Below are 71653 nucleotides of genomic sequence, written 5' to 3'. Positions count from 1 at the left end.
ATTCAAAGCATATAGAAAGCATAAGCTACAAACTGGATGACACTTCTATTATTGTTACATATAGACTCTATATGGAAGATTTCCATATAGAGTCTGAAATGAATTTGTTTTTTGCTTTGTTGATGGTTCATGTTCCCTTAGTTGGATTCCAAATAATTACCTGACAATAGACTACTTATTCCACCACTCTTTATCTCTATTCTCAACACTTGTCGCAAGCCCACAAGTAAAAGACATAAGGTATCACTTTCCCCCAAAAGGTTCTCACATCATATAAGGCCCCACCACACACTGTCGTTTCTTAAATATCGTCTCTCACAAATAGAGCCAAGTTCATAATTTTGTCCTCTTCCCTGTCTTTTCAACTTGAATTCCCGTCTTTTGCTCTTTTCCCAAATCTCTGAACCTGAGTTCTCATCACTTCTCCCCTGTTTCACCCCACAACTTTCCTACTTCAGTTAGATGTGGCAATTCTGGCTGAAACTTGTGGTCATGGTTAGATTGCCTTCAAATAGAAAAAGTGAAAAAGATTATGGGATTTAGAGTGTTTACAACTAATTTTCCAGATTACCATATTCAATAGGTGAAATGATATTTTCACCCCTTTTTCCGCTTTTCCACCCAATTTTGTTGTGTTTTCCTAGAACTAGATGAGAAAGTTTTCATTATCTTACGGTGCTCAAAACCCAAGGAAATGTGCTTTGTTATCTTTTCCACCCAATTAGTTAATTATGTAATTCGCAAGCATTGAGCATTTAGATCTCTTAGGCTCTGTTCACTTGTTTTCCCGAGAAAGGAAAAGAAAAGGTTTCTCGGGAATCTGACCACCATTAGAAAAAGAAATATAGGGAAACTGTGTAGGAAAAGGTTTCCCGCGCCTGTTCACGTGCGCATGAACTGTGAAGGAAAAGGTTTCCCGAGAAACTGCCTGCCCACTTTTTTTCACTAGTTTTCCCGGGAAAGCAAATCTGACTAAAATAGTGGGATTTAGTTTCCCACACTTGTGAGAAAAGAGACATTTCCACATCATTTTTGGCAATTTCCATGTCATTATTTGACGTTTTTTAGATGATCCAAAGCATTCATTTGATAGGCCCTGACATAGATAGGGTGTGCCCAAAAAATCAGTTTCATAGGATCATCTTAACCCTTCGATTTGTGGAGCTAAAAATTGGACAAATTAGTGAAGTTTTATACCCATCCATTTTAACCTCCACAAATCGTAGGGTTGGGATGATCCTATGGAGCTGATTTTTTGGGCACACCCTATCCATCTCAGGGCCTATTAAATGAATGCTTCGGATCATACAAAAACTGTGGGCCCGCACTGATTTTTTGACGGACGGACTAGAAAACTTTTCTAGTCGGCTGACTAGAAACATCAACCCCATATATATATATATATATATATATATATATATATATATATATATATAGAGAGAGAGAGAGAGAGAGAGAGAGAGAGAGAGAGAGAGAGGAAAGTGTTGGTGAGCTTAAGCACCTAATCACATTGGGGCCTACTTTGTTAGGATGATCCAAAGCATTCATTTGAAAGGCCCTTACATAGATGGGGTGTGTACCAAAAATCAGCTCCTAGGATCATCCTAACCCATCCATTTGTGGAGGTCAAAATGGGCAGACATTATTTGTCCACAAATCTGCCCATTTTTGTCCTCCACAAATGGAGGGGTTAGGATGATCCTATGGAGCTGATTTTTGGTACACACCCTATCTATGATAGGGCCTTGCAAATGAATGGTTTTGATCACCACAGAAAATGTGGAACCCATGTGATTGGGGCGCTTAAGCTCACCATACTTTCCTCATATATATATATATATATATATGAGGAATAAGATTGTGAGCTCGACCGCACCAAGCTTAGGTGCGGTTGAGGGCCCAAAACTCATGTGGGCCCACTTTGTTAGGATGATCCAAAGCATTTATTTGCAAGGCCCTTACATAGATAGGGTATGTACAAAAAATCAGCTCCATATGATCATCCTAACCCATCCAAAAGTGGAGGGCAAAATGGACAGACATCGTTTGCCACAAATCTGCCCATTTTTACCCTCCACTTTTGGAGGGGTTAGGATGATCCAATAGAGCTGATTTTTTGTACACACCCTATCTATGATGGAGCCTTACAAATGAATGGTTTTGATCACCACAAAAAACGTGGGACCTATGTGTTTGGGCCCTCGACCGCACATAACCTTATATGCAGTCGACCGCAGACTCCTTTTCCTCTCTCTCTCTCTCTCTCTCTCTCTCTCTCTCTCTCTATATATATATATATATATATATATATATATATGAGGAATAAGATTGTGCAGTCGACCGCACCTAAGCTTGGTACGGTCGAGGGCCCCAAACTCATGTGGGCACACTTTGTTAGGATGATCCAAAGCATTCATTTGAAAGGCCTTTACATAGATGGGGTATGTACAAAAAATCAGCTCCATAGGATCATCCTAACTCATCCATTTGTGGAGGTCAAAATGGACAGACACCGTTTGCCACAAATCTGCCCATTTTTGCCCTCCACTTTTGGAGGGGTTAGGATGATCCAATGGACTTGATTTTTTGTATACATCCTATCTATGATGGGGCCTTGCAAATGAATGGTTTTGATCAGCACAAAAAATGTGGGACCCATGTGTTTGGGCCCTCGACCGCACCTAAGCTTAGGTGCGCTCGACCGCACACTCCTTTTCCCCTCTCTCTCTCTCTCTCTCTCTCTCTCTTTATATATATATATATATATATATATATATATATATATATATATAGAGAGAGAGAGAGAGAGAGAGAGAGATATATATATATATATATATATATATATATATATATATATATATATAGAGAGAGAGAGAGAGAGAGAGAGAGAGAGAGAGAGAGAGAGAGAGAAAAGTGTAGCTACACATACGTGTAGCTAACTTAGCTACACCGACGCCTTAAAATACAATGGGTCTCACATTGTTTCGGTGATGCAAACCATTCATTTGATGAACCATCACATAGATAGGGTGTGCCCGAAAAATCAGCTCCATAGGATCATCCCAACCCTACGATTTGTGGAGGCAAAAATGGACGTGTAAAAGCCTTCACAAATCTGTCCATTTTTTCCTCCACAGTTTGAAGGGTTGGGATCATCCGATGGAGCTGATTTTTTGGGCACACCCTATCAATGTAAGGGCCTATCAAATGAATGGTTTGGATCACCCAAACAATGTGGGCCCACTGTATTTGAAGCCGTTGGTGTAGCTAAGTTAGCTACACGTATGTGTAGGTTCACTTAACTCATATATATATATATATATATAGAACGATTCAAAGTTTTTATACGGTGTGCGCACAAGGAATACCTTTTTTTTGAAATGAATATCAAATTTGTTAAGATAGAAAGGATTTACAAGTGCACCCCGGAGGACAGGGCGCACTAGGAGTGACAGTCATGGCTTTACCGTCGTCCAAGCATCCTGAAATTAGTGTTTATTATAAAGTAAGGGATGGCATCATATTCCAAAAATGCTCTGGCCTTCAAACTTGGGAATTGAAGGTGAAACATGATTGATTGTAGACTTGTAGTTATGTAATATCCTTGTAAGAATGCCCAAAAATAGTGGGGCTTATTTGATGGACGGTCCATATCAATCATCCAAACATCAATGTCTCCAATACACATCGTATGGTAAAAATAAATTTCTCTCTGGCATGTACAATTTTATACCATTTGTTCACAAAATGATTTGTTTCAACCTCCGCAAGGAAGACACCAATTCGGTCCAAACCGATTCAACCTGAGTTAAATCGAAATGTCATTAGTAAATTGATTTAAAGTTTTAAAAAATTAAGAAAAGTAAGAAAATAGATAATCCAGTAACCAGTCTTATTAAGGCCCTGTCCGTTTGAGATTATGACAACTGACAACTGACGGTTTGAGATTATGACAACTGACGGTGAGCCCTCAAACTGATTATTGGACTCAAAATTAATTGAATTTGAGTCCAACAATCGGTGCGGGGGCTCACTATCAGCTGTCATAATCTCAAACGAATCTGTTCATTTGAGATTATAACTCTCGAATGTGAGCCCCAAATTTATGACTACTATTTTTACATTACAAGGGGATGCGCCTCTATCAATTCCCCTTTTTTGAAACTTATATAACAAATTTAAATCAAATCAGATTGAAAAAATTACATAAATTATGCTGGGGAATTTATCCGGATATAACAAATATCCGGATAAATTATGCTGGTTCATGTCGAACCGGATATAACAAATATCCGGTTCGACATGAACCAGGTTGGACTGGCTGGTTTGGCATGGGTTTTAAAAAATTACATACAATATTAGATAAATTATGCTGGGGAAACCTGTTTTACAAGCGAGAAGAAAACCGAACAACCCAGTTCTTGCCATCACATGACAAGTAATGTACACCTCTTCCTCTTTTTCTTTACCATATCATTATCCATATTCGAATTATCTTTCCTACCCGGTTTTCTAGCTCTTTTCTTCAAGGGAAAAACAAGGCTTGAACACAATTCCACTCTACGTCGATGTTTGGAGCGAGGAGGATCACTTTCCTACCCGGTTTAACCATTGATTTTGGTCCAAAGTTTAAAAACAAGGGATCTAGCCCGTTGATCTTTACAAGGTTTAAACATGGCAAATGATAATCTTTTTCAGCATGGAACCAAGGCTAACTATACAACCCAATGTTAGATTAGTGGAATTTTCATTAGGAAGCGCTGGCAATATTTTGCAGGCTTCTGATTTCTTTCTTAGGCAAGGGCATTTTCAAAATTATGTAAAATGATACAAAAAATATGGCGGACGAAGTGACGTTGCCGGAGGGAAGGGTCGCCGGAGGAAGCAACTCGGCTGACAAAGGTAGAAAATAGAGAGGGAAAAGAGAGAAGAGTAAAAAGTGAATAGAGATAAGTGAAAAAGGGTTTTTAACCCTTTCGTCCGCTGGTCGCACTTTTTCCCGGACGTCCGGGAGATGGCGGACGTAGGTACAATTTAGCGGCTCAGGTACAATTTTAAGGTTAAAAAAAACAGGTTTTATAGATGACATTAGCATAAAACAAAATTACTTTACGGAATGATCCCAACCATCTAATGAATGGACTTACAAATGAGAGAATAAGACAAAAGTATACCGGCTCAAACCTGAATTCTACAATTGCATTGTCAGCCTCAGATGAAGGATCCAGATCATGGGGACATTACTAAAAGGCCCTGTGATTTTGAGTTCAAAATTGGTTATTGAACTCACAGTCTTCTATCCCACTCAAGTGGGCCCACTTTTTTCTTTCTATTTGGGACTGTTAAAAGTTGAAATTAGCAATGAGATCGCGACCCATGTTTAATCATTTGAGGTATTTTCATTATTTTTTTCACTACTGTTCCCTATTCCTTGCTCAGCTGCGATTAATATTTAATGGCGTGTGGGTCCAATCTACAATACGCTAATGGCACTATTTTACACCGCCCACGAAAGTTTTTTCTGATTTCTAGAAGATGCCAGAGTAACTGTTTATTTTTCACTCCAGATAAGTTACACCCATCTCACGCTTTTGGTAATTCAACTCTGTTTTCTTCTTGACATGTCCCGTTAGAGCCATGGCATGGTGATAGGGGTTTTGCACTGAGGATGACACATGACATGGTAATGCCTTTGTAAATGTGCAATTTCTTAATTTCCATGGTCTCCACCTACTTCTGTCCACTTCTCTCTCTCTCTCTCTTATACATGAGAAAGTGGGTATATAGTATTTGAAAGAATCCAAAAGGTATTTGGACCATGTAAAAAAAGCGGGACCCATACACCAAAAGTATTCCCAACACAATGAGATCACCGCGTGGGCACTACAAGACAATGTATTACAGCTGCTCTCTCTCTCTCTCTCTATGTTTAAATCATTGGGAAATGAAGAAAATAGGGTCTTACATTCTCTCCCCCACAACTCATTCATAGATGCCCATGCCCCCAAAAAAGATGAGTTAGATGCATTACCCAGTGCACGGGAGTGCGAATCTCCTTGTCGAGAATTTCTCTCTTGATTTTGGAGAATCTCAACGGGTTGAGAGAGATTGACATAACTATGAACAAAATTGATCAAACATTTAAAAAGAAAAAAGGTTTGTTCCTTTCTCAATTTCCATTGTTGAGAGTGGTGGGATCCATAAGTCTTGTCATTTCCACTAGTAGAAGTTAGAAGACTCAATGATGGGACTTACATATTGTTAGCGATGCAGTGAAACTAGACGATCCAATGGATTCATAGGTTCCAAATATTAATGGATATTTGAGCTTCTATTGGATCCATATCCTAAGCTCCGTAATCATTTCGGACAGTAAGTCATAAAATTCAACCAAGAATCGATTTGATTGGGAGGGTTGAGCCCCAACTTGTTAGTGTATTTTCAAAATTAAATAGCTTTCGAAAAGTGTTTTCAAAGAAAAATACTTGAAAACACTTTTCCAAAGCTATTTAATTTTGAAAATACACTGACAATAAAATCAAACAAAAATGCTGCCAATTACTTTATAAATAGTGCAGAATTTGCCCATTCATAAGAAATGAAAATACATTTTGGGACTATCAATCTACTGATTTCCATGCCATTATACTCTTTTGAAAAGTCTTCCTAAACTATTGTTTTACAAAAACTTTTCTAGTTTTCTGTTTTCTACAGAAACAGTAACTGGGGTCTCAAATACTTGTTCTTCTGAAGGTGATTCTTAGGTTGTTTCCGCTTAGTTCAAAGCGTCAACAATCATTTTGGTGTAGACTACACTAGGCTTCATTGTATTTTTGAGGCAAATTCGTGGTACCCCTTGCACATTTACTGGTGGGGGCGGATATTGTCTTAAGGAAGGCGACATCGCACCTTGAAGCATCTCTTTAATTTCTTCTCTATTTTCCCATCTTCACAGCAGATTTTTCCAACACAACTAACATAAAATGATGCACAACCTTCGTATTTTTATTCTCATGCGTCCCTCGAATCAACAAGATGGTACAAGAAAACCATGTCAAACTGCAGTCTTGCATAGGATTTCTAGACATTGACAGCTTTTCAGTGGTGGGATAAATGTACAGGTGCAACTAGACCTGGGAAAAGCGACCCGTGCCCGCGGGTCGACCCGACCAACCTGCAAATTTGCAAGCATGGGTCTGAGTTTTAGTGACCCGTCAAAACTAACCCGCAGGTGACCCAACCCGTAAAAACATGGGTCGGGTCGGGTCGGGTCAACCCGCGGGCACCCGCAAGTCACTTGGCTTTTTTAAGGGTGGTGATTTTGTTATGCTAATCTAGTTAGATGGCTTTTTTTTCTAATGCAAAGGATGGTGATTTTGTCATGCTAATATATTTTTTAAGGGTTTGATGCCTGAATAGGTTATGGCTAGCACCATAGGTTGATCCCAACCCTCCGATTTGAATGTTAGAGGGTCGATCACTTGATCCTAACCCTCTATAGATCGGAGGGTTGGGATCAACCTATTGAAATGATTTTTGGGGCACAACCTATTTAGGCTGTGGGCCATCTAATGGACGGTTTGGATCATCCCACGGTGCCGGTCATACCCTACTTTTAAGTTTTAACATTTTCCTAAATTAAAAAAATCGTTTGAATTTAACCACTGTTTGAATTTGCGGGTGACCCGCGGGTTGACCCGGCCCACCCGCGGGCCGCGCGGGTCACGTAAATTCTGACCCGCAAAAATGCGGGTCATTTCCTGACCATCACCCGCGGGTTGACCCGGCCCGGCCCACCCGTTTGCCAGGTCTAGGTGCAACTGGAGTCGGTTTTTGGAAATTGGGACTGAGCATTTACTGTAAAATCATGGTTGGTTCGGCTTGATTTCAATTCATTTTTAGCGAAAGCTCAACCCGACCCAAAAAGTACAGCCCTAGAGATATGGGACCCACCTAACATGAAATGATGCACCTTCCAAATATGAATGCTTCAATAGAGATTACCTATCTATAATATAATGCAGGCATTTCCACTTTGTTACAGTGGATCCCACTTTCAACTTTCAATTGATAAACCATCCATCTGGTAAAGCCTTTCGGTAAAGGGGCGCATTTTCATCACTTTGGTATAATGTCCCAAGTGATGAAAAGGGGCGCATTTATCAGTTCCGTAAAAATATCCTAAAATATCACAAGAAATTGCTAGAATGCATCCAATATCCAGCGAGAAATTAAACTAGATCATCTCATGATACATTGAATGCAAACCCCTAAATTGACTAATTGAGAGTAAAGGCATGTGGATGTGTTTCCTTTTATGGCCATTTAGCATGTCCTTTCTTCAAACCTGACGACCTTGCGCTTCTTAAAAAGGGCATATCTTTAGATTCCCGCTTTATTCCATTACTGCGGCTAGTTGAACTTTCCTACCTCTGGTCTGTTTGGATGCTAGGATTTTATAATCTATGATGCAAGCCAAAACTTGGATTTTATAAGCTAATACCTGGATCTTATATTTTCAATATTGTAAAATATAGGTTTTAATTAGCTTATAAAACCTAAGTTTTAGTTTGAAAAATTCAGCCATGTATCGGAATTCCCAAAAGTCGACCTGAGTTGCACCCCTACGTCTCAGGTACAGGGATTATCAGATTATATAAATAGAACAATCCAAATCAAGCGACAATACATCATTATAGTGACTGTCTTATGTATGTTCATCTTCATTGTATATACGTACTATATACACCTACATATATCCACTTAAGATCTCCATTGAGATGGCAAAGAAAAATGTCACAATACCAAAAAGCAGCGAGACATGTGCCAGCCATAATTAGATGAGAAGTAGATATTGTTGTCATTAAAAGCTGGACTGAAGCACGGCGCTGGGATGGCTCCCGGATCAAAGGTCTATAACCTACACGTACGAGCGAATGTCAGAAAACCACCCAGAATTTGGACTCCGGATAGGCTCTCCGATGCTTAAGTTTTCTGAAGGCTCAGCAAGTGTAAGGGAATGGTTTTGGAATCCAAACTTTTGAAGCTTGGTCTTGGGAGAGTTCAAAGCCAATTAGGAAAGTTCCATCTCTGGAACTCTCCTAATTGGCTAACAATCCTAGAAATTCAGTCTCCAAGATTATCAGTGGCAGTTGTGATCTGAGACTGTAGCTTTAGGGTTTCTGGGGCTTCCACAAGAGCTGCAAAACTACCCCTATCCTTGTGCGTTTGAGTGTGCATGCCATGTTTCCGCTCTTGATTGGGTGCCGATTTTAATGCCCAATAGAAATCATCCTAGGCTAAAGCTATTTTGGGTTTACAAGAAAACCAAGACCTTATATCCCCTACTAGTAATAATGTTCTAGTCACAGGCATGATGTCGGCCGAAGAGAGCTTTATTAATATTATATATGATATTATAATAATAAACTCACAAACAATTATGATATTATATGCCATAAAATAAATTATCATCCATTAAAATAAAATATTCAAACAAAAAAAACTTTTACGGATAAAAAATTGACCCGGCCCAAGTGGTACAAAATATCCTAACAATTCCTCCATGAAATTATGCATTTGAAACTTGAAATCAAATTGACCCCACCCAAAAATCTCTAGGTGACTTTAACTTTTTAATCCTTTTGCTCAGTGGTAAACAAATCCCTAAGCTCATCTTCTTTGGACCATGATTATATATGTGGACTGTCACTGAAACCCAATATTTGTAAACCATCTCCAACTATGAATCGGCCTTTGTCTGCTTCGCTCCAAATCGGCTAATAAGCAGCCTCCAGGTGTCTCACCTGCACCACAAAATCGGTCCAAAGTGGTCAATAAGCAGCCTATTGCCCTATTGGTGGGTCGCCTCCCACCAAGAAATCGCACCAAGCAAATCATACCATTATGGGCGGCAGCGCTATCAAAATTATTTTAATAATGTGATTTTTAAGGCCTGTCATTACATGGTAAGGATTGGTTGGAAACTGCATCGAAACAGAGGGTATGGATGGTTGCTATAGTGAATTTTCTAGTTTACATGGGCAAATTTTACTCATTTTCTTAAGAGGAATGCTAAACTGAAGGGCGCCCTTGCAAAAGCACAGCCACAAGGGTGCCTCAGTGCATACCAACTCTATTTATCATTTCTTTTGTGTTTTTCAGTATCCTGACAAATGGCATTTGGGTGACGTGGATGCAATGGGGTGCCCTTGTAGCTGTGTTTTTGCAAGGCACTCATTCCTCTTTTCTTATTCTAACTTACTTCAGTGAAGTTAAATTCTTGGAGTTTTCATAGTGTACACATACATGCATGCATATCTTAAAAAAATACATTGGACCCACTCAATTGAATGATCCAAGCCATTCATTTATTTGGTCACAGGGTAAATGGGCCATACCCCGGAAAGTCCATAGGATGACCTTAACCATCCAATTTATTAAATTTTTATAATAGTAGGCAAGTCCACTCAAATGAATAATGTAAATCACCCAATATTCTGGGCCCCACTTTTTTTGCCTAGGCGGCCGTGCACCCTGTAGAAACTCCATTTTAATACGAGGCATGGTTGAATAGTAGGCAAGCCCACTCAAATGAAATGGGGTCCATCTAATTCCTCGCCAATGAGATTCCCTACATGTTTAAATAAAAAAACGTGCCGATATATTATTTTTTTTGTAAGAAAAAGGGGAGATGATAAATTCGCACCCCATGTAAGATAATTCGCAGCCCTAAAAGCGTGGATTGTGGCAGACTTTAATGCCTTTCGACGTTTGAAAGGGGTGCAAATTATCCTACAAGGGCTGCGAATTTATCATCACCCAAAAAAAAAAGCTGGTAAACGGAGGAATAAACCTCCCTACACTGAAAGAGAATTTGAATCAAGTTTTGAGAGAAATGGCAGACAGAACCTACCTTTTGTTTCTGTAACAGGTGCTCTCTTCTCCAATTGTTTTTCTGTTCTTAACCTTTTTATCTATTAGTTGAGCGTTGCCTACGTCCTCCATGACGTTTACCATAATTTAAAAAAATGCATGGGAGACAGAAGGGTGGGGGGGGGGGGAGTGTTAAAATTGTAATAGCACTCGGCTCTCTCATCAGTAAAGAAGGGATAGCCTAACAGGATAAAACCTAAGCCTCAATTCTTTATGAAGAACTATAACATGAGAAATTATTTAGTGCATACACTGTACATGTTGAAAGTTGCCTTATTTCCCAAGCTACCGACCTATGAGTCGTGTGGTTGGGGAAAACGAATATTGCCTTTATTAGCCAAAATAGAAAGTGTTTTCTTTTATGGGGAAAACTGATTTGGAAATCTCTCTCTCACACGTCGTTGGAAAAGAGAAGAAAAAGCTAGGGTTTGTGACTCTTTGGAAAAGGGAGAAATGTGAAGACTCTCACAACTTTGAAGAGAAGAAAAACTCATTGTTTTCTGCCTCTTGCAAGGAAGAGTTGAAAGGGTTTGTGAAGGGAAGAGAAGAACAAAGGGGATGGATTTTCTCTTGTGTGCACTACAAGAGAAGAAATCAAGAAGGAGTTATGTAAAGGGTTACAAAGGAAGGGTTTCATAATCGATTAAGTGTTTGATTGATTGAAGAATCTATTGTAATCTTTGTTACTTCTTGATTAGTGAAATATTTCTCTTGGCGTAGGCTTTGCCGAACCACGTAAAAATTGTGTGTTCATTGTGGGTTGCAATTGTGGTTTGTTTTATCTTGCTTTAGATCACGGATTTTGATCGAACGTTTTGTCCGTCGGATTTTCTACAGTACATTTTATATACTTTCTCCTATAACATGTTAGAATATGTGGCATCCAACGGTTGTATTGGGTTATGATCTCACCGTTGGATCATCTTGGTGATAGATTGGGAAGTCGGTTAGAAGAGGTAACTTTGCTAGATTAGGGGATTGGATTAGTAATTAGGTTAGATTAGAATATTCTACACTTATATCTTTCCATAGTTGCCTTGATTTATTTCTATGTTGATCATCTAAGCGCTCCATATAAGCACATTCTCTTGTTAATGAAAATCATCCAAGAAATTCAAGAATAATAGAAATTCTCTAAAATTCTTCAGTACGGTGCATACGATGTACATTTTATATAAATGTGATCCCATATCGTATAATTTCTCGTATAACATATAGTGCATACACCGTACATTTTATATAAATGCTATTCCCAAGACCTGTTGTACTTAACGCAATTGCTATGATGTTATGTGAAACAACCAATTACTCCAAAAGCTTAAGCTGTTAGAATTGGTGTTATTTAATCACTTATACGAGTTTTTATATGGCATAAGCCCTTATAGTCCCTTATTTTTTCCAAAAGTACTGTACGGACCACTCCATAGGATGATCCAAACCGTCCATAAGATGGAACACAACGTAAATAGGTTGTTCCTCAAAAAATCATTACTAAGGATAATCTTAGCCCTCCGATCTATAGAAGTTTCCATAATATGCAGTTCTCAATAGATCGGAGGGTTGGTATCATCATATGGAAATGATTTTTGGGGAACAACCTATTTACAGTGTGTTCCATCTTATGGACCGCTTGGATCATCCTATGATGTGGTCCGTACAGTACTTTTTGAAAAATAAGGGACTATAAAGGCTTACACCATATAAAATCTCATATTATACTTCAAGAGAATATTCATTGGAGATAAGGTATATGCTCTCCTTGTTATATTAGTTGGGTTTTTCATATATATATATATATATATATATATAGAGAGAGAGAGAGAGAGAGAGAAAAGGGTTCCTAAGGGTGCCCTCATATAGCTTATATGAGGTGGCTCTTTAAAAACATAAGGGCCCCACATTGTTAGGATGATCCGAAGCATTCATTTGAAAGGCCACATCATAGATATGGTGTGTACAAAAAATCAGCTCCATTGGATCATCCTAACACCTCCAAAAGTAGGGGCAAAAATGGATAGACACATTTTGTCCACAAATCTGCCCATTTTTGCCCCCACTTTTGGAGGGGTTAGGATGATCCAATGGAGCTGATTTTTTGTACACACCATATCTATGATGTGGCCTTTCAAATGAATGCTTCAGATCATCCTAACAATGTGGGGCCCCTATGTTTTTAAAGAGCCACCGCAGCTAAGCTTAGCTGAGGGCACCCGCAGGAACTGCAAGCTCATATATATATATATATATATATATGAGCAAGAGCCGCAAAAGGGCTATTCATTGGATCCACGTCATTTTTCAGTTACATTTTAAAATTGGTTGAAAAAGTAAAATCAGTTACATTTGATGACTTAGATCCAATGAAGAGCCCTTTTGTGGCTCTTTATGCAAGGGCTCCCTTGTATCTATCATTCCTCATATATATATATATATATATATATATATATATATATATATATATATATATATATATAGAGAGAGAGAGAGAGAAAGAGAGAGAGAGAGGAAAAGGAGTGTGCGGTCGACCGCACCAAGCTTAGGTGCGGTCGAGGATGCCAAACTCATGTGGGCCCACTTTGTTAGGATGATCCAAAGCACTCATTTGAAAGACTCTTACATAGATGGGGTATGTACAAAAAATCAGCTCCATATGATCATCCTAACCCATCCAAAAGTGGAGGGCAAAATGGACAGACACCGTTTGCCACAAATCTGCCCATTTTTTCCCTCCACTTTTGGAGGCGTTAGGATGATCCAATGGACCTGATTTTTTGTACACCCTATCTATGATGGGACCTTGCAAATGTACGGTTTTGATCAGCACAAAAAATGTGAGACCCATGTAGTTGGGCCCTCGACCGCACCTAAGCTTAGGTGCGGTCGACCCCACAATCTTATTCCTCATATATATATATATATATATATATATATATATATATGAATATATATATATATATATGCAGATGTCAAGCATGTGATAAACACAACATGGTCTTCAACCCATCCCGAACGATCATCTCATGCAGAAGATGAAGAAATTTCGGTTTTTCGGAAGTCCGAAACCGGTACCGAAATCGAAATTTTAAACCTTGCATGTGACCCCTCCTCTGGGATGGGCTTACACGTGGATTTTTCATATAAAGGAGTTGTAGGGTTTTGAACCCATGACATGCTGTGAAGCAACAGCTCTGATACCATGTGAAGCAACCACTTACTCCAAAAGGCAAAAGCCTAAGCGGTTAGAGTTGGTGTTATTTAATCATTTATACTTCCAACAGATGCACAATGCCACTTCTCCAATTCAAAGTACGAAAAGGTGGAGTTACGAGACGTTACATGTTCTCCAAGAAAGTGCTATAAATAACTAGATATTCTACAAGCTCTCAATCCTTCGATCAACACAACCCACTCATATTTATATTTTAGTTTATCTTTCCTTGTACTCTTAGGGGCCGTTTGGATACGCGGATTTTATAATCCCGGATTTCCTCAAAATTGTAGATGGGAGATGAGAGAAGAAAGAGACCAGCCGTCATTTTCTGATTCAGCTAGAGCGCAGGAGATCCTCCCATGTTTCCAGCTTTTAAAAATCTCAGGATGGGGGAGAGATTTCCAAAACTTGGATTTATTACCTTAAATCTAAGAAACACTGTCAGGACAGCATATAACAGCTTGATCATGAACCCTCTTTTACACTGTTTTCAAACTAAAACCTGAATTCTAAAATCCGCGTATCCAAACAGCCCGTTAGAGTCTTAGACAACCTCGAGGACTTATTTTATCCTTTAAATTTTCTTATACTTGTCATTTACTTTCCGTTTACTCGCACTTTTACTTTTCAAAGCAACTTACGTTGCCTTTGCAACTTACATTTCAAGTGCTTTTACTTTTCCTCGCACAATTAACCTTTCCAACGCACATTAAGCTTCCATCACCCTTTATGTTTATCACACAATCCTCATATCTAGTCATCAATTGACTAATCCTACATTCCTACCACAACCAACAAAGCCTATGCCCTACTTTTGTTAAAACATTTGCCCCGCAATCGTACTCTAAACCCTTGATTGGGAGCCCATAGGAGGGACAGTAGTCAGATTTGGACAAATGATCAAGTTGGTGAACAAAGAACCCGGAACCATGGTTTGGGGTTTACGGGTCTAAACTAGCGGAACACGTTAAACATAAACATAACTACCTAAAATCACATCATAAAATTACTATAAAATAACTACTAAGTAGCCTAATCTACCACCCTAATGATCCAAGGGTCAGATATGATTGACTCTAACAAACCATTCATAATCTTCCAGTCTACATCAAAACCCTTGATTGGGCAGCCCCAAAATGAATAGAACAGATAAAGGCCCAGTTTCCAATAATAAAAGTTTCCCCTTTAGTAAAAGGAAATTTGGTGGTGATGCGTATTGATGAAGATATATGTATGATGTACATGCATGCATGTAAAACAATAAAACATGTATGTAATCGACTTTATAATTGAAAATGTCGTATCATTTGTCGTTATTTGGACACGAGTTGGTGTCAACATAAGCCGAGTAACATACCTTTCACTCAGAATCTCTCTATATAAATACAAAGAGAGCAAACCCAGTGAGAGAAGAAAACCGAGTGGTATTTTCCTCTTCTTCTTCTTCTACAAAAGACAGCAACTTAGAGAAGAGAAAAAGAGGCAGAAAGAAGGAAAGAAATGTATGCAGAAGCAGGGCTTCTCTTCCCATATTTCCAGACCTTTTCCCAGGAAATCCACCATCTAGAGGATTTCTGTCGCATCCAGAAAACAAATGCCAGGGTATTTTTTTCCCTAATTCTTTTTCAGGCTTCCAATGTTCTTTTCTTTCATTGTTTTTTAAGATAGATTGAGGTCCTGTTAGGGTTTCAATAGGGATTTTACGCTCTCTCAATCTCCTCTGCCTTTTTCTTTTTTTTTTCTTTTTCTTCCCCTTCTGCTATTTTTCTGCAGTGCAATCGTGTTTACTGTTTTTCATTTTTCATTTTTTTCAGTTTGGGTTTCTAAATCTTGGCAGGTCGAATTTACAGTTCAATATTTTGACCTTTTGACTGCCGAATTTCTCTCTCTGTTTTTTTATTTCATTTCCTTTTACAGAAACAGAAATTTCTGTTTTTGTGTGTGTGTGTGTGTGTGTGTGTGTTGTGTTTAATTTAAAATTCCTAAATATTTGTGACAAAATCTTGAACATTTTGTAGTTATTTTCTTGCTGAATCCTGGAAAGATGAGAATTACAAAACAGAAAAAGAAGAGATCAGCGATCTTCTTCATCATCATTTTGCTGTTTTCTCTGTTTTTTCCTTTTTCTGATATGGATAAAAATCTTGCCTGCAGAAGAATTGAACTACTTAAAGAGATGCAGGAAATCTTTGTCCTTGCCAAATTACGGTTTATGATCTAATGCATTCCCTATCAATGGTTTCCTCTTCAGTGATGATAGCATGTGCATCCTAATGAGGAATGATGTTGATTGATTAAAGGGAACTGATATCTGCACGACCATGTTTTGATAATGGGACGAATCACCTTGTTTTACACTTTTCTAATTGGTTGCTGAGAGCTTGTTGGGAACTGTAATAGCTTTTTACAGCCGATTAAAAAAGGGTAAAACAAGGTGATTCATCCCATTATCAAAACATGTTAGTGAGGATATCAGTTCCCTTGATCAAAATGGCACTAATACCCAGCGTCAGTTTCTGTTTGACCAAATTTGATATCATCAAGTCTTGGTCCAGTGTTGTTAAACCTTCAGTAGAAAGAAAAGTAAAATGGGCTTGTTTTGTATAGGGCCTAAATCCTTAATGACATTCTTGAAAATAAATTTTAGAAATTGATCCGGGCATCTTTCTTCCTTGCCTTGTGCGTCAAGTGATAATACTACTTCAAAATAATTCTATTTGCAAATAAGGACCGATTTTGGTGGTATAGAAGTTATGGTAGTATATACCATTCAAAAAAGAAGAAGAAGTTATGTTGGTGTGGGAATAAGTTATATGAGTTTCTATAACTTAATGTTAGTATAGGATTTTTACATTAGTATCTGGATCTTAAGAGTTATCTTTCCTCCTTGCCTTTTTTTTTAATTTCAGAGTTATGTCAGTATAGGAGTTTTTAATCTCTAGGTGTCTTGATTTTCGAGTATTGTTATTTTTTATTGAGTTATGTCATATGTGTCTTTATATTAGTTTCTGTTTTAGTGAGCCTCAAATGGGGGTAATTTAGATTTGATGGGAAACCAAGGTAATCGTGGGATCGTTGTGATTCCTAATTAGGAGAAGACCTACATGAATATTTTGGAATCTCCTAGAAGCCATCGGGATCTATAAAGTGTGAGGCCTATAACCATCCTTGGAGATATGAATATATGATGAATTGAATAGAGTTATATTATGCTTGCTTGTTTGCTGCCATTGATGTGATGTCCATAGATCTTGGTGTGAGGCCTTGATCTTCCCATACTGTCATGCCTTGAAGCCCCTTGATGTGACTCTAACCTTACTATTCTATCTCTTATCTAATAATGTATCATCTTTGACTTCCATCTCCCATTTTCTCATTTCCAGCCTATTACTTCACTTTCAATTTTCTATATAGTTTCTAATTACTACACCTACTGATTTCCTGAGGCACCCAGACCCATTTGAATCAACTTATCTCTTGATTTAATAGAGGTTTCATTGTATAAGGTTGAGGTTATTTTAGGCCCTATAGTAGACATATTATAGTAAAATCTCAACCTGATCAGATCAAGAATGTTGGTTGGATCATTTCCTGCATTTAATAAGTCTGGCAGAACTTAAAAAGCACTCAATTGGATATTCCCATGATCAGGTTTACTCTAATATCTGATATTGTTTTTCTATAAGGATTCCCTACCACATCCGAAAATTGAAGAGATCCAATGGTTGGATCTTCTCCAATACTCTGGGCCAGTTATAAATTTTCTTTTTTCCCAATTCAAGAATTTATCATCTTTCCATCAAACCTGTAATTTGGATCCTCTCTAGTTCCCCTCTTGGCATCTTATATGGCCCCTCCAACTTCTTATTGAAGATGCAACCTGAGGTAGATGTTTGGAATCATATCTTATGTTAAGTTACATTTATCTTTAGTGATGGTTGTCTCATGTTTATTTTGCTTTTGTTATTTTTAAGCTGTGTATGTTAAAAAAGCGACATCAGTTAAGACTCTTTCGAGAGTCAATTACGAGAGATGTAACTTTTGCACGCTAGAGCTCTTTGTGAGAGTACATTTATGTCTTTATGTTTTGGCTTATAATATCTTCTCTCATTATTTTTATATTAAAAAAAAAAAACCTCTTAGAAAGGCTCATAATATCATCAGTTCCCTAAAGTTAAAAATAAAATTTCATCAGTTCCCCCCTGCTCTTCCCTTCTAGATTGTGGAGTCGTTGGTTTGTGCAATTAAGAGCGACATCTTGTTCCACTTCCCTTCTAGAATGTGGAGTTGTTAGCTCGTGCAATTAAGAGTGACATCGTGTTGCTCCCTGTGTGTCTTTTGTTTTGGGTGTGGGTATTCATGCATATATGTGCATGTCTCTCTCTCTCTCTCTCTCTCTCTCTCTCTCTCTCTCTCTCTCTCTCTTTCTCTCTGCTTGCATCTTCTTAGTCGGTGTGTGTGGAGTGCATCACTCTAAATTGCCTGTACACTAAGATTTGGACTTATTGGTATTTCTTATATAGAGCAACGGCAACCTACTCCCGACCTCCACTGTGTCAGAATATGACCTGGGAGAAGAAGGGGATCTATTCAAAGCTCCAGAAGCCATTATAGAAGAACCAGAAGTGGGGCTGGATCCCATGGCTGCTGCCATTTCCATGATTTCTGGCGGTGACGATGTTATCTCGGCACAGGCAATCAAGGTCACTGACATCGAATCAATTCAAAATGACCATCTGCTGAATGAGGTCTTCTATGGATGCAAGAATGGCCTACTGGAAAAATCTGCTATTGAAGAACCTGTCTCTGAGATTTCAGATGTTAAGATTCCTATACAGATGGAAGACTTCGTTGCTGAGCAAAACAGGCTGATTTTGGAGGGGGCAATGCCAAAAAGTGTTAGCTCTGGTTGTTTGACCTCAATGGAATGGATTAGTGGGAGTGCAATGAGACCAAACTTTCTTGATTTTCATGGAATGGATTTAGGTGCTGCTTTGGGGATGAGGAGAGCATTCAGCGAGGGAGACATTCAGGTCAGAATATTCTTACTTTTAACTGCAATTCTTTTATCTTTATTTACTATCAATCCTGACAGAAAATAAGTTCTTTTTTTTTTTTTTTTTCGAAACAATAGAGGGGATCCACCAACTCTTTTATCTTTATCTTTTTTGGCTAACATCAGCCACACGCAATTTGTTTTTTTAATCTCTACCTTCCACAATTAGGCTGATTTCAATGCAACTGAGCTTTGAATTAACTGGGCTTACACCACCTCAACAATAGAAACAGAGAACATGTTTCCAATATATACATTCTTAGAAGCAATTCAATAACCCATATTTTTAAAAACAACAGAGGAAAAATGGTGAAGAAAGAAAAGACAAAGCTATATAAAACATATTGACCAAAAATGCCCCAAAACCATCAAGGTACCACCGCATTTACCTGTTTGCCCAAATTTCCATGGTTTTCATTGTTGATTGTTTTATAAGAAATTAACTAAACTATACACGATGCTTTCTATGACGCTTCTTAGTATGAAGAAAGATCTGTGTGCGTGTATTGTAGTGAGACATATGGAGGCTTATCACAACATCAACCTGTAAGCTTATCCATGGTTTGCATTACGAAAAAACATATCGCCTTATAATGGTTCAAATTATACAAGTATGTGTTCTTAAAGTGTCAAGGTTGTTTCCCATTAGTTATATAACAATTTTAAAGGTTGCTCATGCATTATCTCAGTGGGATGATTACGGCTTAATTTTTGGAAAATAAAACTCAGAGCTAGGGTATTGGATTTTAAAAGCCCAACCGTACTGAACTTACTCCCCCAGAAATCAGTGACTCTGCCATTGCTTACGCTCGCCATTAGCTATGCAACAGTTTGCTTACTAAGAGATATACTGAGAGGTGTTTAGATCTGTCTGGCCCTTTCCACAGGATGTTGGGGAGTCATTGATTTTGAGTTTTTCTGACAGAATCTTGGTAATGGTAGCACGGCCCTTCTACATTCTCCCTTCAAGCCAATGTTAGCCGTCGGAAATTCCACGATTGAAGAACGCAGGCAAAGGCTTTCCAGATACAGGAAGAAGAAGTCCAAGAGGAATTTTGGCAGGAAAATTAAGGTAATAAATTGGTTAGCCTGCATGTGTGCTTAATATCTGAATTTATCTGTACGTCATTTCAGCTGCCTCATTGTGTTGATAGTTTAGCCATTTCCTCTACCGTATTTAGTTGTCAAAGCAATGTTATGGAATATGGAAGTCAATACCTAAAATGATCAAATTCACCAGCTTCTGCGTATTATCATGTCTGTTCATATCTTACTCATTTGGCTGTTAAAGCTATGCTGAGTTAGTGTTGACAACTTTGTTCACTTCTAATTTGAGATAATGCTGGAACCTTGATCTCTTATGCTAGTGTTTCATTCTGATCTGAAATAATGCCGGAAAGTGGGCCAGTTATTGTTAGGAATCCACTGAACCAAAAGACAACGATTATGTTTACGAGTCATCCATCGCCTGCACAATCTCTTGGAATACAGTTTTCACACTCCTAAAATATTTCAAAAATATTGACGAGACAATCATGTTGTTTGCCATTTCTGTCAAATTTTCCAAGCAAATTGAGTTGGCCCCTGTTGAAAAACTGAGAAATATTTTTAACCCATTTTGGAACTTCATTATTTTCTACCCTACTTAGTGAGAAACCATGGTCTGGTCCATATCGAACGATTATTTTGGTTTGTTGTGATGTTATTTACCTTTGTTTTTACTCTTTGTTCAGTTTTGGCTTGTTCTTCGCACAATTTGGGGCTGAGTGATTTAGTTCATTGATTCCAAGTATATTGACTGTGTCTTTTCCAGTATGCTTGCAGGAAAGCTTTAGCAGACAGTCAGCCGAGGGTTCGGGGAAGGTTTGCCAAGACTGAAGAAGCTGATGTCCCAGGTCATCTAAGAAACCTGCAATCTCAAACCCATGCAGGTAAAATGTAATATCAGGGAGCGCCCATCTCTATCAGGTCATGAAATCACTAGGGTAAAACCACATGTAAGATTTCCCAGAAGCCTATCCCTTATTGCCTGCCTCTGAATAACTACTCCGTTGTAATAATAGTCTTTGTCTAGGTAGAATATAGAACCGTAATGCTGTGAAAAAGGTATGAATAAAACGGAGATGAAATTCTTGGGTCTATAGATTTTGTGATGATCCGTTTATTTTCATACGCCTCCTCATTTGAGGTCTAACACTAATGAGTCTAGTTAATTGTTATTGTATGTACTCCAATATAAAGTGTTACGAACCCGATCCGGATCGTAACGTGATTGATCTTCTTCGAGGGAAGATCAACCTCTTGATCCACTTCGAGGGAAGGATCAATCCTCCTTTGTGCACAAGACACGTTTAGAAACAATTTTCTTCCTTCATCAAAAAGTTTGCATACATGAAATTTATAGAAAATCTGCTAGGTCGTTATGAAGGTTATGAAGGGCTCCGGGGAGTTCTTCGTCCGTCAGAGGGTGAGCGTCGCAAGGCGTCACTCGGGCTAAAGGCCCTTTTAGACCTATGGTCCCCTGTCCATTCGGCGCTCGGAGTTTTGACTGGCCGAGTGTCTCTGTCTTGTATTTTTTTACTTTTAAAAAGTAAAATTGAAGTGCTCCTTGCGACGATGCGGTAAAAAAATCATGACCTGTATTTATCGGTACTGCCACTTGTTATGAGTGGTGGGTCCCACCCTATTGCATGGACGTGGGTGGAGATTGTGGGACCCACCCCCTCAAACATGAGGTGAAATGGGTGGTTGAATAGATCCACGTCATTTTTTAATTCTCTTAATGAGGTGGATGTATTCCAGGGCCCTTCTTTAGCCCTTGCATAAAGAGGGCCCCTGCATCTATCATTCCTCAAGAAAGAAACACGTTTACTAGATAGAGGTAGAGAAGTAATGAAGTATGATGTAATGGGTGGTTGTTCCCTTTTGGTCCTTATCTTTTCAGATAATATACCCTCGGAGAGAGCACCAATAATAGTAATGGGCATTAAGAGCTGCACTCTCTATGTCATTCATGGCTTATGGAAATAGATCCTCATTTTCCAAGGGGAGTCTACCAATAATAGCTATGGGCATTAACAGCTGCACTCTGTTGTGAAATCGATCCTCATTTTGGCTTGGGTTTTGCTCATAAGATACTTTTACGGGTATTTGTATTGAGAACTTCTTTTTTATCAAACATGTGTAAAATTTCTTAACCACTGCCCTTAGACAATTTGTTGGAGAGGAATATTGTTAGGGCTAAAATAGGCAGTGACGTAAGAGCTGAGCTGGAGGACCCGAGGAGCCGAAGTGAAGGAGTTGAGTCCTGCGCAAGAGCAAAAGAGGTCAGAAGACCAACCCGGAGTCGTACTCCGGACAGGCCCTTCGACACTCAAGTCAGTATGAGCAGGAGTGCAGAGCGAGTTTAAGAGTGGTGGGTGAGAAGTTATTACCCTCCGGTTATAGAGGGAAACCTGGGGTGGTTGAATTACCTACCCCAGGATAGGTGTCGGCCTGCTATAGGTTTGAAGTTACCTACTCTGAGGTAATTACCATATTGCCCATGTGCAGTAGTTGGGCTTGTGGTGGGCCATCCTGGGGCCACGTGTCGGCAGCTAATTGGCTGCTGTTTTTATACCCCATCAAATATCATAGATAAAGTGGTGGTGGAAGGTGACCCATTGAATGTAATCCAGTAGCTGAAAGGGTTGTCATGCTATCAGTGGATAATTGCCCCTTTCTTTGATGAGATTCAAGATGGGGCGAGAGGAACAACTCTTTGTTTCCATCATGTGAGATCTGCCAACGGAGAGACTGATAAACTAGAGCCGGGATCTCTAAGGAGGATTGGAGATGTTTGATTTCCTCCTATCTTGAATCTCTTTTCTTCCCTCATGAAAAAGTTGGTTTTGGCTTATCTTCTATGATCCTTTTCTCTATCCTTCTTTATTCAGTGTAGGGACCATCTCAGTCCATGCTTCCTCTGTTTTTAATAAATATTTCTGCCGTTGAAAAAAACAAAAGGTTTTGAAAGATTTATTTTAAAATTTGTTTTTCATTATACATGGGGGACTGTTATCTACACTACGATATTTTTATAATGGGATGAATCATCAAGTTTTACCCCTTTTTAGCCAACAGTCAAAAGTTATTATAATTTCCCAGAAGCTGTTAGCAGGTTCTGACCTGTGCTGTGCTGTGCCTCGACTGGATAAAAAAACATCTAACCGTCTACTTTCATTTTGAGTCATCAGAATACACTGATCATTGCATGTTTGTCGATATGATTGATATTCAACCACTTGAGGTAATACATATCAATTAACTTATCCCATTACACATTCTGAGTTTGATAGTAGATTATTATATTACATCAAAAATTCAAACGTACTTTGAACAACAATTTATACAATAGGAAAACACTTGCAATGGAATTTTGTTTGGAAAACAAAGAAGAAAGTTAAATTGACCAAGGGCCCGTTTGGATACACAGATTTTAGGGTTTCTTCAAAATTGTAGCAAGGAGACAAGAGAAGAAGCGGACCAGCTCCCATTTTTGACTCATTTTTTACTTCTCGCCCTTCTTTCTTTCCGTCAGCAAGAAAGTAGCAGCTCCTACTATATTTCCAGGTTTTAGAAATCTCAGGATGCAGGAGAGATTTCTTAAACCTGATTTTCTCACTTAAAATCCAAGAAACGCTGCCAGGACAGCGGTAGCAACTTAATCATGAACCCTCTTTTATAGTGTTTTTAAACTAAAAACCTAAATTCTAAAATCCACATAGGGGTGGCCAAAACCGAACCAGACCCGAAGAACCGACCCAGAACCGAATAAAAAACCCGAACTAAATTGCTTAGAAAAAAATTTGGGTTTGGGTCGGTTCCACTTATGAAGAACCGAACATTTTTGGTTCGGGTACGGGTAAATTGTATTTGGTTCGGTTTTAGAACCGAACTCTTCTTTAATTGTTTATGGTGGGCCCAACATAACTTATCAATTAAGACTTAAGAATTCACGAATGAAAATTTTCAAAAACCCATAACGCACGTTACGCACTCTATTTTCTAGGGTTTTTTCGCCTCTTCTACTTCTCCTCTCAAAAAGACAAAAACACAAAAAGCTTTTCTAGGGTTTGTTGGCTTCCCTCCTTCTCCGATCGTCCCAGCATTGCTCCGGCCCGATTTGTTCATGCCGTCCAGCTATTGGGTGGACATGAGAGTAGGCTTTTTTTTTTCCCTCTCTGTTTTTTTTTTTTTTTTTTTTAACACTTGATTTCTTGTTAGATTATCTCATTTTCACTATGAAGAAAATAATTTTAATGGTTTTTTGTGGTTTTAGGGGCTACACCCAAGTCAGTGCTTGAACTCATGGATGTAAAAGATCTCACCTTGGCTCATGTGAAATCCCATATACAGGTTAAAAATTCCTTTTTTTGAAGTAATCTCTAATGGGTTTTGTGATCTTTCACCAAAAAGAAGAAATGGATTGTACAAACAGCAAAAAAAAAAAAAAAGGGCCAATTTAAAGGGATTTGCTAGGGACCATCGAACAAGGCATTTTGCGGACAGGCTGTCCCATTTTTAAAATAAGATAGTTAATCGATAGAGTTCGGTCCGGTTCAGTCTTACAGTTCACAGAACCGGGAACCAAGAACCGTACTAAAAAGTTACCAAAGACCGAGAACCGAACCGGTTGGCCACCCCTAATCTACATATCCAAACAGCCCCCAAAGATTTGATCATTTCCGGTATTCTTGGGCATGTGTCACAACATAGAGTTTGGATGTGTCGCAACATATGAGTTTGGTCTTTTTTACACAACGGGCTTTGCTATCGGCCGCTAATTCAAGATGACAGAAATTATATGACACCCGACCGTCAATATAAAGGGCGGAGAGAGACAAAACCCCCCGCCTTGATTTGCGATCCAGCAAAAAGTAAAAAAGGCAGCTTTCGCTGGATTGCAAATCAAGGGTGGAGGGGTTCTCTCTCAGCCCTTGCTGTTTTGATGGTCGGGCACCATATAAGTTCTCCAAGTAGACATCCTAATTTGAAGGTCACTTAAACATCCTATATTTCATAGAGGGAGCTACAGGCAGCCACTTTAGAAGAGTAGGAATTTGAAAAGCATCTTCATGGTCTTGATGAGTACACACTGCCAGAGTGTCAAGTAAGACTTTACACCACAACGTGAATGGCCTCTCTCTAAAGTGGGAATTTGAAAAGCAGCTTCATGGTCCTTCACACGGTGGTGAGACCTCTCTTCTGATGGAGCTGGCTACATTATGTTACAACAGGTCGCGCTTAACTGAACCATCTCTCTAAATGGTACAGACAGATAATGCGAGGTCCCATAATACTTTAAGAGGCTTAATGAAATCAATTTTATAAATCCAACTTGTCCATAGATGGGGGAGGTTTCTGTCGGACAACGACCACAAATTCCATACAAACCATTTTTTCCCTTAGCTGGTTTAAGATCTTATGAGGAAGAATCAGTAAATACAAACTACAGCCTTAATTCCAGAATATGTCATATACTTAAGACAGGATTTAAAATGATTAAATGCAACCACCAAAGACAATTACCTCTGTCCAAGTACTAAAGGTTGGAGCAAATGGAACCACCAAAAGATATCTAGTCCAGCAAAAGTCATTCTTGTTGGATAGTCATACTCGTACTCATCATCTCCTACTAAACTGTGCCTTACCATGTAAGGACTGATCCCCAACAGAAAAGCTCTACTCAGCAACTGACCCTAGAAGAAAAAAACAAACATGCTGCCTACAGTCTTGTTAAAAATGCATCACAGACCCAACAATGTATGGCTGAGATCCCGAAAGAGAAGCTCTACTAAGCAAATGACCAAAGGAAAAATAAACTTCCTGCTTAGAGTCCGGTTGAAAATCTATCACAGGCAGTACAAGGACTCGTCCATTGACCCGTTTGCACTGCAAGACGTTCAAGAAAGGGGGCACCTCGAAGCACATTAAAGAAGCACGAAAAATCATCCAATCCCTGCCACCTTCTTCTACTGAAAGTTGCCATAGGAGCCAGCACCACCAGCAGATCTGCCACCTCTTCTTCTTCGCTGATGAACTCCTCCTTGGAGTCGAGCTTTAGCATTCTGGCCCCCACCATGCACCTGCTGCTGCTGCTGCTGCTGCTGGGACAACACCCTCAACCTCTGCTCCTTCATATTTGCAAACAGAGAATCCAATGTCTGAGGCCTCTGCTTCTGCACCATCATCTTCACCTGCAACTCACACAAAAATCCAACAACAACTTCTCTTAATTCAAATGAAACCAAAAATCCAATGCAACAGAGAAAAACAAGCCGCAGAAAACAAAAAGCCCAATATAACATAGACCAGGAACTGACTTTGTTCTTACGTATTGGTAATTTATAATCTCTTATTTCTAATAGTTAATAGAAAAATCTAGTGATATAAAATACAGGAGAGTAACTTCTTAGAAAATGTTTTTTTGTTTTGTTTTTAAAAGATTAACTTCTTAGAAAATGTTGTTCAAAGTCCATATACTGTACAAAAACATTTGTAAGTTCAAACATAGGAGAAGGTGACATGTACAATACAAAAGTATTTGTAGTTTAAACATAAGAGAAAGTGATATATTGGCCTTATGATTCGGGTTTGTACTGTTAGAAATAGTTTCAGTTTTTATCATCATTGTCATATATTCAAACATGGCTGAGTACTAATCCTTTTCGAGTCAAGCCTTCACCATTGTCACAGGCACAAGCATTGAGACAAATTAACTGTTAACGTTTTGCTTTCTTATTTGTAGAGAATTCCATATGATGAAAATTTTCATAACTAGTACAGTCAAGAAAACTCTGGTTCAATCCATCCGTCTCTTTGGCCCGGGTTACTCAAAACAAATAAAATGTAATCAAAAGAAAATATCTGCATATACGTAATCAAAAAAAAAATTAAGTGTTTTCAAGGAAAAAAAAAGGGTCGGTGAAGGATTTATTTTGTAATATCTAATATTTATATAAAAAAGATGCCATCAGGAATATAGAATGTAAGTGCCAAATGCTACTGTTCCATCATAACCCTCTAAACCAAGCTAAACAATTCCTTACCCTTCCAGCAAAACTGCCTTCAGCTACCTTTCTCTGATTTGGTGCAGCCACAACCCTACACATCACCAGGGTGCAACAATCGTCATTCAAAATAAAACAGACCCAAAATCCTATAAATCAATGCAAAACAAATACTTCTACCTTCATAGTTCATACCATCAACATAAAGAGAACTTTCAGCATTTCCATTACCAGCAACCATACATTATGGTGAAAAAAAACTTACCATTGAGCAAACAGTTATATTTATACTAACAATGTGTAGTCAAACCAATACTAGATCAGGGGTATTGTGAAGAATGAACAGCTTTCTCCCTCCAATGTCGTCCCTCTGGTTCTGTATGAGCTCCTCTGAATCCTCCAGACATGACATGAAAGACGAATGCAATTGTTGCTTCTAAGAGTCCTCTGCTCCTCTCCCTCATGGACAGCATAACCAAAGAACGACGATCAAGGTGATATTTTCAAACAACTACCCTTTCAATAGTTTCTTTCCCCCACCTTATATCCCCCAGCCTCAGTTTTGGCCACACAAAGTGAAAAGCCTCTTCTGCAATATTGAGTCTAGAGACAAAAGAATCCATCTGCTGCCATCATCTCCGTGACTGGCTAACAAAATCAAGTCAGTGCAAGGGAGGCCTGCAGCACCATCTCCTGTTTGTCTAACTCAGTATTTCCAAAGCCAATCATTATGTAAGTTACAACCTCCTGGGGTAGCGTTAGAATAAGCGAAAAAATCCAAAATTCCAATGGATTGATGTTGAAATTTTGCCAAAATTGATAGGGCCCTGTCTCAGATGCAGAAGTAATCATGTAAAGCTCTCACTCAGACCCAATTTCTACAATTATGAATTCGGGAATAGAAACTCTAGTGAGTTCCCATCTCAGCTGCAGAAAGAATCATGTAAAGTTCTCAGTCGGAACCAATTTCTACAATTACAAATTTGTGGAATAGAAACTCTAGTGAGTTCTTCTGTCAGCTGCAGAAGGAATTGTGGAAAGTTTTCAGTCGGAACCAATTTCTACAATTATGAATTCGTGGAAAAGAAACTCTAGTGAATTCCCATCTCAGCTGCAGAAGGGGTCATGTAAAGTTCTAAGTCGGACCCAATTTCTACAATCATGAATTCATGGAATATAAACTCTAGTGACTTCATACCTACAAGTGACAAAGAATACCATGCAAATCCTATTCCTTGATCCCAATCTCTTTGCCTCAAAATATAATGCAGAGAATCAAAATCTCAGTATTTCAAAAGCCAAACATTACGTCAATCATGACCACCCACGTAGGGTCATCTAATTCCTTAATCCCAATCTCTTCACCCTAGAATTTAACCTTGGCTTTTGGGGTTGGGTTCCGAATCCTTGAAATCCCCAAGGGTGAAGGGGCTGTCAGCTGCTTGCTGGAAGCATCAAAAATCAAAAGATTGAGAAGCAGGTGGAGGAGAGAAAGATTCCTTCAGATCTGGAGATTGAGATGATGCCTCATAGCTCTAGTCAGCTGCTTCTTACGGAAGTTCCCACCCCCCGAGTCCTTTTGATGGATGCTGCAGGGAGTCTCAACATCAATATTTCAAAAACCAATCATTGTGAGAATTAAGACCTCCCAGGTAGTGGAAATATAAGAGGAAAAATCCGAATCTGCTATGTATTGATAAGGAAAATTTGCTAAGCTGGACAAGGGTCTGGGCTCAGCTGCAGAAAGACCCATGTCAAGCTATCGGTTAGACCCAATTCCTGCAATTGTGAATAAAAGGAATCGAAGCAAAAAAGGCCATTCCCGTTATATTCCTTACGCCCAATCTCTTCACCCCATAAAATAATGCGGAGAAGCTCAGCTACAGATTTAACCACCAGATGAGTTATCAGAGAGAGAAAGTTGATGAAGTCAACAAGCCTAAACATAACCATGTGTAAAAAGAGAGGTACATGATATCTGACAAGCCAGAAAGCAGATTCACCCCAGAAGTACCAGAGTACTACAAACATCATACCTGCTTCACTCGTCACAAAGGAGTCTACAAAAAACTCAACATTCAAAATCATGAATACGAATGATGAACTTAGAATGAAAGCACCTCAACCAAGTTAGCAGAAGTGAACAGAAATTGCAGTTATGCATCATGTTGACCCAAGCATGCATAACCCAAACCCAATTTCAATGTACTTTGGTAATGAATGGATGTTGGGCCACTAGTGAATTGGAACAAACCCACTCCATGATATATCCGAACAACACTCTTGATGCTACACCAACTAGTATTGCCACACCCCCCGTGATTTATTGGTTCAGCAACAATCCCAAACATCATCCATTTTACTCGAAACCTGGAATAACTATGAAAAAATGCAAGCATCCCCCAACACTATGGACTGCCTTCTCACACCAGAAATCGGGCCACGAATACATGCAGCAAACAGATCTTGGTATATAGGGAGAGGAAAATTCAACACTTTAACTAGATGTCTCGTGACAATAAAATCTCAACTTGGTATCTTGCATGCCATAATCAACCGTGGGCAGTAGCCCCAGCTGATGGCTCAAGCTCCATGAATAGCACTCCAAATATATTAACTGAAGCACATGACACATGTCATCATTTGACAAAAAGGAACCACAATTTACCTGTAGAGTGGACATGATCATAATTTCAAAAAACAATAAAGAAAAAATGTATAAAACATGGCAGCTATGAAAGTCGGGGTCAAGTAATACCTGGGCTTGTTCCAATTGACTACCCTGTTGCGAACAGGAGCCCTGTTACGGATAGGAGCAACAGCAGCCTTCCTGGCAACTTCAGTTGCCACTGGGAACTGATTCGCTTGGAAATTTGACCTTCTTGGAGCAAGTACACCCTGCAGACAGAATGCCAATTGCACAACACCAACAATAAGAATACAAGAAAAAAATCAAAATGAAAACCAAATTCAATGGCATAGGATGACTATCTGTAAGAGAGACGAAGCAGACTTGCCTACTGAGTAGGTTCAGTACCTGTCTGATGGATGATCTAGAATTCATGAATCGCTGCACCTTTGAGGAGTTACCTTGGGAAGCACCACTGTTCAGAAATCCCCGGCTTTTATTCTACAAAGTAAAAAAAAAGATTCTTGATAAGGAGTAATAAAAGCAATAATGACACAAGACAAAATATATTTTTTCCCTTTTTTGGGTATGTGTGTTTTTTAAGGGTTTTGAGTGGGTGATTAAATACTTACTGGAACCCTTGACACTCTGCTAGGCTTAGATGGTGAAGGTTTCTTGGACAACTTGATTATATCATCTGAAACAAAGACATAGCATTGCATTCGTCTCAAGAAGCAACTCTACCAGGACTAGAAATGACACTAAAAGAAAAAAACTGTAAAGGGCATAGAAAAGATAAGCAGTATACCCAAGGTCATGTCCATCTTCTTCTCTGTGAGAGCAATTGCTTCACTTGTCATTGCAGGCTTAGTTGCCATCTGGAAAACAGGGAGAGATTTAGGAGAACATAATATGAAATTGTAATTAATGTTGAACAAACACAAGCTCTACAAAGACAACATGCAAAATATCCATGAACCCAAGAAGAGGGTGAACAGGATCCCACAAATTCCATGACCTGAAGAAAAGCATATTATCAAATGTTCACAATTGTATTCGTAAAAATTGTACCTATGTTCTTATGAAAAATAAAAATATCAACCGATGTGAACTATTCAACCATACATGAAAGGCCATCGCTCTAAGTGACAAACAGAAAACTAGATGCGAACTTTTTTCCCTTAGGTATGTATCACACAATTATCCCCAGCCACCCATTGACGACCAAAACAACCTAACTACAATAGTCAGAACATAAAGGGGCCGTTTGGATACACAGATTTTAGAATCCAGGTTTTTAGTTTGAAAACAGTGTAAAAGAGTATTCATGATCAAGCTGCTGTATGCTGTCCTAACAGCGTTTCTTGGATTTTAAGTGAGAAATTCAGGTTTTAAAAATCTCTCCTGCATCCTGAGATTTAGATTTCTAAAACCTGGAAATATGGGAGGATCTGCTGCTCTCTTGCTGATGCTCTCTTGCTGACGGAAAGAAGGGCGAGAAGTCAAAAAACGACGGCTGGTCCGCTTCTTCTCTTGTCTCTTAGCTACAATTTCGAAGAAATCCAGGAATTTAAAATCCGCATATCCAAACGGCCCCAAAATATTCTACCAAATCATTCGTAATTTACAAAACCATAACACCCACCCACCCACCCCCCGCGCGACAAAACACCCCGAGGCTCCTCTCCAACGATCTACCCTCTACAATAAGCCCGTTTTCATGTCTCCATAGAGTCCAAAACCATCTGTATAAAACAAAACCCGAATCCCAACAGTGGTTTCTAGTGAGAAAGTGCAGAACCAGAGGTAAAAATCTTAATGATAGGTTTTATGCAGGAGATATCATCACATAGGTGAAGGCCCCAAAGAAGAAAACGACAATTAAAAGTTTCCACATGGAAACCCAAAGTAAAGAAATCTTCATGTCATTAAAAAAAATCTTGGATCGATTGGTTTTCAAGAACCAGGTAACATGAATCAAACATCAAACCATAAACAAAGAAAAGACATTAATAAAGAACGAAAAAGTAAATAAAATTTAATTTAAAGAAAAGGAAAAAAGAAAACCAAGAGAGAAGACAATTTAAAGAACAAATAAAATATAAAGTAAATAGAAACATATTGTTATCAGATGAACACCCAACAGAAAGGAAATCTTTCGGTCATTATAGAAGGAGATAGCAAAATAAAAGTTAAATTAGAGAGAAAAATCTACAAAAGAAATCAGGATCTAGGGTTTATGAAATCCAATCAAAACAACGAACAAAGCAACATTTCAAATAAAAGAGAAATATAGAGAGATCGACGCAAGGAAATACTAACCGATTCCAGAAATTGCTATCGAAAGATGTCGGGATCTAGGGTTTATGCAATCGTACCAACGATCTGACAAGAAAAATTAGGGCGAAAGAAAGCTGAGGTTTCAGTGTCCCCCAAAGCTAAAAATAAAGAGGTCTGTGTTCAGCGTCTCGATATTTATAGGTGGCCGGGAGGGTCGGCGGACTCCATAACGATATTGTAAGTTGTAATTGAATGGAGCTTTGAAGTCCGCTTGCATAGCCCAAGGAGAATCCATCGTGGGTTAAACTTTCAAAAAGATGATATAGGATAATTCACACAACTTATTAGGTGAATTGTGGCACACTTTAACGCTTTCTGACGTCAAATCACGTTACCCGGGTGCGAATTATCCTCCAGGGGGTGCTAATTTATCATAACCCTTACATTATTTGCCCTTTCATCTAACACGCTACGTCACTCGATAAAAAACAGGATCGCTCCTACACCACAGGAAAAACAGATAAGCCCACATGTGTATTTCGATAGTGTAAAGCTTAGGAGGCTTTGTTTGGATTTCAGGAATTTTCTGGAAAAGTTTGAAAAGGAAAAATATTTATAAAAGCTCCTACATTTTTTTACACAAGAAAAAAGATAATTTGAACTAACCTTATTAAATTTTTATTTAAAGTAACCTTCAATTTATGATGATATCACTTTAAATTGACCATAATTATATCATTTCCCTTATGCTCCGTTTGGTTGCTGGGTTTTTTTTGTGCCTGGGAGTTTTGTGGGAGAGTAAGTTAAATTTTGGTCCCATCCCATGTTTGGTTGCCTTTTAGCACTAGGTTTATTTTAATCCCACTCTTGTAATGATTACTTGTGGGGTGAATTTTTTAATCCCACTTTTGTAATGATTGCCTTTTCATCCCATCCCAAGATAACCCCAGGAACAAAAATAAACTCAGGAACCAAAAATAAGCTTGAGAAGAATTTTTTTTCTACCCAACAATTCAAGCAACCAAACAAAGGTATTTTTTTCTCCCACCATATCTCCCAGGGTATTTTTTTCTCCCACATAACCAAACATGGGATTTTTATTTTACCAGGATACTTCCAGGACTTTTTTTTTCCCACCTATCTCCCAGGGTATTTTTTTCTCCCACATAACTCCCGGGACCAAAAAAAACCCGGCAACCAAACAGAGCATTAGGGGATGGACATGGTTGGGTTCGGTTCGGTTCTGCTATCGGTTCCCAGAATTTGGAACCAAAACCAAGCCACTTACCATTAGAACCGAACCAAACCAGAACCGAACTTGATTGGTTCAGTTCGGTTCGGTTTTGGGTTTACCCAACTGATGGGACATAAATACGGCGCGACTCTCGAATCTCACCACGTGTTGTCCATACACCAATGAAGCTTAATAATCATTAAGAAAGGTGTTGATGAGCGGCAAGACCATGCGGTTAAGCCACGTGTCACCTTCTCGCCGTCTAAGCCTCATCATCATAAATTATATGAAGAGATTACGCAGCGAAACCTCGCGCGCCGTCAAACCAGGAGAACAGCCCAATCCTGCGAAGGAAGGTTTTCTCTCCATAATAATGAAAAGGCCCGCACGCTACCCCTTAAAAGGAGGAGAAGGGGAGGAGAAAATTCCCATCTTATCTCCCTCGAGACAACCCTATCAACAACAGAGGAGGCCGGGAGCTTGGTCCCACTCTCCCTGTTCATCCCCTCTGACCCATCCAAAAGAAAAACCTGCGCCTTAGCCTTGGTAAACCTGATCAAACCTCCGCCTTTTCTTGCTGTTCTTTATATTGTTGGTCCAGAATCTGACTTGGGTGTCGAAGTGGTCGTCCAGGACCCACCCCGGACCCCCCTGACCCCTCTGTTTGTGATTGCAGACCCCGCGGAGGCTCTCTACCCACCGCGCGATCGTAGACCCGGATTCTGACGCCATCACCAATCTTTTTTTTATTATTATTCTTTTCCATTTTTTGGATGAATTAATGGAATCTATGGGCTCAATTATCACGCTAGTAGAAAACAAGAAGACAAGAACAATAAAAACTAGAAAGCCCCTCTTTTTGGCTATTATAATTTTTAATTTTTTATCACTCATTTTAAGTGTGAACGGCTAGTGTTGACTCCTTGAAGAAATGATATTATGCAGCAGACCCTTGTTTCATTATCTACACTCTTCCCGACGTGTTCCGTTCTCAAGTCAAAAGAATTGTAAAAATTTAAAACTCATCCTCTTAAAAGGTTTGGTTATGGTTCGGTTCTCGGTTCCAAGAGCCAAACCCAAAACTGAAACAGAAACAAAATGGTTCCTAATTTTGGGAACCAGAGCTGAACCACCAAATCCTAGAACCGAACCGAACTGAACCAAATAGGCCTGTTCGGTTCTGTTTTTCAGGTTGAACCGGAACCATGTCCACCTCTAATTTCCCTTAAAAATTATGGAAAGAATAATAATTCAAGAAAAGATTTTTCACCAGAAATGTTTTTCTTGAAATTCAAATAGGGCCTCAACGTCTTCCACCCATCCTTGATTGAGGGTTCAGGACTGTGCGATGAATGGCATTCGACATTATGTATTCAAAAGGGTCATAATCTTCTCGGTCCTCGTTCTGATCCTTTTCAGGGTGCGGAGTGCTTTATGTATTCTACTTTCTGAGTTTGGGCCACAATCCATTTGAAAGAGGGAAGAAACTCAAGAGAGAAGGGATAATCAACATCAGAACAAAAAAATGGGAAAAATTGTTGTCATCTTGACTAGGGGTTTATAAATGTTACAAAAATATCACTGGTGAACATATAAATGGTATTTTCATACATTGGCACCCTACGACTCAGACGTAAGACACCTATCAGATTTTGTGGCTATGTGTGGGTTGAAATTCTAAATAATTTTGGGCCGAATCCAATGAACATAGTTTAGATTAGTTGTTGTGCCAAAATCCTGCCATAAAGGTTGCGATCCTTTGGATCCATGGGACAATCTGAGGCCATTGACAATCCTAGCAAAAATGATATGAAGACATTGTGGCCCATATTTATTGTGGACCATGGGTTGAATCATTTATAAACAAAAAGCCAAAAAATTAAAAAACAATATTGTCACCTGGGAAGGGCAGTGCAAGGGCTACTTATGAGGATTATTTGACTGTGATATGATTGATTTTAAAGAGTTTTTATATGGTGGAAGCCCGTATTAGGATCCAAATCTTCCATTTGACGGGCGAGGTAGAAGAAATTTACTATGACAAAAGCTTCTAAAGACTCATTCACCCTCTGTATCGACTCTTGATTTCTTCCTCTTCCTCTTTTTTTCCTTCATTTTCTTATTTTCCTTCCTCTTCTCCTTTTGGTGCTGCTACAGCTCATAAATTAAAAATATAAAGAGGAACCTGTGGATTCACATCCCGACTACTCTCAAGCATGAAAGCAGCTACTTGCACCCATTAAGATATCATTTACCTTGGCATCTTTGTTTGAGAACACTTTTTAGAGACTGGTAGAAATATTCATGAGCAGTTGGCTGTCCAACCATTTGAACCAATTCCATCTCCTACATTATCTTCAAATCTCTCATAGATAAACACCCAACATTTCAAATTTGAGTTGGGAAAACTTCTCGAAAGATACCCTACTTCTGAATTGAATTCTTTTTGGTTAAAGAATCTCTTTCAAGAAAAACAAAGTCCTGCTTTTGGCGGCACCCTTATAGGTTCGGATAATCGTACCAACCATTATTGCAGCCTCCTGATTTGACAAGGCTATAGTGGCTCTTCCCAATCCCTCTTCACCATTGCTCCAAGTTCACTTTCCAAGATTAATAGTATCGACTGAGGAGAGCATATATAAGAGGTAATTGATAATGCTCACGAAATTTAAGTTGTCGGGAGCTTAACCCCCTCATTATTTAAAAAGCAAATCATAGTATAAATCCTCTCGGAGGGTTTTAGTAGTCAAGTTAAAATGCATTGAAATGTCAACTCATTTGGTTAACTAATAATATTCTTGTAAAGTCAATTAAAGCAGTATTAGTGTTTATAAAATCTAGGGTTGTATACAAATAGCATAAAACTGCATCCTTGGAAACTATCAGATGTCAGCGAAAGTGTGAAACAACACATTTTGAAATCAGTGACTTTTAGACAAGCGAATTTGAAACTTTCAACGAAAGCAAAATCAGTGCATTCCAAACAGCCCCTTAGGAATTAGAGGAAATCGAGAAGACCCACTTCCCAACTTACATGCTGAAAACAAACAAACAAACACGCACACGTGCACGCAGGGGCGCACAAGCAGTTCAAATTTAAACCATTGTCTTCGCCCTTAAAACATCTTGACAGAAACAGCAACATAATTTTAGAGATTGGAACAAAATGCAGGAGATTTATCAATTCTTTGCAATTTATCAAGGAAATGCTGGAAAAGTAAAAGGCGTGAGAAAACAAGGAGAAATGAGGGTGCCGTGCATTATTGCAAAAATTTCATTAATATTGTTTTGAATTGCCAGAAATGGGGAGTCCTCTCACCTCCACAAAATCGATTTATTAATACTAAGCCTTTTCAGATGAAGACCGAGTAGTAGCCTGCCTTAGAGAATAGATAGTATGAATGGCAAAATCTTCTGCCAGTTAATTAGAATTGAAAAAAGAACAATGCAAGTAGATCAGTTAACACCGTAGACCCATTTCTCTGCATTGCATGTATAATTAACTAACTCACTTGGTTCAAACCACAGCCCAATCTCATCCTTGGCTGTTTCAAGTCCATCACTCCCATGGATGATATTTCTGCATGCAAACCATTTTCAGATTATGAAAATTAAGAGAAACATGCATACAAAGAATTTGAAAATTGCAATAGATAGAAAGAGACCAGTTTTCAGAGGATGAATACAGAAAATTACTGTCAAGAGAGTACTACTGCATTCTGCAGGCTGATATTTTTTATATTTATTTTCATTAAAATTGTGGAAGTTGGTGAAGTATATATATTTCATCCTGTACCTTGCATGAGCAGTAATTTAAAAGAAGGGAGAACAATCAAAATCACATAACACTTGGCTTAGTTTAGATAAACTGAATACCTTCCAACCACAACTGCAAGGTCACCCCTGATGGTTCCTGGCTCTGATTTCTGTGGGTCCGTGGCTCCAATAAGTTTCCGACCGTATTTTATGACTCCTTCACCTTCCCAAACCTAAAAAAGATTACAAGGAAAATGTGTTGAGTAAAACCTAAAAATGCAGTTATATAAGATGATTTATGATAAAACGGATCTTACCATGGCAAGGACAGGGCCAGAGCTGAGAAAGTCACACAGGCCACTAAAGAAGGGTCTTTCCTTGAGGTCATGGTAATGCTTCTCCGCAAATTCTTTGGAAGGAACCACTAACTTAATGGCTACAAGTTTATATCCTTTGCGCTCGAAACGCGAGATGATTTCTGCAATCTAAAGTAAAAAGTGATCCGGGTTAGAACACGTTCAAAGACATTCAGATAGGGAGTGCCTCAAACAATAAAGAAGTGGCTTTTTTTATAAACCATCCAAAATAGTACCACAATCAAATAGCCCAGTTGGCCATACTGTCAAAGATGTTAGAATAAAATATCTGTGGGGAGGCTAGTTTGGCAAGTAAGAATGAAAAGCTATGGCCTGAGTTAGCAGGAGAAGGCGATATCTCAGGAAACATCCTTAAATTAAATAAAGTAAATCCAAGAGGGAGATAAGGCTGGAATGATTGATGCCAGGAATGGAAAGTGAGCCTACTATGTAAAGTGTGCTAGGGCTCAAGAATCCAATGTTTATAGAATGGGAGATTGTATCCTAAATTTAGTCCACTTTCCATAAACCATATTACCATATAAAGAAAAAAAGAAAAAAAGAAAAAACGAGGGCTGGGAGATCTGGATGAGGCGTTTTACCAGTCCTCTCTGCACTCCATCAGGCTTAATCGCAATAAAAGTACGTTCCATCTGAAAAGGGTGAAAATGTCATCAGATAAAGAAGTGAAAAAAAGAGCACTAAATGCACATTGACAACTTATTACAGAGAAAGAGAATACCTCTGCAGCATGTGCCTCCTGATCTTGAAGCATGTACACTAGGAACAAGAAAAACAATAAAATGGATATTAGAATTCAGTAATACATAGCAATGACCTACATTCTCATACCATGTAGGTAATAGTTTCTAAGGCATGATTGCTACAAAATAAATTAATAGAAACATCAATGTGTTCAATTTGCTCATCCACAGAACCAGTGAAATTTTCAACATGGCAATGTCATCGCCAGGTATGCTGGTGAATCCAAATAAACATATGATGGCTGACCAGAAACAAACTTTCTTAAGTTAAAACTTCAACATGATTGCACAACAATCCTTGCGGCAGCAAGGGCTTATGTCTAATGGAAATTACATTGAGCACAGAACCAGTGAAATTTTCAACATGGCAATGTCATCGCCAGGTATGCTGGTGAATCCAAATAAACATATGATGGCTGACCAGAAACAAACTTTCTTAAGTTCAAACTTCAACATGATTGCACAACAATCCTTGCGGCAGCAAGGGCTTATGTCTAATGGAAATTACATTGAACATGGAAAGTTATTAATGAAGATATTATGATTTATTTCCGCATTATTTAGTTTCTCGTATTTTTATTTCCATATTATTAGTTTCTAGGATTTTATTTTCCATGTTAATTTTATGAATTATTATTTTAGTAGGTTTCTATCTTTTATGTTGTTTATTTGCCTATATATAGGCCTCTTTACAACTTATTTTGGAACTTTTGATGATTATTGATATTGAATAAAGATTATTCTCCCTCTAATTCTGGTTTCCTTCTTCTCTCTGCGACTCACAGATGCAAGTGGAGCCTGGGACTACGCTCGCGTTCCATGCCACTTTCCCAGTCATTACGAGCGTTGTCCAGCATTCCAGAGTTCGGATGATTGCAACTCATGCTACTTAAGTGGGTCGTCTATGTATTTGATCCAGGCGAATTAGAATTCGAGGGCGAGTTCTTTCCAAGCGGGGGAGAATGATGCAGATATTAGGATTTATTTCTGCATTATTTAGTTTCTCGTATTTTTATTTCCATGTTATTAGTTTCTAGGATTTTATTTTCCATGTTATTTTTAGGAATTATTATTTTAGTAGGTTTCTATCTTTTAGGTTGTTTATTTGCCTATATATAGGCCTCTTTACGACTTATTTTGGAACTTTTGATGATTATTGATATTGAATAAAGATTATTCTCCCTCTAATTCTGGTTTCCTTCTTCTCTCTGCGACTCACAGATGCAAGTGGAGCCTGGGACTACGCTCGCATTCCATGCCACTTTCCCAGTCATTACGAGCGTTGTCCAGCATTCCAGAGTTCGGAGGATTGCGACTCATGCTACTTGAGTGGGTCATCTACGTATTTGATCCAGGCGAATTAGAACTCGAGGGCGAGTTCTTTCCAAGCAGGGGAGAATGATGCAGATATTATGATTTATTTCCGCATTATTTAGTTTCTCGTATTTTTATTTCCATGTTATTAGTTTCTAGGATTTTATTTTTCATGTTATTTTTAGGAATTATTATTTTAGTAGGTTTCTATCTTTTAGGTTGTTTATTTGCCTATAAATAGGCCTCTTTACAACTTATTTTGGAACTTTTGATGATCATTGATATTGAATAAAGATTATTCTCCCTCTTGATGATTATTGATATTGAATAAAGATTTTTCTCCCTCTAATTCTGGTTTCCTTCTTCTCTCTTCTGATTTCTTCTCTTCTCTCCCTAAAATCATCTCTTCTTCAGGCTATTTTCGTCTCTTCTTCCCCTTTCGTCTATTTCTCTCCCCTTTCCTCAATTTTTCTTCACGGTGTTGCATCAGTTATTCACTTGTTTGGTGACATTTTGCATAGCAATCCTCGCTTCAGCAAGAGTGTGTGTGTGTGTGAGAGAGATTGCATAGAAGCATAACTTGCCCAAGCTTTAGTAATTTAGTAGCAGAACCCTCTGACACCATGTAACAACTGATTTTTTCCATGCATGGTGAATTGTGATCAGATGATGGAAGCGATTGCACCTGTATCTCAATAGTGCGACCCTCAAGCACGACATGTCCTCGGGAGAGGCATAACAAGAATGCATTCTTTGATGTGTACAAGATAAATGCTCTAATAAAGTGTATAATGCACTAAAAAGAAGACAAATGCAGTACATTAGTTCGCAACAAATTGCTGAATGAGCATAGCAGCTAAATAAGTTTTCTTGAAAAAGTAAATACAAAATAATGAAGAAAATTAAAGCATTGTTACTCTATTGACTTAAAGCGCCTAGCGTTTATCCCATAACTCACTCAAATGCTGTTCTACTCAACAGGGAAAAAGCATCCCAACTTACCCATCATTACATACCAAATGATTAAGGTAAAAACAAGAAAGAAAAAAAAAAAGCATCCCAGCTTACCCATCATTATATACCAAAAGATTAAGGGAAAAAAGAAAATTTAAATAAAATCCCTAAATTGTTGTGAAAGGATCAGAGAGAAGGTTTGATCAATGTAGGAAACTGATGGCAGCAACAGATGAGTACAGTGGTATGAGGTGTAATATCGGGAGAAGTCTAGGCTGGCATTCATATTTAAAATGCAGTCCACGCCTTTTCTTTCGACCCGTGATCATGCTTAAGCAAAGTTTGTTTCTGTAGAAGAGGTTGCGAGTGCCCAATGCTATAACTTGAACATGGGCAAGGGCCCTCTTCCATTCTTCCAACCTCATCTACTGACCACCATTATTGCCTTCCTACTCAGACCTTTTACTTTCAAGCCATCATGTCCTTTCTTTCACCAGAACAAATATAGACAGAAAAACAGCAGAGACACAGAGAAATTATATTCTTAGATGGAAAAGAATAAAAAATAGCACATGTTAAACCATTAAATGAGAGAGAGAGAGAGAGAGAGAGAGAGAGAGAGAGAGAGAGAGAGAGAGGAGGGTAGGATGGAGAACCACACATCAAACCTAAGCAGTACAAATATGAGAATGTGCATGATACAAATTGCTTCTCACCACATATGAATGTGTATATTTTCTTACAAACTTAGAAACCAGTATACAGTGTTCCTGAAACTCTCATTACCATCCTACTTTATTACAGGATATTGCTTTAATAAACACAGTGCCAGGATATAAATATATAGCTCTGGAAATAATGGCAATGGCATCACTCGAAAATTTGGGGTTCACAGTAGCAAGAGAGCAGGCTCAAAATTAGACAAGAGAAACACAAAACAGAACAGAAATTTTCTAACTCAAACCTGCTGCAGGAAGAACGAGGGCTCCCGAAACCCACCCCCTGAAAGCATTCCTAGAATCTGCCCTCTCACAAATGGACGCAACAGCAGGAACCTTTCCTCTGAATGAAGTTGCTGCAGCCGCTGCTACTGCTCGCCCTTCTACATAAGAGAGGGAGAAGTAAGCTAACAATGTGAAATAGGTGCAATGTGAAAGAGGTGATACATTAGTCCATTGTTATCAAGAGAAATTATATCGTGGCAGACCGTGAAGTCCCGTCAAGGTGGGACGTCAGAGGTACCACCCTTGACATTTGATCCAACAGCAGCCTCTTAAAAAATGGTCTGCTGTTGGATCAAATATCAAGGGTGGTACCGCTTTGACGGTACTTCACGGTCGGGCACCATATAAAAACTCTGTTACAAAGCATATATCTCACATCACAACATTCCAATCATCATAATGAAACCAAGGAAAATCACATTTTCTTTCAGCGTGCTACTCACAAGTCTATTGGCATATAATGATTGGTGGAAGGCCAACCATCTCAAACAAAATGACCTAAGATGGGAACAAATCAAAAACCAAAAATTTAAGACATAGGAGTGTCCAAAAAAGGGGGAAAAAAAATACCATAATGGCCTCTTTGGAATCACCCTGATCCGTAAAGAAGCTACCCTATAAACGAAGCAAAAACTATAATCCTATGACAACTCTCATAACTCTAAATGAAAACACCTTCCTACTTAATAATACAAGCTGGTTGGATGAGTTGCCAAAAAATGGTTAATTTATCAACCCCAAATGGGACTGTCACACAAAAAAAAGATGCAGAAAATGAGGAAAAAGATAATATCTAGATGAAAACGATGAGGAAATGAACAGGGATGAGATAATTCGATTAAGAAGAAAAAATCTAAATCCACAAAGATGGAAATTTTAAAATAGTTATGATAAAATCTTTATTTATTTAATATACTGGTAGGGGGGGTCTGCCTAACCCCAGCTTACCCATCAAAAAAAAAAAAAAAAAAAATCAATTTCGCGGTTGATTTCCTTTTTTTTAACATTTTTTCCCTGTATACAGAATCCATACATACAAATCTTGAGACCAATCACATGTGAAAAGCAATAAGACAAGTAAAAGAATCAGAAACTACGACAGCAGATTAAAGCTTCTACGAAAGCAGATGTGAAAGAAAAGGAAACCGTACCGCAAAAGGCCCATACAACAAAATAATCGAATGATTAATAGCAGATCGAGACCTAACAAAAGGTACTTGGAAACAATAAAAAATGAAAATGCAGGTAAAAAATCAGAAAACATATATCCAGCTTCTAAGTAGCAAAATCCATCACAGAAAGCAATGATAAAAAAACCAGATCTAAAAAAAGCAAATCGGGACCACGTGCCGATCGAGATGGTTTTAACCCTACCGGAAAAGGCAAATACAATAAATAATCGAATGATTAACAGCAGATCGAGACCTAACAAAAGCTACTTGGAAACAAAAAAAAATGAAAATTTAGGTCAAAACTCGGGGAAAAAAATCTATCAAGCTACTAATAAGCAAAATCCATCACAAAGAAAGCAATGAGAAAACCTAGATCTAGAAAAATCAAAAGTATCCAAAACTCACCACCAAAAAGAGGCGAGCTTTTCGAAGCAGAGAGGAGGGCCTTTACGGCCTTGGAAGCAGATCTATAGATCTGTGAGCTCATCTTGGTAGCTACAGAAGAGAAGAAGACTAGAAAATCTTTCTACGGAGCTCTAGCTTAAGAAATGATCTACTAGGGTTTTCAGCTGTGAGGAATAGAGATGGGGGTGGGACTTTTTAATGGTTTCTTACTTTCCCGTGGCTTGGAGTGACCGAACCGGATTACACATCGCATGCATCTCAGAATTAGCTTATTTCCGTACTTACCCCTTTACTTTGTAAAATTGACCGGTTTATACTCCATTGTGGCGCAGACGCAGGAGGGTATTATGGTCATTCACTAGTACCGTGACCAGCATCTGTTTCGCGTTGAGTCCTAAAATGTCGGATCTTTCACGCGAATGATCTTAGCACATTCAGCAATAGATACGCTCTATTTATTGGATGGCTAGGATTATTTGATCTTACGTTCCTTAGAGGAGTTAGGAGTCCTGATCTCTCTGGTTCTGACTTGGATGCCATTGAGAAGGGTAATTTGGTGGGCCACAGCTCCATCCGACCCCAGAATTCCAACCTCCATAGGCTGATCTAACTCCATCATGCTTTCACCATTGTGATTCACTGATTTGTGGATGGGACCCACGGTGACAAGAAGGTTGCAGTGGCCCACTAAACAAACAACTCCACGGGTCAGCTTTAATGGAGCTTGTGACAGACTATTTATTGGCAAATTCCAACTACAGATCCCTTCCTCCCTCCTTCAACAATGCCACCCCTCCTCTCTTCATTTTCCACTTACCTGTTTAGCTGTCCACAATCAATCAAAAGAAACGTTTAATAAAGTGGAGAGTGCCATTGTCAAAATAAGGGAGTGCAGATATTAATCCTATTTTTTAAAGGAATCATGGCATGCAATATCATGATTAATACAGGGCAAATCATTCATGTGGATTTCTCATTTCTCACCCTTTCTCGCTCATGCCCTCTTCGTCTCCCACTCTCCTTACCCTCTCTGCCCACTTGATAAACCAATATTCAAGGCTGGGAAACATGGCCGAAATGTATGTAGTGATGGATTTTGGTCTATTGCCGAAGAATTTCATCTATGCCGATGAAAAAAGCCTTCCACATGAAGGGTGGGTTGATTCCATCTTTTTCTTCTAGGCGAATGATGCTATCTTTTCTCAATGGTATAGGAAAGGGTTGTTTTTTCAAAGAGGAGAGAGAAAGAGACAGAGGGGTCAATTTAAGATATTTGGGGGTCGATTTATGACTGCCCTTTTTCAAAAGGATTAGAGAGAGAAATCTTTCTTCTTCTTCTTTTCCCAAAGAGATTACTGTCGCCATTATTGACTGAGGGAGAGATTTAAGAGATTTGCCATCTTTAATATTTCTTCTCATCAAGGTTAAAAAGCCATGACAAAAAGGGAAATGATTTCTGCGCTCCAATGTTTTGATAAACATGCGCTCCATTTTTTATCGTGTAGTATTTAAAGGGTTGTCGGAGGAATACTACAGTTCTCAAAAAGCTCCTAAAGCCTTCAAATACTACACCACAAACATGTGGAGCGCATGTTTATCAAAACATTGGGGCAAAGAAATCATTTCCCAACAAAAGAGTAACAGGGAAAATGGCAATCTTATAATGTAATGTTCCCTTAGAAACAAAATGTAAAATACCTTGTACATCCTATTTTGTCTTTTTGTTAGTTTCCTCTTATTTCCTTCCACCCTGCTCTGAGGAGGTTTTTCTCTTCGACCCTGATTGTTACGGCTAACAGGGTAATGGATTTTCTTCGACCCTCGATACTGATTTTTTTTATAGACAACCCCTTTTCTTTATGGCCATATGGGAGAATAACACTACAAGAAGACACCTTTGTTTTAAGGTTGTCCTGAATAGCCAGCCAAGTATACCAATGGACATGGTTGTAATGTTATTAAATATGTCATTAATGTGATGTTTGCAAGTGTGGCACAATATAGAGGGCTGTTAGGGACTTCCCTGACACAGGTGTGTCTTTTCCACCCCGTAATTTCCACACTATACTCTCCAGCTCTCCTCATACATGGATGCATACATACCTGCAAACTTCCAATGGAGGCTTTGAAATGAAAATGCTTTGAATAAAATCAACAGCTGTGTGTGTGTATGGAGACACTAATGGCTCTGGTACTTCATTTGTACCAATATACAAAATTTACATAATTGCCACCAGCTTGGCTGCCTGCAATATCGACCTTTCTTATTTAGCTTGAAGATTCATCAAAAGAAATGGAAAAAAAAAAAATACAGAATAAATAGCAAATCTCACGGATGGGAGAAAGGCTCTCTGTTAGAGTGATAAATGGTGGATTAGCAAGAACTAATTCATGAATTTCCGGCAATTCGGAGCTTTACAGAGACAGGGAACTTTGCATTCATCACCTTCGTCAGGATCAAATAAGTAGTCATACCTGCAAAACACATAATGGGAGAAAATGTAAGCATGGGGCAAAATGGGCACTCGTGTGTAGGTGCTTTTGTGAAATATGAACAAGAATTTGGCATGTATAATACTTTCTAGCAAAAGTAAGAAACTTGGAAAACCCATAAGTTGTAATGTATCGAGAATTCCTAATATTTGGTCTCAGTGATTTCTTTATTTCTTGTTTTTTGAGTTTTGAGACAAGGCAACATGTCGACCTCTTGTATCTCTTGCTTAGTGTCAATAAAATTTAAGGTGCCGGCCTGGGTTCCTAGATAAATTCTGGGTTATTTAATAAAAAACCCCACAAACAAGCTACTTGGATTTCTGGACGGACCCGTCACTCATCTTGATTATCAATTTTACCAACACATTGATACATGTATCAGTGAATCGACGCGACTATGAGGTGGCAAAGTAACTGGAGAAATGCGGAGTCACAGAAACAAAGAACCGGAAATTTGTTGATCTTGAGAAACATGCCCATAAACCTAAGACACCCTAACTTAAGCCAGAAAAAATGGGTTGAATAGAAACAGATTCATTTATTAGTAAGACCACAACTACCGATGGTTACTTTGCATCAAACCCCAAACCACATGATATAAGAACCGATGAAATCCAGCTGAAATTGGTTCTGCCCTGGCCCTTGTGACAGAATCAGCGGTACACATCTAAAGCAAAGCAAATCCAAACCTGGACAGTTCCAGAAATCAGAGAGGGTTAAGGGGTAATTACGTTAACTCGTCGCCAGCTGAAACATTTGTCTTAGCAATAAGCACAATCCGGCTCTCTTCACCACCCACACTCATGATCCTCGCATAGCAGTTTGGCATACACTGTGACGTACCAAAAAATTTATTAGAAGCATAATCTAGAAAAAAAAAAAAGTTTGGAAATATTATAGAAAGAATAAACAAAAGTCTTGAAGATTTGGCGAAAGAATGGTCAAACTTGAATATTAATAACTTACAGAATGGTTGATTAAACGAGCAATGTTCCCTTTGTCCGTGGCATCAACCACTACTTCTTCACTGATCTTAAATAGCTGCAGATGAATGATTCAATAGTTTTCTGTGTTAGGAAAGAAATTTGATGCAAGGCCTATCTGGAAGTAAGAACTCCACCAAATTAAAAAAAATCAGGGATACTAAAGACCCACCAGTACCACTTCAACACCATAACAATTGCATGTGTTCAAAAAATTGAAAACCATAATTAGAGAGTCAAGAAGCTCTAGATCATTCTAACACAATTTTTGAAAAATGAGAATAGTTATCCCGTCCTTTGCAGTCAAACGAGGAGCTATTTTAGGGGGGAAAACAAGATACTTCAACAAAAGTCTTGCCCAAGCTGCACGAAGCAAACACAATAATCATGCACTACTGTTGGAAATGTATGTACTTGTGTACCATTAATACAATGCATAGTTAATTAAATAGACAAACGAATAAGCTTAGATTTGTATCCTCCGATTCCGAGGATCAAAAGAGAAAACCAAGTAGTGAATCACGAGGAATGATAGGAGACCTGTAAAAACTAAAAAGTAACTTATTCTTTCTGAAAACAAGCAATCCCGTCAACATGACATGTTAGATGCAGATGCCATTATCATCGGTGTCAACTTCGGGCCTGAACAATAACTCCTCCCATGAGATAGTTGAATCTAGAGAATCAACTAAACCTTGAAAGCTTGCTAAGATGGGAGAGGTCAAATTAAAAAAAATAAAATTGCGACCTTTTCAAGAAATTAAACTATTTATTTAATAAAAAGTCAAATTCCTGGAGAGGTGAAAAACTATTTAGATAAATAACTACTGAAAGAAATTAAAGAAATATAAAACTAAATATAATTTACTTGTATATTTCCACCAATTACAATGGCTATTTGTAAATCTAAGAATATTATATTTCAATGAATTTTAAATTATCTAATCTTTGATTCCAAATTTTATTATTTCCTTCACATATTTTTAATTGATCTGACTCTTAATGAATGCTTGAGCCAGAACTCAGTTCAATCTATCCCAAGTAAAGAGTTTTCATAGATAATAATCGAAGTTTCAGGTCTGGCAACAATACCTCAGTATACAAAAGGGAAGAGCATAAAATAATGGACACACACACACACACACACACACACACACACACACACAGAGAGAGAGAGAGAGAGAGAGAGAGGCTCACATAGCAGTCTTTGCCTTCCAGCCGGTATTTTGTCTCCCGCTGGTCTGCAACACTGCGCCTAACCTGTTCACCACGATACTCAATAACCTGCATGCATCCATAGGGGTTTTATCTTATAGATAGAACATGAAGGGGTTTACTTCCATTTCTGAAAAAGGAAGAAGAAAATGCTTCTGGAAAACTAGACTACTTTAATTTCAGATATCTAGTCCACCAATAAATAAAATCTAACTTGTATCACACAGATAAAGACAATAATTAAACATGATTGTAGGGAGTGAGGTACACACATAAGCCATTTATCACTACTACATATAAAAATCAGGTTTGGTCCCAGATCTAGGTGCACGAAGTAACTATTTCCCCAACTTTAAAAGTGATACAATGGTTGAGGCTCTAGGCAGGAAAAGGAAAAACAAAGAAACCTACTTTCGACACATGTACTCACACACAGAACATGCATGTACACACACTGAAAATGCCACTCTTTTAGATTTTTTATGCTACATTATAAATGGTAATTTTGAATCTCTTCTACGAGGAATATAATCCATAGTTATATGTTAGATAGGGCAGACTGGTCATTTTCTCACATTCTTTAACTTTTTAAGCCCAAAAGTCTTGAGAAGAAAAAAATTTGGATTCTTATCCAATTTTATGTAGTTTTTAAGTGTATAATCAAACCCAACCTAGGTTTTTAAAGAAAACTTACATTTGAATTATCTTAGCTGAATTGGCCACCATGAAGATTGAAGGAGTGAATCAACATTTGACACATGGAGTCATACTACTGAAATCAACAATTCTGTCATCTCGAATAATGGCATCATATATATATATATATAGAGGAATGTGTTCGTGCGCTTGAGCTCTAACATCAAATGGTGCGCTTGAGTGCACCAATTATATATATATATATATATATATATATATATATCAGGAAAGTTTTTCTAGTCGGCCGACTAGAGAAGCTTCTCTAGTCTGCCGACCAAAAAACACAGTGTGCCCACATTATTTGGATAATCCAAAACATTCATTTGATAGGCCTTGGCATAGCTCGGGTGTGCCCAAAAAATCAGCTAGATAGGATCATCCTAAACCTTTGATTTGTGCAGGTTAAAAATGGACAGATTTGTGGAGTTTATACGCGTCCATTTTAACCTCCATAAATCGAAGGCTTAGGATGATCCTATGGAGATGATTTTTTAGGCACGTCCTATCTATGTCAGAGCCCATCAAATGAATGCTTTGGATCATCAAAACAACGTGGGGTCACTGATTGTGCTATGAGCTCAAGGGCACAAAACTCATGTGGACCCACATTGTTAGGATAGGATGATCCAAAGCATTCATTTGAAACATAGACAGGGTGTGTACAAAAAAACAGCTCCATAGGATCATCCTAACCCATCCAAAAGTGGAGGGAAAAATGGGCAGACACTGTTTGTCCATGAATCTGCGCATTTTGCCCTCCACTTTTGGATGGGTTAGGATGATCCTATGTAGCTGATTTTTTGTACACACCCTATCTATGTAAGGGCCTTGCAAATGGCTGGTTTGGATCACCACAAAAAATGTGGAACCCATGTGTTTGGGCCCTCAAGCGCATATAAGCTTATATGCACTCAAGTGCACAATCATTTTCCTCATATATATATATATATATATATATATATATGAGTAAAGGGTTTCTGCGCTCGAGTGCAAAAACAAGGTTAGGCCCACATTGTTGGGGGGATCCAAAGCATTCATTTGGAAGGCCCTTTCATGGATAGGGTGTCCACCAAAAATCAGCTCCATTGGATCACCTTAGGGTGTCCATTTGTGGGGTGAAAAAATGGGCAGATTAGTGGACAAACAGTATCTGTCCATTTTCACCCCCACTAATGACACCGTATGATGATCCAATGAAGCTGATTTTGGGTACACACCCCATCCATGATGGAGCCTTTCAAATGAATGCTTAGGATCACCCCAACAATGTGGCCCCACCCTTGTTTCCTGCACTCGAACGCAGATAAGCTATCTGCGCTCGAGCGCAGGAGCCCTTCTCTCTCTCTCTCTCTCTGGGATTTGTTAGGGTCCATCGCAAAAGGCATGTTGTCTTCATTCACGAGGTGGCTGGTCTGAGATGCGACAGACTAGCCGTGAAATGCCTGTTGCGATGGATGCTAGCAATTCCCTATATATATATATATATATATATATATATATATATATATATATATATATATATATATATCAAGAAAAAGACACCTAGAGCACGGACTGAGGAAGTCCTGTAAGAGTTGAACAACAATGATAACAAAGGTACAACCAATCCCCTTGAACCTAAGGAGGCCCATTATAAATGACCAATGCCAGGCGCAGAACACCCTCTTTCGCAAGCTCACGCACTCATTCGCCGACTGTGAAACATGGTGAAAAACGACCTATGTCCCAAAAGAAGAGCCGCAACCTCATCAAATCGAAGGGTTAGGATGATCCTATGGAACTGATTTTTGGAGCACACCCTCTCTATGTCAGGGCCTATCAAATGAATGCTTCAGATCATCCAAAATGTGGGCCCCTCTGTTTTGTGGCTGGTCGGTATCTGCTCGATCCTCCACAATCACTTTTCTGTGGATTGATGCTCATGCAGTCCCTCACCAGCTTCCAAAGATCAAGACAACGACTTGAATCTGAAAGCTCGAACCATCATTCATGTTCCAAAAGTTCTACAAATGGGTGAACTTTCCAACAGTGAAAAAAAGCAGTACTCTAATGCTTGCTGGCCTCAGCCAAAAAATTAAGCATATGGCACTTGATCGACCGTCCAAAGATTTTAACACAAAACACTGACATTCTGACTTGGTCAAGAAAATAATCAGTAGGATGCTGAAAGGTAAGCAGGGACCATCTGGAACACAAGGACTCATCCGCGACACAAAGGGCATATCATTTTCTCATATTCCTGACCGCTGGGATATGCAAATCCAATGACGCAGAAGCAAAGGCTTTACAACACGGTCTTAAGTGGTATGTTACTCATCACTTTGTTCCCTTGATAGTAGAGGGTGACTGATGCGGATGAAAATCATAAAGATTGTTCCAGTCATTGGCGTTGAACAAGTTTTATATTTTAACTATTATTTTCGTCATTTTATTTCCAGCATTTTTTTAGGGCATCAAATCTTGTTCTTTTGGGCTGATATTGGTATTTTTAGAAAGGTTTTTCGATTACCTATCTAAAGAGCCCAAGATTACGCGATTTGGACTTGATTTGGCTAAGTTATAGGCAGTTTTAGAATAGGGTAAGGGTCTATTACGGGATTTACTAGTTTAGGTAAGTTTTAGTCAAGGTTTTATTTATGTTATTTTAGATTGACGGCTATGATTAGTTGCTTGGGTATTAAGTTAGTTTTTAGGGTTTCTTTTCTTCTAAATATATGTTATGTAAGCATTGTAATGGACTTTTGACTATTGAATAAGGAATTAAAGTTTTTGCAAAAGAAGCTATTGAAGCTTGGAACTTCTTCTCTTCTCTCTTCTTGGTGGCTTGGAGCCATTCTTTTCAATCCCCTCTCATCTTCTCACTTCTATTCTCCTCTCAAATCAGCCCTAAACAAGTAAGTCATTAGTTCTTCAAATTTTGTGTGTTCTTGAACCCTAAAATACAAAAACCCAAAATCCAAATATCTCCTACATCATTTAAGATCTCATCTTGAAACTTTGAAGGACTTATTTTGGGATTAAACCTTAGCCATAGCCATCAAAATTCATAGTTTTACAACCCCTTTCGAGGCCAATCAAATCTTCACACCTTTCAAGCCCCAAAACTTGCTTTTGGAGATTGAAAGCGTAATCGGCCAACGTAGCAGCTCCCTAAACCTGAAAATCTGATTTCTTTCATCATTTAAACCTATTATCTTTCAACCCACACAGTTTACCCAGAATTTTCAGATCTGTCCAAATTACAAAAATACCCTTTTGGCCTAAATTGGACCGATTTGACCCAGTTTTGTTGCTGCAGAATTTTATTACTGTTTTTTTTCATTGGATTATTGCTGATTTCTCATCAAAATAAGGTTTAATTCATAGGTTTTTGTACTGTTTTAATTATTCTACTTGGTCGCACGTTTAAAACCCCGTTTTAGCCTAATTTTGCCCTTAACTAGTTACCCGAAGGACCCTTTAACTATCGACTAATTTGTTTAAGGTTTATTTCATGCTAATTGTGTTCTTTCTCATTATTTAATGCAAATTTAAGCCTCAATATTGCTGCTGTCCACCAATTAATTCTGCCTTAAATCAACCCTAGTTAACCAGTAGGTGTCTTTAGCCTCTTAAGAGTTAGCCCTAAACTTTCCTAGAACCCATTATCCCATTAGGAGTGTAGTATTGTCCTGCATCAGTGACTCTACCAGCGTCATCTCTTGGGCGCAAGGAAAAGCCGCTGGCCCTTGGAAACTTTCTAGCATTATCTCAGAAATCCTGGAATGATGTTAAGTCATTAGCCCAATGTTCTCGCATACCTTTAGGTCCACTAACGGAAAGGCCGACGAGCTAGTGAAGGTGGGAGTGGGGAGCAGCCAGGTGTGGCGGCAAGTTAGGCCGTGGCACTGAGGGGTTTCTGTATCCTCTCAGACTCTATATATGAATCTCATCTATGATTGGGGGGACACCTCATCCCTCTACCCATTTGTATGTTTTTTGAGTTAATAAGGTCATCTTTTATAATAAAAAAATGGATGCTCAATGTCGATACACGAGTAGAAAATTATTTAATATGATGCTCATCAAGAATAGTAAACAAAGCATAAGAAAGCTTTCAGAGACTACAATACAGTTTTGAGGAGTACCATCTCTCCTTCTTGAATTTTCCTACGAGCAAAGAGGCCCCATCCATGTATTCCAGATCTACCAAAGCAAACCCGTCTTTGTTCGGTTAACTGGATGCATGAATGAACATGTATAATGATCAGAAAAGAATCAAAGACCAATCAGTAAGGTGGTAATAAAACATTGAAGAGGTAGATGATTTGCCTGCAAATACTTAAGCCGTTCCCTGAATGTCAAAAAGGATCTGGGATCCTTTTCTTCCTGTTGAAATAACAAGCATGCACCTTTTAGAGTCCAGTTAAAAGAATACAAGATAATGATGGAACCCGTGTAATATAATAAAACAGAAAATTACCCTGAACAAATTCAAGCTTTCAATCACATTTAAAGAATGATGGCATGGCCCATTTATTCTGAGGGCAGCTGCCTCTTCTCCCAATCTCTAGCAAGCAGAAAAATGAAAATAAGAAGACAGAGAGGTCTGAATGATGATTTTAGTCAGAAAAATATAAAAATAATATGCTTACAAAAATAAAAAAAATCCAGAAGTCAGCCTTTATGGAGAACTAGTACTGACCACTACAAGAATAAATCCCGGAAAAAGCGGAACATATTGATTTTATTTTTTTTTAAATTGATGAGAACAATGAAAATTTACCAACCAACTGTTTCCAACTTTTTTCAATTGCGAAATCGTTAATGGATGATAACAATGAAAATATAACAACCAACAGTTCCCAACTTTTTTCCATTGCTAAATTGTTAATGGAAAACCACAAGTGCTTGGATAATCCTGCACTACACACAACTATTCAGTGCTATATTAAAATTCGGATCATAAGTTCATAACATGATGATACAATGTATGGATGAATATCTTCAATACCTTAATGCACACCTTTTACTAAAGTTGCTTTATTGATAGAACAGAAGGTGAATGACTTTAAAACGACACGGCTAGAACAATTTAAAGCATTTCGAAAACGCTGTATTTTTAAAAAAAATTGGACTGGATCAGTAAATAATTAACAATTTGCTTGTGAACGATTTGCTTATTCATTGGACAGCATGATGCAACCAATGAATAAGCCTAAGAGATACATAAATGATACAACAGTATTACTTCCACAAACAGAAACTTTACTTTTATGACGTGTAATTTCTGTATATAGTATACCTTTTTTCCGAACTTTTTAAAGATCCGGCACCTTGCAGCAGACGATGACTCAGGCTCAAACTGTGGAGTTTGCAAGGGTGAATCTGGTGGAGCCTCCAATCTATTGGTTGAAATTAGCCTTGAACCAGACCGCTTTTCCTTTGTTTTGAGCAAGCTTTTCGTAGAGAAAACACCTGAAGGGGTCTGTACGACTAAAACAGTATCTGGGTTCGGAGCTCTGCACAAAAGATGAACTCATGAAAACAGAAAGCAGGAATCATTATATGAATAAGAAAATTTCAGGTCCTCTACCCACTCCCACTAGAGAGACAACGTGAGCAATTGTGAACAAGGAATAATGCCCATATCATGACAGGGGGATCCACCATTCCCACTGTTAAAGTATAAAAGATAAATAACGGCCCAAAGTGGGACCACATGTGCCACATGGCCCACATGTTTGCCAAGTGGGCCACACGTGCGAGGGTGTGTTAAAGTATAAAAGATAAATAACGCCTTTCTCCAACAGCTTAAGCTATTGGAGAAGTTGGTAAGTTCACACCCAAGAACCCAAAAGGCAGAATACAACTCACAGGAAACATAACTCACTCCCTTGGCTGATATTGGCCCTCTTCTTATTTATTATATACTCCATGGATTGCTTGTGGATAGAATGCTAAGAATTGTACCAATTAATGAAAAAGAGTAAAATAAAGAGAGTTCCAATAACAAAACAAGAGAGTGCATACATATGGGAAATGATATTTCTACCCACTTTTCCAGTATTACCACCCCTTTTTTGTATGTTCTTTTTTCCTGAAAATGACTTTATTTTAAGGAACATGCACACCACACATACACACACAGTAATGATCCTACGCAGCCCATTGCATCATATTACCATGCTTCCTAGTTTCTATTGTATATATATGGGGCCAACCATGATTTGTCTAAACCATTTTTAAGATAGATTTCAGCTTAGATGGTTCAATGCCCAAAAATTGATATGATAGAGCGATCCTAACTGTCTGATGAAGATACAAAAGAAGTATAGAATATAGAGATGAAATGATCCATATTCACTAGCCAAAAAGCCAAAGAAATTGTTAAAATGGATGATTTTTGGGCTATGGACAATCAAAATTTCATGACGAAGCCACCTCGTGCACATTCATTCAAGTCAAGGTAGGCCCCATGTGCATGATGGAGCTAGGAAGCATTGTAATATGATGCATCTAAGAAGCATAGGATCATATATATATATATATATATATATATATATATATATATATATATATATATATATATATATATATACATAAAGACACAGAGAGACGCACGTGCGCTCGCGCACACACAGAAAAATTGACTTATGAGAGAGAGAGAGAGAGAGAGAGAGAGAGAGAGAGAGAGAGAGAGAATTACTTGTGATGAGAGCAATATGAAACCATTTTCGTAATCTGTCTCCCATTTTTCTCCAAGCAGTGCAACTGCAATTTGACACGTACAATATAAGTAAATCCGTGTAAAAGCAAATAATTTTGACTTAAGAAATATGGGATTTCAATGTTTCGAGATGATTCAAGAGTTAGACGAAAAGATGTATATTTTAAAGTGAAAGAAGAAACCAAGCAATTAGGTGAAGCTTACAAATCTGCTACAGAATTATCTCAATATTCTGATATAAAGATCAGAAACTAAGAAAATAAAGAATTTACCATGAAAATAATTCAAACATGAATAAAAAAGTTGAAGAATCTTATAACTTGTGGATAATAATGTTTTCATCTAGTGACGAAATTTGCATGAAAACTCCCTTCAAGCTGAACAACTAGTGATTTGAATACTATAAGTCTAAAGATATTTATTCTGCTTAGGGTTCTTGAATGGTGCAATGGAATCCAGATTGTTGCATTTTTTTATTTTTATTTTTGAAATGGCAACATGATATATATTGAAAAAAGAACCGAGATGGTCCTTGAGGATTACAAAGAAAGAAAGAAAGGAAGCATACAAAATCAAGGCGGGAGGAAGTCAAACCATTCCAAACCCAACCTAGACACACCCGCCCTAGCTAGGGAATCTGCCTCACCATTAGCAGACCTCCTTACATGCTTAAAAACAATAGAAAAACTACGAATTAGATCTGAAATCTCCTCAAAAAAGGAAAGAAATCTCCAAGGAGGATCCACAACTCCCGAAAGCCAACTGATAACATTTGAAGAGTCTCCTTCCACAACAACCTTGTCATAAAATTCACTATCCAGATGCTTGATACCATGGAAAGCCGCCTTCACCTCCACCTCATTTGAATCGCTTAGTCCGATGGACCTACAATATGCCCATAAAACCTCTCCCAAAGAATCTCTACACAAGCCTCCAATTCCAGCCGCTCCTGGATTGCCTAAACAAGAACCATCAAAATTCAATTTCACTAAATCTGCAGGAGGGGCTTCCCAATGTTGAATAATTTGAACTTTGCACTCCCCTTCATTGCAAATTATTTGCCAACCTTCCCAAAGATCAAACGCCGATACAAACGAAAAGAGGGGAAGACTTCTAGCCCAAAGAATTGAAACAGCTATAACCCTTACATAAAGCCAATAAGGAGATTTAGCCCCCCTTCAAACACCCTAGAATTCCTTTCTTTCCAAATGACCCACCAAGTGGCCAAGAGACAAATCTTCCATAGAACCTTTCTCCTTTCTTTTTCCACAGACACAACTCACAACTCTTAATCAATTCTGGAATAGATCTAGGGAACACCCAGCAAAATCCAAAGCACAATAGAATAAGACCCCAAACCTCTCTTGAAACCTTATAATGAATAAACAAATGATTAATGGACTCTCCATCCGATCTGCACAAAGGACAATGATCCACCAACCACATTCCTCTCTTTCTTAGGAATTCAATAGTCTGGATACGCCCACTACAAACAGCCCAACCAAAGAAACTCACCCTAGGAGGACAATGAAATTTCCATATCTTGGTTGAAATAGGAGCCGCTTCACTAGGCACTAAGTTAAAGTAGAAAGATTTGACCGAAAATGAACCTGATGTACTCCAAACCCACACTCTTCTATCAACTCCACACCTTTTGATATAACACCCTTCAATCAATCCAAACAACTGAGTAATTGAATCCAATTCTCTGTCAAAGAAACCTCTTCTGAAACTTGGTTTCCAAACTACCTTAAGATTCACCCTTTCGAAACAATTGGCTACAAACGCCTCTTTATGAGAAGAAACCACAAACAAGGCAGGGAAAAGCTCCTTAAGAGGCACAACCGAACATCAAGCATCTAACCAAAATCGAATCCGATCGCCCACACATACTTTGAACCGAATGCCTTTGCTAAACTCATGGACCACCCTCAAAATATCGCGCCACAGTCAAACCTTTCGGCTTGTATTCATCAGCAGAGCACCACCTACCAACCATAAAACCATACTTACTCCCAATCACCTTTACCCACAAGGAAGATTGCTCCACCCCAAACCTCCAAAGCTACTTACCCAAAAGGGCATGGTTGAAATCCTTAACTGGAGCTCCTAATACCCAAACCTCCATTCTTTAACGGCAAACAAACGGACTCCCATTTCACCAAAGGAATCCCTACCTTATTGCTCGCACCTCCCCATAGGAATCTACATTGAATTTGCTCTATTCTTAAGACCACATTCAGATTGTTGCATTTTCTATTCAAAAAGTGGCATAAAGGCACATGTCCTATGTGACATGTAGAAGAATAGAGGTTTTTGGGATAGGGCCCACCACTTATATTGTCGATAGTTAAAGGGAGTTCTTTTTTCCTTTTTATTTTTGTCTTGGGGCATCTTTGTAATTTTGTATTTTCCCTGTTTACTTAAGTTGCTAAAGCGAAATAAATTAAATAGCTTTTCCTCAAATTAGAATATTGAGGAACCTTTCTTGAAATGATACAATGAGCATACCCTGAGAATTTTTTTATCTTTTACATTTTGATAAGATGTCGCTTTATTAGATCAAGAAAAGAGAGGGATACAAGGATGATGTTGGCAAGTAGACATTGGTTACTGGGCACTTACTGCATTGTAATGCCCCTGTGTGATTTACATATGGAAAAATATATTTAATTACTCGCAGAGATGATTTTACATGAGAAAGTCTCAACCAAATCATATAAGAAAAAGGAAACATCACTGCACTGGATTAGAACATTGAGGAACCCTTTTCAAGATTATTCAATGAGCTTACCGAGGAAAATACATCCAGTGATTCACATGGATGATTTTTTTTACTAAACCTCCATAACTCTACTCTTTCCATCTTCACTTACTTCTGTACTTGAACGCTCGATATCAAAAGAAAAAACATAATCACATGCATAAGTTTTAGGAATGAAATGGTCGGCGGACCCACAAGCATTAAGATAGTATCCAGCTGCCTTGAATTCAATATCACTAGACCCATAACATTGGTATTGTATTATCTTATAATTAAATAGTGAAAGAATACACACTATCAACATTAATGATTGTTCTTTCAGTAACTTACCTCCATACGGTATCCCGCCCGCGATGCACACATTGCATGATAATAAGTGGAACACTTGCAACATTTTGTGCAGGAACCATGCATCTGGTTACAAATCACGCAAACCTAAATGTCCATGGAAAACAAATCACCACTTCAATTGTAAGCATAGATGATTCCTATTTGCATAATTCCAAATCAAACAATACAAGGACCCCACAATGCCAGCATGAATTTGTCTACAATAGAACATATAGAGTCCCAGCTGACATTAGAAATAACAAATATTGCATCTACATTCTTGTGAAGCTAATGCTAGGAGTGTTATCCTAAAGAGGCATTTGTAGACTAAGAAGATGTTCTGTTAAGCTATACTAACGCAATTACAACCTTTACAAAAGAATTTGATGGAATTTTCAAGATGCCGACTGCAGGCTCCATCTTTTCATCATTTGAGAACGAAACTTCAGGTTGAAACCAAGCACATGTGACATGAACCCACAATGTATCGACATCTGTTGGCTTCAGAGCACCCCCTAAAGAATAAAATACAAGATCTATATCAATATAAAGTGACATAAGTGAAGTCTTTCAAACTTGATCATGAAACCAGTCACAAATGCAAAGGCAAGTGGAAATCTTGATCTGACTGTCAAACTTAAGAAAGCAAACAAATTGAGATTTTTTCAGCACAAAACTTAAGAAACAGTTTTCTCCTGAATCTAACATTGCAATAGAAATCATTTTCTGAAAAAATAAGTCTCTCAAACAAGACACAAGGAAATAGTGTTGAGCATCCCATAAATCTCGAAAACATGCCTTTGACAGGGCAAAGGCAACACTCCCGCTTGACATCAGGTGTTTCACATGCCCTGCAAACCCAAGAAGTAAAATCCGGTATGCTTCTCGCCCCATAGCATTCCTGGTGGACCGCTATTTGACATCTAGAACAAATATCAATAAATCAAGATATATCTAATATTGTTCCTGATATAAAAAAAAACTTAGAGAATCCAGATAACCTCCTAGTGATTGATTAAATTTGCTTCTGCCTCCAAAAACAGACCGGCCAAGAAGGCAAAGGGTCCAATAGATAATTTAGAAGTACCTGTTGCAAATGATAATTTTATTGTAATCCCAATCTTCAACCCATCTGCATATCGCACACCGTTCTGTTGTCCATTTTACATACACTGGATCGTACTTCTCTGTCATGATTAAATCGCAAGCATTTTCAATTTATAAAACGGTGGGAGTATGCAATCATTCAAAAAAAAAATGGTGGGAGTATGCATGTATACTACAAGGTGCCAACAGAAACCGTCCACCAAATAAATAAGAAGATTTACAATACGTTTACCTTGCAAGAAAGCAAGCAACTTTTGCTTCCGTAGCTTCAGAGAAGGACGCTTAACTGGATTTGCAGAAAGAAGGCCGAGCTCATGGTATCTTGAGATTTGCAGCATCTGCAAAGTTAAAAGTTTACAAAAAAAAAAAAAAAAAAAAAAGTGAACAAAAACGAGCAAATGTATAGGAACAAAAATCTTATAAGGTAACAGACTGAAAAAAAAAGTCTATACTTAACAGAAAGACATGCCATAATTGTCATTTGCTAAGTTGAGAATTATCTTGATGATTGAAAAATAGTAATAGAAAATTATCTCTTATCATCATAAAACCTTACACATCAGGTTCCAAATCAGGTAGCCAAAATTGCCAGATTACTAAACTTTTAATTTTCAGTTAAAATCAAGATCAGTATTTTCACGATATTTTTTTTTTTTTTTTAATTTGACATATTTATTGATACCAACAGTATTTTCACGATATTTAAGTAACCCAATGACCATTTTGGATCTACTCACTCAGTTCAAAAAATCTGGACAAGCCACAAAGTGGAAACACTTTCTCCAAACCGGGAAAAGACCGCCTAGTATATGAAAATTTTTGGCCAGCTTACTCAACTCAACAAAGCCTTTGTCCCAAATTAGTTGGGGTCGGCTTAAAAACTAAGCCAGCTTAAAAACTTAAATAAAAATAAAATCAATGGCGAAAACAGTAAAAGTACATGCACATTATATGTGTGTGTGTACTAGCATTATTGGCCCATGCCATGCAAGGATGTAAAATAATCGGCCCCTGCTATTGGAGATTGGGAGGCAGTAGACAAATTTACGCAGTCAGTGGTGACAGTCTGGCAGGATATTATAAGAATTCCGCACAAGTTTAAGGAGGGAATTCAATTTAGAGTATACAAGGGGGGTCGGATAAGATTTTGGATAGATAAATGGTATGACCAGTTTCCCCTGAAGGACCTCTTTCCATATTTGTTTGTGGTGGCAGTGAACAAGGAGGATCTGGTAACAGATTGTTTTGAATGGAGAGGGGACAAAGTGTTGTAGTTGCCACATTTTCGAAGAGCATTCTTTGAGAGAGAGTTCCCTCGGTGGCCAGGTTCCTGGAGTTGTTAGAAGGATGTTACATAAAGCGGTCAGGTGAAGATCAAAGGGTTTGGATCAGGAATTCTGCAAGGGATTTCACTACCAAATCGTTTTATTATTGTGGACCATGCAGGCTCCTTCCAAGGTATGTGCGTTCGGTTGAGCAGCAATGCTCAATAAAATTCAGACGGTGGATCTATTGCAAAGGCGTAATATAATAATCATTAACCATTGTGCCCTATGTGTGGAGGCTGGGGAATCAGTGGACCACATGTTTATTCATTGCAAATTGGCAAGGGAGGTGTGCAGCAAGCTATCCGGGAGGTTTGGTAAAGCTTGGGTATTCCCAGATAAGCTCGTTCATCCTATTAGAGGGATGGCCTCGGATGGCCTCTGGTACGTTGGAGGAAAAAAAAAAGGAAAGATCCTATGGAATGTATCATTGGAGATTTTATATGGTGTAAGGCCTTACAACAATACGGTAGGGGTACCGCCCTTGATATTTGATCCAACAGCAACTTCACTTTTTGAGGATTTTGAAGAGCTGCTGGTGGATCAAATGTCAAGGGTGGTACTTCCACCGTACAAAGGCCTTATTGTTGTAAGGCCTTACACCATATAATTTCTCGTATCATTGCTAGCACTGTTATGGGTGCTTTGGAAAGAATGGAATGCTCGAGTATTCAAAGGCTATGTCAAGAGCTCCTCTTCTCTACTCCTGAAAGCGATAGCATGAACCATATCTTGGGTGAAAATCATCCCTTGTTTCAGATTTGTATCTGCCCTTGAGCTTTGGAACGGTTGGAGAGAGATTTGCTTCAGTTCTGAGCATAGGGATCCTCCTTCCCAAGAATGGAAACCCCCTCCCCCTGGTCAATTAAGCTCAATTTCGATGGGTCTAAAATGGGAAACGCAGGCCCAGTTGAGATAGGAGGTGTTCTTAGGGATGAGGCGGGTGCAGTTAGGTAAGCCTTTTCTGGTCCCATTGGGGTCTTAGATTCTAGTGAGGCAGAGGTTCGAGCGGTACACCAGGGAATCAAGCTATTGGATAGAGTCATTGGATCAAGTCGTGGTAGAAGGGGACTCAATGAATGTGATTCGATGGCTAAGGAGATATCAATTGTATCCATGGCGATTTGACCCTTTCTTTGATGAGATACAGGATCGAGAGGGGGACTCAAACATTATCTTTCAGCATGTCAGGAGGTCGGCGAATGGTGTTGCTGATGGGCTCGCCAGAGATGGAGCTTTTAAGGAGGGACTAGAACTATATGATTTTCTCCTGCCTTGACCATTTCAGTCCTTTGGCTTTCCGTTATGGCGTCATTGTTGTTTTCTTTGTATTGACCCTTGCAATTATCTCTCTGTAGTATGACCATCTCAGTCTCGGGTTGTTCCCGTTTTTTAATAAATTTTTGCCACAATTCAAAAACTAATAATCGGCCACCCTATGCATGGGCTAGGGTGGAGATCGTGGGACCCACCACATCAAAACATGAGGTAAAATGGTAGGCCCTAAAATGTTTTTTGACAGGGTTACAAATAGGCTTACTATTGTTTTGCCAGCATGAAGCACAATTGGTGTAAAACATGATTCTTTTAAGTGAAATAAAAGTAAAAAAAAGTCAGTAATATATACCCTTTTCTATGAAAAATAAAGTTTTAAAAACATGATTGTAGAAGATTCAGGTTTCTTTCATATCTGTTTCTAAATTTGTTGGTATCAGCCTGATCATATTAATCAAGCAATTGCCAGCTACAAATAAAATGCAGGTATCTACCTGCCGAGTCCGTAACAGTGCATGCACATATTTTAAGCTATAAGCAAGTAACATCAAACACAACAGGAAGTTCAAAAGTGAGGTAACGGGAGCACCGACATGTGTAAGACAAATCTAAAGTTCAAATAGGACTCGAAGGTAGCGCAGAAAGAAGAAGCAAATATTTTCATGCAAAAGAAAGCTTAATCTAAATAAGAAGCTATGGAACTACTGTGATACTCCATGAGGCAACAATTTAATGGGGAAAATCAACATTATTAAAAAATGACAAAGATCCACTTCAAGTACAAACCCATTGTTCCAGTGATAGCATTGAACTTTTCACTTTAACACTAGTCTTCCAATTTTTCTTTTTGGAACCTGTGTGCCGCTCCCAATCACGAAGTGTCTGCTTCTCTGGCCCACATAATTTGCACTGACACACAACTCTGGTACAGAAACAAAAAATAATAATATGATGAAAAACCTTCAACTGAAAATATCAAAGGAGTTGAATCTAATTTGGAGATCGTGTCAACGTAAAGCCTCAAAAGTCAAGAACCAAATCAATGCAATTGCCCTCAAATCAAGTAGACACGACACCAGCAGTTCAATACGACTCATGCATGGAAAAAGATAAATGCAAAAGAGATTCAAGAAAGACAAGGAAAGACGTTCAAGAAAAGACTAAGTCACTCCATATTCACCATTATCCTGCCCAAATCAGTCAGTAAACCAATGCACAGTAATTTCTTAATTGGGCTATACCTAGGGTTTTTTTTTTTTTTTGAATGGTTGGGCTCTAGCTAGGTCAAACAGACTCAAGGTAAGTAGTCGGCCTCCACTTACATAGGAGTATATCATGCAGGAACAGCCATCATTGCCGTGGGAAAGGACTAGCAGCCATCTTTCTTTCATTTTCATAGGGGTGTTATGACTTAAAGTGATGGGGACATCAACTTATATCATACCTTAATAACTTAATTCAGTCCTTCGCATAAGTAAAGTTGAGAGCAATCATTTTAATTCACTTTATGTTATTCACTTTAAGAGTTTTTTGTAGGGATAATTCATTATCTGAAATTTACAAGGTGTTATCTCCACCGTCCACTCCAACACAAACGATCAAACTGTCAAATATATGCAATCAACTGAATCACTTGGTAAACTTCTTCAGAAGTCAAGCTAAATCAAGAATTCTAATAGTTTGATTGATTCAACCTCTTCAAAGGTCGACTCAAACCGATAGGCATTCAATCGATGCTTACTGATTTGGTCGATTAACCTCTCTGGGTGTCGATTCAAATCAATTGATCTATTCAAATCAATTGATCTACTATACTTCTTTAGAAGTTAAGTTAAATCAGATTATGAAGATTCCGCCATCTGACGACCTTCGTTGCTGACTTTATAACATATCGTCATCATCCTCCATCTCAAGTGTGAAAACATGTGATCAACCTTGATCGTATGATACAGGCCCATTATAAATCAGAAGATCCATGATCGATGCGGATATATTATGATTAGTCATGTTAAGGCCTAAAAAATTCACATTCTGCAAATACTAAAAAGCATAGGTTGTATATTCATGATGCCAAATGAACCATACAGTTTACGTGTTAGAAATAGAATCAGTTATTGATAAGACCAAACGAATATGAGAAGCTTCAGGTGCAAAAAAGAGATAGAAGAAAATATTGACCAATTATATCAACTCTTTCTCCATAAAGCTACAAATCTAGAAAATGTTCAAATGCTTACAAATGGACATTTGGATAGTATGTCCCTTCCACGCCAGAACACACAACAGTTATCTTGTTAGGTGGTACGTATAGCCCATTGCTGTTATTAGATCTGTTTTAAAAGAAATGGCATCAGTAGTTGGAAAAAAATAACAGAACAACCAACATGCGGTAAAGAATCACATGTGCATATGTTGACTGAAGAGCAAAACGAAACAAAGAGCATATAAGAATTAACAGACATACTTAATTTGTGGTTTCCGTTTCTCAGTATCTGATAATTCAAAATTAAACTTTGCCTTGCAACTGGGACAGAAATAATCAGTGCCCTCGAGATCCTTTGACATATGAAAAATAGTCAGTAAAACATCTTCACACTCTTCATACAAATAAACATCTAGAGGCCCGTGTGTTTATAAACATAAAGGGCCATTAAAAAAAAGCCATAAGGGTTATGATGATCATGTGATGATGTCATAATTACATGAAGGTCAAACCTTGAAAACGTTGCTACAGATGTTGTCACACTCTGCATGTATCCAAACTTTGCACCCATCACAACGTACCTGCATCAGCGAAGAAGCCCAAACAACAGCCTCATAAATAATAAAGCATATTTTGGTGAAAGAATAAATCAAAATTCCCATTCATAGTGAAGATTCTCACCCAACTCCCACCATCAGAATGATGCCAAATCTCCTTGCATATGCCACAATATTGTTTAGATGATAACTACAACCATGGTGCAGTATGTGATCATGAATAGACAAGCTCAAGTATGAAATTCATCAAATAACAAACAGTGCCCCAGGAGAAGGCATTCTCATACGAACCTGAGTGCAATGTTCACACAGGAATTGGCCATTAGGAATAGAACCCTTCGTTTTCTTTGTCCTTGTGAGTCGAAATTCCAGAGCACAGCGGTCACAGCGTCGACTCTCAGAGTGTTGCATCAATTTTTTCCCTTGACCCTGCAGAGGAAAACTAAAAATGAATTTATTTATAAAGTTGAACAAGCACGACTTTCATGTATCGTGCCGTAGAACACTTAACTCAAATAGAGAGCAGTAAAAAGATAACTGCTAGGCCATTCCCAATCATCTATTATCCACATGATCATATAGCCACTATTAAAGGATAAAAAAAAATAGCATAGAAAACATAGAAAAATCTGGCTGAAAAGTTGAGAATCTATGCATGGTACAGGCCAAGTAGCTATGATCTAATGAATGAAGTCATTAGAATGAAGTCAAGAAATTCTGTACAAAAAAATCCAAAATCATGATAAAACAATATAAAGCTCCAGCAATGAGATAATTTAAAGACAATTTCAAACGCCAAAAATAATAAGACAAATAAAATGAGTGTCAACATAGCCTCATGTAGAAAATGACAACCTCTAGTACAAGCATTTTTTGCAATTTCAATATTAGAATGACTAGAACATGTCGAAACTTTATTTTCATGGGAAAGTAAATCAAAATAATCTGTATACAGAAAAAAAAATGTTTAGTCGTCAATTTAGCACAATTCCAAATTTTTTCGTGGTTATTAAGATACACCAATCTTGCCCTCAAGAATGATAATGATTCTCAACATATGGTCTTCGAGAAGTGATCTGACTACATTCTTTAAAGTACCATCACTCCACTTATATTCTAAGCAAGCATATCAACAAAGATTCAAAAAATCTCTCTCCACCTTAGTTTTTAATTTCATTCTGTTCTGCACGGAGACTCCGAATGTTTCGTTCTGGAATGGATAATGAATAAAGACTCAGACAGAACTTCTTGGGAGAAATTCCGGTGTGTTCCAGTCATACTGCCCGACACAGACTATTCTGCCCGAAATCAGACAAATATTCCAGATTTTTTCCATTTTTGTTTTTTTCAGCAATTTTACTGCAATGTGAAGTTAGAACATATTTTCGGACTGCATACACAAATCAGTCCCTTGTTTCTTCCTACTTTGATATCAATCCATATTCTTTGTTTTCTTTTATATATAGGAGATTATATATGCATCAATTCTCGAGCTGAGGACTCCTTGAGCATGGATTGGAATAATTAAAAACGGTGACCTGTGTTTTCAAAGGCGTGTGAGGCGCAATCCTCAAGGCATGGCGCAAGGAGGATATAAAATAATAGTACATCAAAGAAAAATTCAAGCAGGTAAAAATCGTAAAGCTCGAAATCTTCCTTTTCAACCCCTACTCTAGCAAGCCTATCGGGGAACCCGTCAGCAGAACGGCACACATAAGCTTCTTCTTTTTTGCATATTTTTTTTAATTACTTAAACCTCTTCTACACTTTATGTTTGGCCGGAGGGAGAGAGGGGGGTGTATATTCTAAAATAATCTATTCGCTGATTTTATAACGTTCTGACTTGTCCATAGTATAGAAGTTTCATACAAATGCCGTAGCTATGTGATTTTCATCATCAAAAAATACCCATATGCATCAAGGCACTGGCCCCGATCCCCTGTCTCTGGAGATCAAGTGGAATTTTTACATGTGACGATTTAAGTATGGCATGACAACATGTGAGATGGCCGGACACCTTTCAAGTGTAGTGCATGGCGAAAATTGGGAACAGTGTACGCAATTTAGCTAACCACAATGTATGATAACTAACAGGCAGACCTGATAAGCATGGCAAGAAGATGTAAGCCACAAGTAATTTGAAAGCTATTTATTTCTGTTTTAAAAGACATAATTGGGAATAAGAATTTCCATGCCCCACAAGACCAATGTGTACTGATTTAAACCCAGTGAATACCATATTATATCAGGTATAAATGCAAATGTTAACAGATGCTGAGAACACAATTTTCCCAATCTGCCACTCAGACACTTGAATACAGCTACCAAGATCCATAGCCATACTTGGGCACCCGGTAGAGGAAAGCCAAATCATGCTATAAAACCTACTTGGGCAACTAGTTTATGGTTTATTTATTTCCATGTCACAGTAACAAAGGCTTGATGAATTCTGATTCTACATCCGGATGATCTAAAAATAGGAAATGGCGCTTTTAACCTGCCACCAACAAAAAATAAAACAGAAGAAAAAGGAAGTGACTGGGTTTTGAGATTGCATGCCTGGTTCTGAGAGTGACATTCCTGATCATGGTTTGAATCAGAGGCCTGTCCCCCAATTCTAAGAATCTCCTCCAGCTGCGGCCCGGCAAAACCATGCTCTGCCAGGAATGCCTCCTCTATAGCCGTTTGAAAATCACAAGGCTTGCTACTGTACAACTGGGTCTGGCCTTGAAACCTGAATAAACAAGCATTTTACTAAAACAAACCAAATTAAAAAGCCCTTTTATTTTTTGAGTCACAGACAATAGAAAAGCATAAGAGTGCACACCGGTCTAAATAGTCCATAAATGGAAAAATCATCCCTTGTTTCACCCACCCATAGTCCTGTCATTACCAGTTATAAATACAAAGAAAATTAAGAAGAGATTCAATATAGCCATAAAACCCAGAAAACTGCCATTTGAAGGAGAAACATAGAGAGAGAGAGAAAGAGAGTCTACCCTTCCTTTTCCATTTGCAGAGTGCCCAAAGAACATGACACAAATAGCTCCTGCAATGAAGGAATTCAGAACTGTTTCTGGAGCTTGCAACCTCGGATCAATTACAATTCCCGGCCACGCAGGGAACTTTTTCCCTGATTTTGCCCAAACGATATCGCCCAAAACAAACTCCTCCACCCTATAGAAATCCTCTCTCTTTTCATTCCCTTCCTTAGCCAATCTTTCTTCACCATTCCAATAAAAATTCTTCCTAAATCCATCAACTCCTATCCTGGGAGGAGACTTCTCCTCGACTTTGACCCGTGCCTTATGAACAGACATCACAGAACTTTGGAACATAGAATTTCTCTTATTCTCAAAGTTCCTCAACTCAGTATAACCCTCTTCCTCTTCTTCTTCATACAATGTCCAAAATTTTCGCGTCTTACCGTTGAATTTCTCCTTCTTGACTAATACTTTGTTATTCCTAACATCAAATTTCGGTTTTTTACAGCTGAATTTTGCTATTCTACATTCTTTTAGGGCATCTTTATAATCGAAACTAGAGTCTAGGGTTTTCGGTTTAGGTTTCTCTTTCTTCCACGGCTCAAGAACAGAATCACTAAATCGAGAAGGAAGCACCTGAACACGACCTCGTGACGTTTTCACGAGCGGTGGTCGGAAAACCTCGCCGGAATCCTTCTCCCTCCGATCATCTCGACTCTTCGAACAGAAAGAGATTCCGTTGCACCACGACCTGCTGAAATCCTCGCGATCAACGCCAAATCTCCGCCGGAATCCCTCCGACCACAGAATTCTGCCGGAGGCAACCAGATCTAAGGGGTTCTCACTCTCCGTTTTTCGCTTCTTTGTATTCCTCGGACTCTCATCTTCTTCATACACAGATCTTTCGGCTTGGCACCGCTTCAAACTCAGCATTATCGATCTCTGATTCCTTTTGATAATCATCTTATAAAGAATAGAAGAAGAACAAGAAAAAAGAAGAAAAGAAAACCTAATTTCTCTCCCTCAAGAAAACCCTAAATTCACCTCGAAACCCTACATTCCAGTCGGAGATGAAAAGAAGGATGTGCAAACAAGAAAATTTGCAGACAATGCGATAAAAGAGGAAATGATTTGTGGCAGAATTCCTTCCAGAAGAGAAAACTCGCCGGAAATTTTGCGTCGGTGAAAGTAATTGGACTTACAACGGTGGATTCCCGGCGGTCGGGAGATTGGGGAAATTCGTTTAACGAGAGTCCAAATGCCCCCACATTAGAACTTTACAAGTACACATATTTCTGGATATAAACGATTAAAATATATTATATATTATATACATCAGAGGCCTTTCATTTTTATCTGTTACTTGATTTAGTTTGTTTTTCGCTTAAAAATCCAAAATCTAAAGACGAAAAGCCAAAGTAAGAGAGTGAGGTTATTAATAAATAAACCAGTGATGAATTGGAGAAGCTTTGCCCGTGTTTCTTCTCTAGTTGCTACTTCTGTGAATTCCTTCTGATTCAAAATAATACCAAAATTGAATAATAACACTCACTATAGAGAGAGAGAGAGAGAGAGGTAATGGCATGGAAGTGGAGAATAGTCTAGCTTTTTTTTTTAATGTACACGGAGGAAGCTAAAATGCGCATGATGTACATGTCTCGGTGGATTCGCATGAGAAGCGAGACAAGTAAGGAAATTCAGGAAATTTTGAATGTTGTTGGAAATAGATCTGCAAAAAAATTTCAAGTCTACACGAGACGGGGCTTAAGAAGAAGGTTCAGTTGATTTTTATGGTGTGGCCGGGCAGTTCTGGCTAAGTTGCATGTTGTGTTGTTGACATTTTCAAGAGTGGGGGCGTCTTGCCATTACACGACCCGGCTTCTATAGTTTCTTCTTTTATTTTACTTACAACCGAGAGATATGGAATGTGTAGGGGTGGAAGAAGTACTCTGTGTCTCGACCCCAATTTCATTTGCACAGTAGTTTGGTGGTTAAATGAATTTTATTTTGATAAATTTCATGTAGGATTGGAATTTTGAACAGTAATGTCGACTAAACTTTCAGTCCAGACTTATATAGTTGCCGTTCTGATCGAGGCAGAAGTAGCATAATAATGACTTTCCTGTTCATGAAAATAAAAGGCAGTGATAAATGGGCCCCACTAATATCTTAAGTCGACCCCATCTCTCTGTCTCTCTCCCTAAGCACTGCCCTGTACGGGGTCGATTTATCAGTGTTCGAAAAAATAAAAAATCTGTGTGTAGAAAGTATAAAATTAAGTGTAAAACCCTTTTCCTTATGATGCCGTTCAGCTGAACCATTTGCCAATTGCCACGGACACGAGACAGAAAAGGGGTGATTTTCCGTGCCACATCATTTTTTCTGCCATTCATTTGTGTTCCTATGGTTAAGGGGAAAATGACGTGGAATCCCTATAAGCCCATACGGATTTCTCTGTTAGCCCCCTTTTTCCATCGTTTCATTTCAGCGGAAAATAGAAAATTTTTGGATCCCATAAGGTGTACATAGGTAGAAGCAAGGCCGGCCTAAGATAAAAGAAGTGAAAGGTTTACCTTATCTTGACGGAACCCTAAAGAGGCTTCATTGTTGCCGATTCGATCAACCCTCTTTGTACCTGCCGTTCATTTTTGCCGATCTGATCAACGGATCTGATCAATAGGTAAGTCCCAAAAGTCTCAGCCTCTTCCTTTCTAGCATTTCCTACTTGGAAGACATGTTATCGAGTGATTTGCTAGGCAAATTTGCGGAAATCCATTTCACAGCTCAAAGTTTGGCAGGAGAGAAGAGCCACACAAGCTCACTTTTAGAAGATTTTGTCATATTCACTTAATTCATATGAGGTGGCTGTTCTCTCCTGCAAAAGTGAGCCGCAGAATGGCTTTCCGCCTAATCGCCTAGCAAAACCCAATTATTAATTATTAAATATTACAAATTGTCAACTTGATTTGATTTTTGGACCATTAAAGATTCAATTTGTTAACTCGGTTTGATTTTTGGGCTATTAAAGATCCAACATTGGTTCTAGCAGATGGACAGCCCAGATCACCCACAAGTGAGGCACACTCTAAATGGATGATCCACTGATTGTATAACAGTCATGTCCATTGCTCCCAATCAGTGTGGCCGGTGCCAATGGATCCAGACGGTCCGATGGATCGTCCAAATCCGAACGTTAATGAACGGGATCTAAACATATGATCCATGGGCATATTTCGGATCATCAAATTTGGGATCCGAAAAATTTTGGATTGTGCATGGGCATGCCACAGATGCTCATTGGATAGTCACGATCCGAAATGGTTTACAAAAATACCCTCCAAATTTTGTTAATGCTAACTGTTCTATGAAGGGTATTTTGGTCAAAACCTCTCTTATCACTTAATGAATCGGATGGGAATGAGATTTCACTCATTTTAGTCGTTTCATTTCATACTTTCACAAAGGAAAAGATGAGGGGTTTTGTTCTTTATGCATCATATTCTTTGATAATAGTTATACATTATATTTGTGTATATAATTTTGATTAGTTTTATTGTTCACTAGCATTATTATACACATAGATAAATTTTTAATTTAGTTGAAGAAATGCATAAAGACACTAATAGTGGACTGCCATTCTTTCTCTTTTAAAAAAAATTAATTGTTTACTTAGCTCGGTGGGACATAATAGGACACTCCGATGGACGGTCCAGATCAACCAAATGTGTGGCCCACTACATGTATGTCAATTGCACCCAATTTCAAACAAATGTTATTTCGCTTGGCTTTTTTTCAAGAGAGGAGACCCACCTCATAGCTAAATTTGTCTTCTTCATTCCATTCATATGAGGTAGCACTTCTCCCCTGAAAAAGAGACGGTGAAATTGCTTT

The 71653-nt window shown here is 38.4% G+C and overlaps 4 protein-coding genes across 7 annotated transcripts; 1 reads left to right on the top strand and 3 right to left on the bottom strand.

Moving 5' to 3' along the window:
- Positions 1–15540: 15540 nt before the first annotated feature.
- LOC143890478 (uncharacterized) lies at positions 15541–21343 on the top strand. The gene is made up of 4 exons (XM_077395179.1): positions 15541–15748; positions 18670–19179; positions 20128–20274; positions 21016–21343. The coding sequence occupies exons 1-4, from the start codon at positions 15647–15649 to the stop codon at positions 21142–21144; spliced, it is 888 nt and encodes a 295-aa protein (XP_077251294.1). The 5' UTR covers positions 15541–15646; the 3' UTR covers positions 21145–21343.
- A 4339-nt stretch (positions 21344–25682) lies between these two features.
- LOC143890477 (uncharacterized) lies at positions 25683–32360 on the bottom strand. 2 transcript variants are annotated; one of them, XM_077395177.1, is made up of 7 exons: positions 32205–32360; positions 30691–30760; positions 30515–30579; positions 30291–30383; positions 30012–30151; positions 27293–27347; positions 25683–26440 (listed from the first exon to the last, which is right to left on the bottom strand). In XM_077395177.1, exons 2-7 carry the CDS (start codon positions 30758–30760, stop codon positions 26216–26218), a joined length of 648 nt encoding a protein of 215 aa, XP_077251292.1. In that variant the 5' UTR covers positions 32205–32360; the 3' UTR covers positions 25683–26215. The 2 variants fall into 2 exon arrangements, with proteins under 2 accessions (XP_077251292.1, XP_077251293.1); XM_077395178.1 differs by lacking the exon at positions 32205–32360 and adding an exon at positions 31316–31449.
- A 4281-nt stretch (positions 32361–36641) lies between these two features.
- LOC143890476 (nucleoside diphosphate kinase 3-like) lies at positions 36642–43361 on the bottom strand. Of its 2 annotated transcripts, none has more exons than XM_077395175.1 (7): positions 43122–43361; positions 41505–41639; positions 38251–38288; positions 38111–38161; positions 37470–37637; positions 37273–37385; positions 36642–36976 (listed from the first exon to the last, which is right to left on the bottom strand). In XM_077395175.1, the coding sequence occupies exons 1-7, from the start codon at positions 43201–43203 to the stop codon at positions 36853–36855; spliced, it is 711 nt and encodes a 236-aa protein (XP_077251290.1). In that variant the 5' UTR covers positions 43204–43361; the 3' UTR covers positions 36642–36852. The 2 variants fall into 2 exon arrangements, with proteins under 2 accessions (XP_077251290.1, XP_077251289.1); XM_077395174.1 differs by having other exon boundaries at positions 41505–41642; positions 43122–43358.
- A 1877-nt stretch (positions 43362–45238) lies between these two features.
- LOC143890475 (histone-lysine N-methyltransferase ATX4-like) lies at positions 45239–70103 on the bottom strand. Of its 2 annotated transcripts, XR_013255189.1 has the most exons (24): positions 67778–70103; positions 67606–67661; positions 67338–67512; positions 65070–65207; positions 64903–64968; positions 64734–64802; positions 64483–64574; positions 64256–64348; positions 62805–62940; positions 59651–59756; positions 59399–59498; positions 59110–59234; positions 58681–58826; positions 58312–58416; positions 55197–55261; positions 53793–54009; positions 52971–53057; positions 52820–52876; positions 52636–52725; positions 47795–47881; positions 46581–46655; positions 46346–46446; positions 45455–45596; positions 45239–45367 (listed from the first exon to the last, which is right to left on the bottom strand). XR_013255189.1 is itself a non-coding variant. In XM_077395173.1 (23 exons), exons 1-23 carry the CDS (start codon positions 68723–68725, stop codon positions 45506–45508), a joined length of 3225 nt encoding a protein of 1074 aa, XP_077251288.1. In that variant the 5' UTR covers positions 68726–70102; the 3' UTR covers positions 45239–45505. The 2 variants fall into 2 exon arrangements, 1 of the variants encoding a protein (XP_077251288.1); XM_077395173.1 differs by having other exon boundaries at positions 45239–45596; positions 67778–70102.
- Between the last annotated feature and the right edge of the window lie 1550 nt (positions 70104–71653).

Source organism: Tasmannia lanceolata, unplaced genomic scaffold (genome assembly GCF_043159265.1).
Source record: "Tasmannia lanceolata isolate RefF3 unplaced genomic scaffold, GAP_Taslan_0.1 ptg000013l, whole genome shotgun sequence".
NCBI lineage: Eukaryota > Viridiplantae > Streptophyta > Magnoliopsida > Canellales > Winteraceae > Tasmannia > Tasmannia lanceolata.
Note: the sequence above shows the minus strand (reverse complement) of the source record. Positions and strands in the feature narration are given on the sequence as shown.

Excerpts from the sequence above, each read along its gene's own strand:
- LOC143890477 (XM_077395177.1), bottom strand. The coding sequence starts at position 30,760 with ATGGCAACTAAGCCTGCAATGACAAGTGAAGCAATTGCTCTCACAGAG. Across the intron at positions 30,152-30,290 it reads CTAGATCATCCATCAGACAG|GGTGTACTTGCTCCAAGAAG; the intron begins GTACTGAACCTA and ends TTCTGTCTGCAG. Across the intron at positions 26,441-27,292 it reads AAGGCAGTTTTGCTGGAAGG|GTGAAGATGATGGTGCAGAA; the intron begins GTAAGGAATTGT and ends TGTGAGTTGCAG.
- LOC143890476 (XM_077395174.1), bottom strand. The coding sequence starts at position 43,203 with ATGAGCTCACAGATCTATAGATCTGCTTCCAAGGCCGTAAAGGCCCTC. Across the intron at positions 37,638-38,110 it reads ATGGAGTGCAGAGAGGACTG|ATTGCAGAAATCATCTCGCG; the intron begins GTAAAACGCCTC and ends TTTTTACTTTAG. Across the intron at positions 37,386-37,469 it reads CTGGCCCTGTCCTTGCCATG|GTTTGGGAAGGTGAAGGAGT; the intron begins GTAAGATCCGTT and ends AATCTTTTTTAG.
- LOC143890478 (XM_077395179.1), top strand. The coding sequence starts at position 15,647 with ATGTATGCAGAAGCAGGGCTTCTCTTCCCATATTTCCAGACCTTTTCC. Across the intron at positions 15,749-18,669 it reads TCCAGAAAACAAATGCCAGG|AGCAACGGCAACCTACTCCC; the intron begins GTATTTTTTTCC and ends TTTCTTATATAG. Across the intron at positions 20,275-21,015 it reads ATTTTGGCAGGAAAATTAAG|TATGCTTGCAGGAAAGCTTT; the intron begins GTAATAAATTGG and ends TGTCTTTTCCAG.
- LOC143890475 (XM_077395173.1), bottom strand. The coding sequence starts at position 68,725 with ATGATTATCAAAAGGAATCAGAGATCGATAATGCTGAGTTTGAAGCGG. Across the intron at positions 64,969-65,069 it reads TGTGTGAACATTGCACTCAG|TTATCATCTAAACAATATTG; the intron begins GTTCGTATGAGA and ends CCATGGTTGTAG. Across the intron at positions 53,058-53,792 it reads TTAAAAAGTTCGGAAAAAAG|AGATTGGGAGAAGAGGCAGC; the intron begins GTATACTATATA and ends TCTGCTTGCTAG.